General features: G+C 37.8%; 5 protein-coding genes and 2 pseudogenes across 5 annotated transcripts; 4 read left to right on the forward strand and 3 right to left on the reverse strand.

Annotated features, from left to right (window-relative positions):
* Positions 1-3,084: 3,084 nt before the first annotated feature.
* Positions 3,085-13,134, forward strand: LOC132643829 (ABC transporter G family member 32-like). The gene is made up of 25 exons (XM_060360355.1): positions 3,085-3,515; positions 4,826-4,946; positions 5,024-5,112; positions 5,200-5,284; positions 5,808-5,967; positions 6,059-6,135; positions 6,225-6,275; positions 6,587-6,677; positions 6,782-7,083; positions 7,167-7,445; positions 7,565-7,881; positions 8,000-8,160; positions 8,250-8,353; positions 8,909-9,062; positions 9,173-9,289; positions 9,375-9,469; positions 9,557-9,889; positions 9,969-10,259; positions 10,585-10,668; positions 10,748-10,881; positions 10,966-11,193; positions 11,375-11,546; positions 11,633-11,887; positions 12,195-12,498; positions 12,927-13,134. The coding sequence occupies exons 1-24, from the start codon at positions 3,241-3,243 to the stop codon at positions 12,465-12,467; spliced, it is 4,248 nt and encodes a 1,415-aa protein (XP_060216338.1). The 5' UTR covers positions 3,085-3,240; the 3' UTR covers positions 12,468-12,498; positions 12,927-13,134.
* Positions 13,135-15,975: 2,841 nt separating this feature from the next.
* On the forward strand, positions 15,976-19,588 carry LOC132643839 (pentatricopeptide repeat-containing protein At5g11310, mitochondrial). Its single transcript, XM_060360362.1, has 2 exons — positions 15,976-16,806; positions 18,057-19,588. The coding sequence occupies exons 1-2, from the start codon at positions 16,239-16,241 to the stop codon at positions 19,280-19,282; spliced, it is 1,794 nt and encodes a 597-aa protein (XP_060216345.1). The 5' UTR covers positions 15,976-16,238; the 3' UTR covers positions 19,283-19,588.
* A 638-nt stretch (positions 19,589-20,226) lies between these two features.
* Positions 20,227-30,771, reverse strand: LOC132643846 (T-complex protein 1 subunit eta). Its single transcript, XM_060360368.1, has 14 exons — positions 30,601-30,771; positions 28,895-29,155; positions 28,532-28,657; positions 28,215-28,418; positions 27,499-27,668; positions 27,235-27,370; positions 26,382-26,498; positions 26,134-26,253; positions 25,954-26,052; positions 25,781-25,870; positions 24,245-24,332; positions 23,884-23,972; positions 23,665-23,739; positions 20,227-20,545 (listed from the first exon to the last, which is right to left on the reverse strand). Exons 1-14 carry the CDS (start codon positions 30,613-30,615, stop codon positions 20,450-20,452), a joined length of 1,686 nt encoding a protein of 561 aa, XP_060216351.1. The 5' UTR covers positions 30,616-30,771; the 3' UTR covers positions 20,227-20,449.
* Positions 30,772-48,858: 18,087 nt separating this feature from the next.
* LOC132615590 (cytochrome P450 71D7-like) lies at positions 48,859-50,698 on the forward strand (annotated as a pseudogene).
* On the forward strand, positions 49,082-49,519 carry LOC132616216 (cytochrome P450 71D7-like). The gene has a single exon (XM_060330834.1). The coding sequence runs from the start codon at positions 49,082-49,084 to the stop codon at positions 49,517-49,519; it is 438 nt and encodes a 145-aa protein (XP_060186817.1).
* A 992-nt stretch (positions 50,699-51,690) lies between the features above and the next one.
* Positions 51,691-52,586, reverse strand: LOC132615662 (mitogen-activated protein kinase kinase kinase 20-like; annotated as a pseudogene).
* A 13,254-nt stretch (positions 52,587-65,840) lies between these two features.
* Positions 65,841-66,506, reverse strand: LOC132616224 (putative F-box protein At3g58960). Its single transcript, XM_060330845.1, has one exon. The coding sequence runs from the start codon at positions 66,504-66,506 to the stop codon at positions 65,841-65,843; it is 666 nt and encodes a 221-aa protein (XP_060186828.1).
* Positions 66,507-72,089: the final 5,583 nt, after the last annotated feature.

Genomic DNA, 72,089 nt, shown 5'->3' on the forward strand with positions numbered 1-72,089 from the left:
TGTATGACTTCTTAGTGGATGTGCAAAATGATTTGGAAGGAATAATTAATGTTAAGGGTAAAACATGAACAATAAATTATTTTTCTCTTGATATGCAAAAGTGAATAAGTAAAAGTGAAAAAATATTTTTGAAATACTTGATCAGTAAAAGTGAATGGAGAGAGTATAAAAAAGTTCCAATTAAAAAAAAAAAAAAGCCAGTAGGATAATAATTATTTGCACGATTTCCTTATCTGTGTTGAGAATAAATCTTTATAACTAAAAATATTGTTTTTTTTTCTTTTCACACTCATTTCCTATGTACTTTTTTTTTTTTTTTTGGTTTAAGGTTATCTTTGGGAAAACTACATTTACAGCTCTTAAAATATTGATAAATTCCAAGTTGGTCCTTGCAATTTTTAGTTAAGCACATCTAATTTTTAATTAATTGAAATGTGTATTTCATATTTAATTATTCATGTGTTATATTAAATTTTTCATGTTACTCCATATTTGAGGGTGATTCAATTTTAAATAATTTATATATAACATATTTCCTCCATAAAAGAATAAAACACACACATTTTAATCAATTGAAAATTTAAAGATGCTTAATCAAATATCACAAAGTTCTTCTTTTTATTTTGAAAACCGAGAGCTAAAAAGTACAATTATCCACTTTCTTTGTTTTTTCCCATTCAGCTTAATGCCAAATGTGACAATGAGAAAATCGTATAGAATTTAGGGGATGGTCCAATGCCTAGAATTTAACTGAGAAACAGCTCTTGCTCAGTTGTAACATTTATTATATCTTTCAAAAATGAGTTAATATGACAGACAATCTAGAACTCTGACAAGTCTTACAAGTATTTAAATGAACAAACAAAAGTACCACAGTAGTACACTTGAAACAAATTTACGACCAGTATGAAACAGTACTACGTAACATTTTTATCAAAAAAATTAAAAACTTCGAGTATAATAGAAACAGTGATACGGAGTAGCAAATTATTCAATTCTATCTTCTTTTAATCTGCCTATTTATTTCATTATTCAATGTCATTAACTTTATGCATGGTTACGAATTTACAATTTTTTTTTCCATTTTGAAAATGAGATTCAGTTATCATATATATATATATATATATATATATATATATAGAGGTAAGAATATCATGCTATTAAAAAGTAAAAAATAAAAGAAGAGATAAATGTTGATAATATAGAGGGTATAGTAGAAATTTAAGAAAACTAAATTGAGAATTGAGGGGAAAAACATCTATTATTAAAAGTTGGAGGGTGAGCTGACTTCTGAAACAAAGTTTGGGGTGTAAATGATTTTTACCCACACATATATTTATGGGTGATTTAGATCACAAATTTCAAAAGTTTTTCTTTCTTTTGTAAATTCCATACCCGGTCAAAATGAATCATATAAATTAGGATGGAGAGATTATTAAAAATAAATTGAGGTTTTTAACAAATCATACAAAGATTTCTCTATGTATAGTAGCCTGTGCACGAATCGGTTCGGTTCGGTTTTGGCCATCATCGAGTTGAAATTTCGAATTTCGACTTTCTAAAATTCTCACCCAAACTCGATCCATTCTAGGTTCAATTCGATTCGTTTTTTATTATTTCGGTTCGGTTACACAAATCGATTTGTTCGGTTTATTCGAAATTTAAACAAGTAACTATTTCATTTCAATTTTAGGGTAAACATAACAAAAAATAGTGAGATCCTAAATTTGCAACCTTATAACCTAGAAAAAATCATAAACTTGCAAGCATAATAGCATATAAATAGCAAAACAAGAGCTTGACAACTTGTGCAAACATACAAATCCGCTAACACCACATTACATATACCAAATTAGTCACTAGTGGCATATAAATTCGGTTTGTTCGGATCGGTTCGGTTGATAATTGAAGCCAACCGTATCCGAACCGTTAAACCGTAATATTTTACAATTGCATTTATAAATCGAAATCGAATTGTATTATCCAAATTGAATTATCCGAATTGTTTCGAATCGATTTGGAAATTCGGATTGAACCGATTTGTGCACAGGCCTAATATATACTTAGAATAAATTCAAAATCACAATTTAGAATAAAGATATGACATAATATATGAACTATAAGTAAAAAAGTTGAGGTGAAATACTAATTAAAATATCTTGATACAAAGAAAAAATTACATAGAATCAGAGGAAGGATTAGTAATATAAAGAGCAGAATACACATTGCGGGGAAAATGTCGGTGACATCCATAACAAATGTGTATGGTTCAAAGTTGAAAGGAAGTGCATCACGTTCGGCTCTTCCACTGTCTAGACAAGATTTATGTTGTTTTTGAGAATTTTCTCTTACTCTTCTCTGGATTTAGTTGGAACTAGGAAGGGGAGGCATAGGCGGAGGTAGAGTAGAACGTATAGACTAATTTATGGAGTAGTATTTATTTAGCCCCCGTTTGGCCATAAGTATTATTCACTTTATTCCGGGAATTTTTTCAACTTTTTCCGGAATCAGCGCTTGGCCATGAGAATTCCGAATACAACTTGAAGCTGTATTCTAGAATACCAAAAACTCAAAAAACTTGTTTTTCAATTTTTTTTCCACTTTTTTCCACTTTTTTACAACTACATTTCACAAAAAACTACAATTTCAAAAACTATGGCCAAACACAACTCCAACTCCAAAATTCCAAAAAAAAGTGTTTTTTTTTTGATATCTATGGATAAATGAAGCCTAATATGTACGAATTATTAATTTGGAACTCAATATTCAAAAAGGTTAAAATTCAAAACCCCATAAAGTTAGTAAAAGAAATGTTACTCTAAAAGGTATCTTAGCTTTTTCCTAACTGTTTTAACTACTTTTAGATAGTCCAGCAAAGTTTTGACTATTGAGTACTATCATTTTGTAACCAAAGTCTAACTTAGATTTCCCAACACTTCATCTGCCCCTCATCTCTCTCTCAAGATGTCACTTTCCATGCATGAATTTGATAGAGACATGCAAAGATTGGTTGAGGGTAGAGAGGAAGACGTAGTAACACATCAAATTAATGCAAAAGTTTCAAGCCGGCAAAGTTGTTGGAAAACACATCTAACATTACCCACCTCACAATTTCATCATCACAATCCTTTAATTTTCCCTATACTTTCTTGTAATCATAATTCTACAGTTCTCCAAAAAAATAAAAAACCAGCTTTATAATCCTTGCAAAAAAACTTTCTAGCTGTGGCTTAGTTAACGATGTGGACCTCCTCAGAGAGCATGTTCTCATCAAGAACAATTGAAAATGGAACCATCAAAGATGAAGAGGCTCTTGTGTTGGCTGCTTTGCAGAGGTCTCCTAGTTATATTCGAGCCCGAACTTCAATCTTTCGGGGCATTGGTGGAGAGGTTTCTCTGGTTGATGTTAGTAAAATGAAAGTTGAAGAACAGAAGCAAGTTTTGGATACGTTGATTAATGTTATTAATGAGGATACAGAGTTGTTCTTCAAAAGAGTTAAGGAAAGATTTGAGGCGTAAGTTTCTTTTTAATTTCATTTGATATATAGTTTTATTTATTGCTTCATTGCCCACTCTATTCAAGTTCATTGCTTGTGATTTGTATTTGTGCAGTTTGTTTTTTACCAGGTGTTACTTATTTCTCTAGAGTTTTTCACTTGCATAAAGTAATTCTCTTGGTTTTCATTTGCAAGTTGCATGACAATAATGTTTTATATCTTGATGCAATGAAGATGACGTTGTGCTTCCCTCCTATCCCTTAATTACCAAGACATGAAATTACAGAATAATAATGATGATAAATAAAGAAAGAAAAGGACCATAACTTAGATAAACGAATAGTGTCCAAGAGTTTTCATGCCATCAATGTATTTTAACCCATTGTTGCAGGTCAACCGCCTTATTTTCGGTTTACTAACCCTTCCTATTATGGACATTTACCTATAATTCTTTTAGGTGACCTGATAGTCTAAATATTCTTTTACATTGTTAGTGTATACAAGTTAAATACGTGTACAGAAGTTAAACACGAATGAAAAAGACCGTCCTTCACCCCGCCTAGCTCAGTTTCAGTCCTGGTGTTGCTTATACTGATGATTAACATTATGCATATATCATGTACAAAAAGCAAGAAATTTACCTTTTTGTTTGAAATTGATTCTTGATGGTATCCATGCCTCATTTAGGAGTATCTCTTTGTATTTAGAGGATTGATTATCTATGATAGCTTTCTTGGTAAAGACTGAATTTTTTTCCATATGAGCTATGGACAACATAACTTGATCATGGGGTCTAAATATGAGTTCCAGTAGGACGACAAAACTGAAAGAGCTAAGTGAAGTGTTAAGAGGCTTAAACCTGATAGTTGTGAATATTTGAAATTCCAACTAGTTGCCTATCTCTAACTGTGGTTAGTCTCTAGAACTTGAACTAGATTTTCTCGTTCAAAGTTGATAAAACTGGAGAATTTCTATAATAGAGGATCAACACTGATATCTATAGTTCATCTAGGATCAGTGGAAATTTGGATCTATTAGTTGAAGAAACATATGTGGACTCATAGCAAAATGATTTTCCATCTTCAAATTAGATTTTTAAAATAGCATGTCAATCAAATATGTTTCCTAGTATAGCGGTGTTTGATCATGATTATTCTCATGTTCAAATATGAGCTGTAAGAATATTAATTTGGTTTGTATATTCTCATCAATAAGAACAACAATTTTCAGACTATTTAATTAACTTGTGTTATGTATCATCCATATGATTTGCAATATTATTCATTGTGTTGGTTATACTAAACATATCAAACTAATCTAACTTTCAGGGTGAATTTGGAATTCCCAAAAGTTAATGTTTGCTTTCAGCATCTTAAAGTTGATGCAATGGTCCACGTAGGAAGCAGGGCATTGCCAACAATTCCCAACTTCATATTCAATATGACGGAGGTAAACCTGCAGATCTCATGTGTCTGCTAAATTACCATTTCACTTTGCCTTGAGTCTAACAATGTTTCATGAGACAGACTTACTTGAGACAGTTGAGGATTTTCCCAAGTCAGAGAAAGAAATTGTCTATCCTAAACAATATAAGTGGTTTTATTCGGCCATCAAGGTAAAATTTGAGCTCCAATGAAGTGTGTATTGACTATCGTGTCCATGAGTTGTATTTGAAATCCCCTGATGTAGTGTTGTCTTTCAGGCTGACACTGCTTTTGGGTCCTCCAAGCTCTGGAAAAACAACATTGCTTTTGGCACTTGCAGGCCGTCTTGATAAGAATTTGAAGGTACACGCCCTTGCTTGTTTCACAATGCCTAGCACTAATTTTTAGGGAGGGAATAACTTTGTTGGTCTTTCACTACTCAGGCATAGTGTAACGATTTCTTACACTAACAGTTTAATGATCTTTTTGCACTAGCAGATAGAGATTTACTTGTACTTACTTTATAAGTGACCTAATTGTGTAAATACTTTTAATCTGTCAGTACGTATAACAGCACAAAGGCTTCAAATGCGCTAGTAAAGGATTGATTCTAAGTGTCAGTATGACATACATCATTCTACAACCTTTGGTTTCCCGTACTAGAAGTTGAAAATAAGTGTATATGCTATTCGTCCTTGGATATCAATACTAGAATATCCATGAGATAGTACCTCAAAATTTCAAAATCAATTCATCATAAACAAAAATCTTAGGACAAAAATTGCTGTAAAGATCTTTCTTTTTTGTTCTAGATCACATTGCAGCTGCCTTTTGTTTCGAAAAGATTATTTTGTTCCCTCATTAATGCAGTTAACTTATTATGAAGATGTCAGGAAAAGTTACCTATAATGGACATGATCTGAAGGAGTTTGTTCCTCAAAGGACTGCTGCATACGTCAGTCAGAGGGATTCACACATTGCAGAAATGACAGTAAGGGAGACACTCAATTTTTCTGGACGTTGCCAGGGTATCGGTTTTAAGCATGGTATTGTCTAGACCTGCTTCAGTCAACCATGCACTTTTTAACAATACTTTTGCTAGTTGAATTTGATATGGAACCATCAAAATTTGGGCAGATCTGCTTATGGAACTTCTAAGAAGAGAGAAAAATGCTGGAATAATTCCTGATCAAGATCTTGATATTTTTATTAAGGTATGACGTCTGAGTAAAAGTTCGCTTTTCCATGTTATATGTGTAGAGAAACCGCTTCATCTCACATTGTTGTAACTGTTTTCTCCTAGGCATTAGCATTGGGAGAACAAACAAGTCTACTTGTAGATTACATTCTAAAGGTATGTTAGCAGTGAGGCTTAATTAAATTCATTGTTGTTCAACATTCGTTGCACATGCTCCATATGAAGCTAAATTTTTCTGTATGTTAGATTGAAATGTCGAAATGCTACCATGAACCTTATATTTCTCTGTTGAACGCATGAATTTTCACTGGACATGCTCTACATGAAAGATACATAAAGTTAATTGATTAACATGAGATGTTATGGTCCAATAGCTTAAAATCACTGTTGTTTTATAGACTTTGTTGTACTTTTGGACTATTGCTTGGACATTTCTTTTATATTATCCTTCTGAAATATCTGCGAAGATTTTAGGACTGGATATTTGTGCGGATACATTAGTAGGAGATGAAATGATCAAAGGGATCTCAGGGGGACAAAAGAAGCGCCTTACTACTGGTACTTCCCTTAATTTCTGCTAGCTGCCATCTGCTTTTTGAAACTATCTGGAACAGGAATAAAGGTATTGCCTGGATTATTGAAGTTGTGAGGCATGTATGCAGGTGAGTTGCTAATGGGTGCATCAAGAGTACTCTTAATGGATGAAATCTCAACCGGGCTAGATAGTTCAACTACCTATCAAATCGTCAAGTATTTAAAGCACACGACTCGTGCATTTGATGGGACTACCCTGGTTTCTTTATTGCAACCTGACCCTGAAACTTACTGTCTGTTTGATGATATTATTCTTTTAAGTGAGGGTAAAATCATATATCAGGGTCCCCGTGAAAGTGCTCTTGGATTCTTTGAATTTATGGGTTTCAAGTGCCCCTCTAGGAAAAATGTTGCTGATTTTCTTCAAGAGGTAATTTTCCGAGTTCAAGCATTGAGCTTATGCCATATTGATAGTTCTCTTATTTGGTTTGTCATCTTGCAACCTCTGCACAGTTAACATCTGAAAAGGATCAAGGGCAGTATTGGTTTCACAATAGCCAGTACAACTATGTATCGGCAACAAAGTTTGCTGAAGGCTTTCAATCTTATTATGTTGGTAATGCCTTGGCGAACGAGCTGGCTGTTCCATTCGACAAACGAGACAATCATCCTGCAGCTCTGTCCTCTAGTACTTATGGTGTTAAAAAATCTGAGCTTCTCAAGATCAGTTTTGCGTGGCAGTTGCTATTATTAAAGCGAAACTCAGCTGTGCTTGTTTTCAAAGTCACACAGGTCATAGTTCGTAGCAGTTTCATCATTTCTTCTAAGCTAAAAGTTGCATTTAAAAGTAGATCAATTTTAGGCTTATAGTATTAGTTATTGAGATGGACATATTGTTTTCTATTTTGCAGCTCTTTTTGATTATCTTGATAATGATGAGTGTGTTCTTCCGTTCAACAATGCATCATGATACACTTGAAGATGGAGCTGTTTATCTTGGTGCTCTCTACTTTGCAATTCTTATGGTTCTTTTCAATGGTTTCTTGGAGGTGCCTATGCTGATAGCGAAACTTCCTGTTCTTTACAAGCAGAGAGATTTGCTCTTCTATCCTTGTTGGGTATTTACTCTACCATCTTGGCTTTTGAGTATTCCCACATCACTTTTAGAGTCCATTATTTGGGTTGCAGCTACATACTATGTGGTTGGCTTTGATCCTCAAATAACCAGGTACTTTTTTTTTTTTTGTTGACTTAGGTTCTGATTGTTTCTTCTTGTTTTAGATTCTGTATTAGCTTTTAACCATGTTTGATAGAGGTAAGACAACTCACTTTGTTTATTACTATAGGTGCTTCCGACAGTTTTTGTTGTATCTCTCATTGCATCAGATGTCAATAGGACTTTTCCGCGTGATGGCAGCACTAGGCAGAAATATGATAGTTGCTAATACTTTTGGATCTTTTGCAATGTTGGTAGTCATGGCTCTCGGAGGATTTGTTATTTCAAGAGGTCATTTACACTTTCAATTTGGTTCATTGATGATTAGTTACTTGGCTTTTATTCAATTAATTTGTAATTGAACTTTCCTATTGTTACAGATAGCATTCCAAGTTGGTGGATTTGGGGTTACTGGTTTTCCCCTTTGATGTATGCCCAGAATGCAGCTTCAGTAAATGAGTTCCGTGGCCATTCTTGGGATAAGGTAATTTGGTATTCTGGTATCTACTTGTCTCTGTTTCCCTATACAATTACAGTCCAAGACTTGAGCAACTATAGAAACCAGAATATAAAGAATCACCAACTTAGCAATGAAGAAATCAGATGGAGCTTTCCATAAGTACAAGCATACTAATGTCATTTATCCGTAGTCCTAGTTTTCTTTTTAAGGTTTTCTGTTTGCCAGTCAAAATGTTGATCTGTCAGCTTTTATACGAAGATCAGAAGATTGTTTAAGTTAGCTGATTTGAGTGGATGAAACTCAATGTTTATGCATGAAAATGAGATATTAGCATGTATTCTTCCTTTTTACTAATTTCTATCTGTTTAGCAAAAACAAACTAGATCTCTTCACATGGTGCTAAAGGCTTTCTATCTTGTATAATTCTTTAATATCTAAGAAATGACTACCATAAAAGTGCCACAGCACTCAGTTGATTCTTCACTCAAAAATATGTTTGGACTACTACCTCCTAATGTTGCTCGTTTATATATCAGTACTAGTGTTGGACATAGATTTACCTGTTCTTTTTAAACTCAGAAATTTGGGGACAACACATCTCTGGGTCAGATGTTATTGAAGGTTCGCAGCTTGTTTCCAGAGGACTATTGGTATTGGATCGGTGTTGGTGCATTGATTGGGTATATAATATTGTTCAACCTCCTCTTCACAATATTCCTGACTTACCTTAACCGTAAGTTTCACATTCTGAAATCCTATATACGATAGCTAAGTTTTCTTCCTTCCTAATATGAAGTATGCTGCAGTAAATGAAACTTATCATGTTCTTACAACTTTCTGCAGCGTTAGGGAGCCAGCAAGCAGTTGTTTCAAAGAGAAACATCCAGAACAAGGAACAAGAGAGTGAACATAGCATTGTTCCATTTAGAGAGTTTTTGAACCATTCACACTCATTCACTGGTCTGTTAAAGCATTCTCACTTTCAAGGTTTCTTTCTGTTTTTTTGTCAATGAAAAGATATTCATGACTTCCCATCTCTTGGCAGGAAGGCAGATGAAGAAACGACGAGGCATGGTTCTTCCTTTTCAGCCTCTTTCCATGTGCTTTAGAGACATTAGTTACTACGTTGATGTTCCCATGGTAAACCAACAGCAGTTTAATTCTAGTAGCAGCTAATGTAGTTTTTCCACAGCAAGCTCCTTATTGTTGTTTGAACTATTTCTTCAGGATCTTAAGCAACAGGGTCTAGTAGGAGATAAACTGCAGTTACTAGTCAATGTTACAGGTGCATTTAGGCCAGGCGTGCTTACTGCATTAGTTGGTGTCAGTGGTGCTGGTAAAACTACTCTAATGGATGTTTTAGCTGGTAGGAAAACTGGTGGACATATAGAAGGAAATATCTATATTTCTGGACACCCCAAAAAACAAGAAACTTTTGCAAGAGTATCCGGATATTGTGAACAGAATGATGTTCATTCCCCATGCTTAACTATCCATGAGTCACTACTGTTTTCCGCTTGGCTCCGGTTATCTTCTCAGGTTGACTTGAAAACACAAAAGGTAATCGCTATAGTTCTTTGAACTTATGATCTTGCGTAGTTTGTACATACAGAAACTGAGAAAGAACCGTTTTCTGCAGGCTTTTGTTGAAGAGGTTATGGAGCTAGTGGAACTAACTTCATTACGTCGAGCTTTGGTTGGCCTACCTGGGGTAGATGGATTATCAACAGAGCAAAGGAAAAGGTTGACGATTGCGGTTGAGCTTGTAGCCAATCCTTCAATAGTTTTTATGGATGAACCTACTTCAGGACTGGATGCCCGATCTGCAGCCATTGTAATGAGAACAGTGAGAAACATTGTCGACACTGGAAGAACAATCGTCTGCACCATCCATCAGCCTAGTATAGATATCTTCGAATCATTTGATGAGGTTTTGATCCTAAACCTTGCTCAATACACATCGAATCTTGAATTTAACATTGTAGTTACAATTTTAACAGTTACATAACAATAATCTAAGTTTTCATTTACATAATTGACCATTGCTTCAAAGATCAATCTATGCAAGGTGGCTTTTTGAAGCTCATAATGTAGTAAAACTCCTATGAACCTCACATAAGCGTAACATTAATATTGGAAGCATTTGAATGAACAAACTAGATTTTTACATTAATGTGATGAATAATAAACTTAAGATATGATTATTACATTTAACTTCTGAAAGTAATACATGATTTTACTTGGTATGTATGCAGCTTTTGCTCATGAAAAGAGGTGGAGAGCTCATTTACGCTGGTTCACTGGGGAACAGATCATGCAAGCTTATTCAGTATTTTGAGGTAATTCCTTAACTCATCAATTCTGAGCTTGTTATGCCTTAAAAATGCATAATAAATTATCCAGCTCTGATTTTGCTAGGCAATTCAAGGAGTTCACAGAATTAGATCTGGACAGAACCCTGCTGCTTGGGTTCTTGAAGTCACTTCTCCAGCAGAAGAAAATCGCCTCGGTGTAGATTTTGCGGATATCTATCGAAAATCAACTCTATTCCGGTATCTGTGTGTGTTTGTGTGTGTGTGATGAAGAAAATATCTTATTTGCGCTTTTAATTATTAGCTATGTTTCTGCGATTTCAGGCAAAATGAGGAAACGGTTGAAAATTTAAGCAAACCACGAGAAGGTTCAGCTGAGCTATATTTCCCAAGCAAGTACTCTCAGTCCTTTTTCGGACAGTTTCTTGCATGTCTTTGGAAGCAAAACCTGTCCTACTGGCGAAATCCACAGTATACTGCTGTGCGCTTCTTCTACACGGTCATAATCTCGTTGATGTTTGGAAGTATATGCTGGAAGTTTGGTTCTAAGAGGTTTCTTTCTTGAAACTTTTCCTTCACCATTCAAAACTAGTGTATATAAATCCATTCACTCATTTTGATCTTATGACACATTTGGCACAAGACTGAAAACTGAGAATGCTGTCATACTGAAATTTCTCCTTAATGCAAGTTAGTAACTGTTTCTCTTAATCTGCCAACCTTTTCACCACAGGAGTACTCAGCAGGACATATTAAATGCTATGGGATCCATGTATGCAGCTGTTCTTTTTATTGGAATCACAAACGCTTCCTCTGTCCAACCTGTGGTATATGTTGAGAGGTTCGTCTCATATCGAGAAAGAGCAGCAGGGATGTACTCAGCTCTACCCTTTGCATTTGCACAGGCATGACATGTTCATATTCTTCGTGTGCTTTTATATGACTCGATGTGTGACTTGGTCTAAATTGGATAATCTTACTATCTTTGCAGGTCACTATTGAATTCCCATATGTTTTCATACAGGCAGTAATCTATAGTACCATTTTCTACTTCATGGCATCGTTCGAGTGGAATGTCTGGAAGTTTGTTTGGTACATTTACTTCATGTACTTCACACTTCTATACTTCACTTTCTTCGGAATGATGACAACTTCAGTCTCTCCAAACCATAACATTGCTGCAATTCTTGCTGCACCATTCTATATGATGTGGAATTTGTTCAGCGGATTCATGATTTCTCGAATGGTAAATTCTCTATAACATGTTCTCTACCATCACAACCCAAATGTTTGTTAACAGTCTTATTTCTTGTGTTTGTGGATGTTTTATCAAAGTGATCATCAATGAACTAGATCGAATTAGAATAAAATAGATTCATTCAGATTCAGTAACTTTAACAACAATCGAAATTTCACCTCCTGTGCTTGTGAATTAAAAAAAGAAGATGTTAGTTAATCAAAAGTCCAACTGATCACAACGCCTTTACGTAAATATAGTAAGTCACTAAATCTTGGATTTTCCTTTTTCACTAACTTTACTGTTCTCTTTTCAGAGAATCCCTATTTGGTGGAGATGGTACTATTGGGCTAATCCAGTAGCCTGGAGTTTATATGGCCTTTTAACATCACAATATGGAGAAGTAAATGAACATCTTAGGCTTGCTGATGGTGTTCATACAGTACCAATAAAAAGGTTCATTAAAGAGCAGTTTGGATATAGGCATGAATTTTTAGGCATTGCCGGTGTTGCAGTTGTTGGTTTCTGCATAATCTTTGCAGTAACCTTTGCTTTTGCAATCAAATGCTTCAACTTCCAGAGAAGATGAAGATTATAAGGGCATGGCTGTTAACACTAAGGTAATATCCATTGCAAATTCTGGTTTCATCAATAGAGTTTTGTGCTCCAAGAATTGTTGTTTTGCCTTCATTTTTTTTTTAAGATAATAATTTCATTAAAGAAAGGGCAACATTGTGCCCGTATACAAGAAGTATACCATAAAATAGAAAACTTACAAAATGAGATGATTCTCTTCAATGACTGTTGTTTTGCCTTCATTAAGTGATGCTTCACGAGTTCATTATATTTCATATTTTCACGTTAGATAGAGTAAAGCAATTACTTCTGATAGAGGCAGATCAAACATCTAAGTAGGTTGTGTGTTTGCAAAATATTTAAAGAAAATACTCAAAAATATGTATGCTACATTAAGTGGTATGGCCACTTTATTTAAATTCTGAATTTATTAATTTAACAAATAGCTAACATACATTGTTTTTTGTTGCAGGGTTCTTACGTCACTTTTGATTCGTTGATCAGCTTAAAGAGAATAAAGATGCAACTACATCTCCTACAATACATATATTTCTCATGAATTTCAGTGACATTCATTTTATACATATATGGATCAAATTCTGTAATACATATATGAATTTGTATATATTAAAAGTTACACATTTCTTTTATCAAATAATAAAAAAAAAGTTTACATCTTACTTTTCCACCTCTTCTACTTCTCTCTTGACAACACACATTTTTAATAGAGAGTATTGAAGATGAATTTGTTACAAAATGTTGGAACAAGAAACATTTAATTTCGCAGTAGGATTCATTACTCTGCTGTTCTAGAAGGATGGTTAATACCAAAATTGTGGCATAACTAATCCTATAATTATTTATATCGCAAACAAATATCCAACCAAATACAAGATTAAATAATTTCACATTTTACTACGGAGTTATTATCCGTTATCCAAGAACTAAACGATCCCTAATAGAAATAATGATTTGAGTTCAAGTTTTCAACTTTCAAGCACACAACTTTTTTTACGCTAAAATCATAGAAGATTAGTGAACAAAATACAAAAAATATTGATAAATAAAATGATATCAAATTATCTAAAATAGTCGTCCACCCAACTGCTTAATTAAAAAATAGCCAATAAGTATATATAATCATGTATAGTAGCTAGGAAAAGGAAAACAGGAATTCTGCCATTATTCTTGTAAGGATCCCAAAAAAATATCAGATCTTTATATTTTCTTTTTCTTGTAATTTTTGTACGTTTTTCTTTTTACTGATGTAGGAGATTGAAAGTATCACAAATATTCGCCAGGAAGGAAAATGTTTGTCAAGAAAATAAGTGGTTTCTTACTTGCTATCTTTTTTCTATATGGTTGGTAAGCAAGAAATATTATCCTAAAAATATTTGTATATAATCTAAACAAATACTATTGAGATGTATGAGAGACAACCATTTGATGCATGACAATGGAGAAAAGTACTATATGCTTTATGTTTCCTATGCAGCTACTACAACTAATAAGCTATGCATGATGATATGTGATGCATGCTTTGACTTCTAAGGCTTGGTGGGGTGGAGTTTGTGGTGGCCAGTGGGGGTGACCGGGGGAAAAGGTGTAGTGAAGATGAGGTGAGTTCGAGGGTGGGGAGGAAACGTTTAATGTAGAATGTTTCTTGTGAGAATTATTTTCACTATTTTTATTAGGGAAATTATTTTTCCTCTTTTTAAACAACTTATTTTCTTAAAGAAAATACTTTTCAAAATTTTAGATATAATGGTAAAAAATAAGTATCTATTTCAGAGACGTGTCTATTTTAGAGAACTAGTTCGGATTCATGCCGGGGCGTTCTACTACTGAAGCCATTCATATTGTTAGGAGATTGGTGGAGCAGTATAGGGAGCGGAAAAGGGACTTGCACATGGTATTCATCGACCTAGAGAAAGCTTACGATAAAGTGCCAAGAGAGGTTCTGTGGAAATGCATGGAGGCTAAAGGTGTACCTGTGGCGTACATTAGAGCGATCAAGGACATGTATCATGGAGTCAAGACTAGAGTGAGGACTATAGGAGAAGACTCGGAGCACTTCCCAGTTCTGATGGGTTTGCATCAGGGATCAGCCCTTAGCCCATTTCTATTTGCCTTGGTGATGGATGGATTGACGCGACAAATTCAAGGTGAGGTGCCATGGTGTATGTTGTTCGCGGATGACATAGTCTTGATAGACGAGACTCGCAGCGGAGTCAACTCTAAGCTAGAGGATTGGAGACAAACGTTAGAGTCTAAAGGATTCAAGTTAAGTAGGACCAAAACAGAGTACTTGGAGGGCAGGTTCAGTGGTGTACCTCAGGAGGCTGACGTGGAAGTGAAGCTTGGTACCCAGGTCATTCAAAAGAAAGGAAGTTTCAAGTATCTTGGGTCTATTTTACAAGAAAATGGGGATATTGACGATGATGTCACACATCGTATTGGTGCAGGATGGTTGAAATGGAGGCTCGCTTCCGGAGTGCTGTGTGACAAGAAAGTGCCACCAAAATTTAAGGGCAAGTTCTACAAAGTGGTGGTTAGACCGACTCTGTTGTACGGGGTAGAGTGTTGGCCAGTCAAAAACTCTCACGTGCAGAAGATGAAAGTCACGGAAATGAGAATGCTGCGGTGGATGTGTGGGCACACTAGGAGAGATAGGATCAGGAAAGAGGACATCAGGGACAAGGTGGGGATGGCATCGGTGGAGGACAAGATGCGGGAAGCGAGGTTGAGATGGTTTGGGCATGTGAAGAGGAGAGGCATAGATGCCCCAGTGTTGAGGTGTGCGAGGTTGGCTTTGGACGGTTTTATGAGAGGTAGAGGAAGGCCAAAGAAATATTGGGGAGTGGTGATTAGGCAGGACTTGACGTTGTTTCAGATTACCGAGGACATGACCTTAGATAGGAGGTTGTGGAGGGCTCAGATTAGGGTAGAAGGCTAGTAGGTAGTCTCGCTTTTCTGTCGCACTAGTAGGCGTAGCTTTGCTCTACTTTTTATTGCCCTATGTTTCCTGCTTTTATATGTTGGGTCTTGTCTCTCCATGCTGTTTTATCATGACTTCTTTGTCCTTGTTTTTTTCTCATTTTCGCATTGCTTTGATTTGCCTGTCCGTATATGACTTTTCTCCCCTTCTTTTCTTGTTTTCTTTTGAGCCGGTGGTCTTTCGGAAACAGTCTCCCTACCAAGGTGGGGGTAAGGTCTGCGTACATTTAATCCTCCCCAGACCCCACACTGTGAGATTCAACTGGGTATGTTGTTGTTGTTGTTGTAATGGTAAAAAATAAGTATCGACAAGAGAGGCTGCTCAGATGATAACCGCCCTCCACTTTCAATCTGAAGGAAGCAAAGAGGTAGCTCTTGGGAGGAGGGGTTAAAAAAAACACTCAAAGTATCATTTTTTTGTGAGTTTCATAACTAAACTAGGGTTGTTTGCGTTTTTTATCTAAACTATCACCAACTATATATCGAAAACACAATTCTAATTCACTCTCAGTTTGAGGAGGAAATACAACTATCACAAACTGACAAAAACACCCCGAGAGTTTTGTACTTTACAGTTCATTGGCATAAACCCCTGAAAAACCTCAATCCACCATAATCACTCTCTGCTGCTTCTTTCCATGAGCTGACATAGATCCAACATAGAAGCAGTGGATACACAAATTCATTAAATGCTTTAATTTTAGTCAATATTTTTCTCATAATACTATTAGATTGTGCTCTTATTTGTCTCAAATTCCAACTCCTGTCTCTGTTTTAGTGTAAAGCTATGAAACGCCGCTCCATTATCTCTCTAACTTCACTTCTCTCACATACCACTACAAAAAACCCTACTTCTAAGCACTTTTCAACCCAATCTTGGCTTAAATCAGCACAAGGAAAACCCTTTACAAAATGGCCAAAACTTAACCGCCCACCCAAACAACCCACCCCCCTCTTTACCCCACCACCCGTCAACCACCCCACCACCCCTAATTACTGTCCCACTACTTTTACCACCCTATGTAATATTCTACGTGACCCCACCATCCCACCTGGTCCAGTTCTTGAAAATGCATTATCTAAAGCTGAGATTTTTGAAGTAAATGAGTGTATGTTTCTTGAAATTTTTACCCATTTTGATTCTTCACCTAAGCCTTTGTTTACACTTTACTTATGGACTGAGAAGAAAGAGTGGTTTGAGTTTTCTGTGGCTGTGTTTAATGCTATGGTTAATGCACTTGGCAAGGAAAGGGAATTTGATTCTGCTTGGAATTTGATACTTGATAGACTTAATTCTACTGAAAAACCCAATCTTGATACATTTTCCATAATGATCAGACGATATGCAAGGGCAGGTACTCATTTTTTCCCCCCAGAATCATACATTAATGGTGTGTTTGGTATGAAGGAAAATGTGTTTAGTGGAAAATGTTTGCCTAGAAAATAAGTGAGTTTCTTACTTATTTATTTTCTGGTGTTCGGTAAGTAAGCAGAAAATCTTGTTCCAAAATCATTATTACCTAGTGTTTGGTAAATAAGCGGAAAATCTTGTTCCAAAATCATTTTATATAATCTAGGCAAACACTGTGGAGGTGGGGGTGGGGTGGGACGGGGTGAGAGTGTGGGGACGGGCTATGGGTTGGGGTGTGTTGGAGGGCTGGGAGGAGACAAATAATGTGTAATGTTACTTATGGAACTTGTTTTCCCTACTTCCGTTTCTTATATTTAAGGAACTTGTTTTCCTAAAAGAAAAAAAAAATCCAAGACATTTTAACCAACAATGGAAAATGTTTTCCTCCATACCAAACACACCTAAATGTTTTACCTTTCAATCAGTGGATCAGCTACAACTCAAATTTATAAGTAGTTTCTGTTTGACTTTATGCATTCTATGTATCCATTTGGTAAGACCAACTATGTTTTTCTTGCAATAGATGAAGTTATAGAGCTTTCGACCATTGGAATTTTGAGTTTTATTTTTTCCCTAGCAAGTAGTTTGCTCGAGTTCATTACATTCTTATGTCAGTAAGAAAGCTTCAAAACCTTGTATTAGGTTTGATGATCTAATCTACAAGTTTTGTGTTTGAACTGGATTTGGAATAGTTGTTTTTGTACGTTCTGCTAAAATGTTGTTTTATTTTTTAATCTAAACTTATACAGTAAGGTGTTATTAGATATTCAAACAGGTCTAATGTGTTTGAATTTGCTTGTTAGAAATAAATATTGGGAACTATCAGGATCACCCCTAAAAGGCATTAGTTTGTTCTATAATGTGATTACATCCTTATATATACATGGTAATTCGTTTCTGTTGTAAGGTAAAAACAAGAGGGAAACTGTCTTACTTTAACATGGCTTTATCGAATTCAGTTATTGAGCCAAATTCTTTTTACTTTTTCTTTTCTTTTCTTTTGTTCCCACCATTTGTATTCAATCCATGATGTCATTGCAGAAAAAGGAACCCATTACCGTGTATCTTGTCTAGTGAATTCATAAAGTAAGCTCATCTTGAAACTTTTGGTCACACAAACATTTGGTGTACGCATGAAAGTTCTAATCATCGGAAGAGTACAGGTGTGACCCTAAATTTTTGTTTCTTTTGCAGGTATGCTCTTACCAGCCATTCGAACATATGAATTTTCTTCAAATTTAGAGATACATGCTTTGGGGTTGGAAGACAACTTATTTGAGATACTATTAGATTCTTTATGCAAAGAGGGGCATGTGAGGGAAGCTTCTGAGTATTTTTATAGGAAAAAAGGACAAGACTCAAATTGGTCGCCATCTGTTCGGGTCTATAATATATTGCTAAATGGATGGTTTCGGTCAAGAAAGATCAAGAAAGCTGAGCGATTGTGGGCTGAGATGAAAAAGGAGGGCATAAAACCTAGTGTTGTTACTTATGGTACCCTTGTTGAAGGATTGTGCCGGATGCGGAGAGTTGAGATGGCAATTGAATTGATTAGTGAAATGAAAGAGGAAGGAATTGATCCCAATGCCGTCATCTACAATCCAATAATTGATGCATTAGGAGAAGCTGGGCGGTTTAAGGAAGCATCCGGAATGATGGAGAGGCTGTTAGTGTTGGAGTCCGGTCCAACACTGTCGACTTACAATTCGTTGGTGAAGGGTTTTTGCAAGGCAGGAGATATTGTTGGGGCTAGTAACATTCTTAAGATGATGATAAATAGAGGTTTTATGCCAACACCAACTACTTATAATTACTTCTTTCGGTACTTCTCCAAGTTTGGGAAGATTGAAGAAGGCTTAAACCTCTATACCAAGATGATTGAATCTGGATACGTGGCAGATCGACTAACATACCATCTGCTGGTTAAGATGCTATGCGAGCAGGATAGATTGGATCTGGCATTGCAAATTATCCAAGAGATGAGGGCAAAGGGTTGTGATTTGGACTTGGCTACAAGTACCATGCTTATACATTTGTTCTGCAAGATGCATCAATTTGATGAAGCTATTGAGTGGTTTCACGACATGATTCGGAGAGGACTAGTTCCTCAATATCTCACATATCAGAGACTGTGCAATGATCTGAGAAAACAAGGACTGACTGAAAAGGCAGAGAAACTTAGAAACATGATGGTATCTAAACCCCACTCTGAGAAGTTGCCCAACACATATATTGAAAATGGAGACTCTTCATATACGAGGAGAAAATCCATCATCAAGAAAGCTGAAGAAATGTCAAATATATTACAGACGTGTAGAAGTCCAAGACAGCTAGTCAAACGTAGAACTCCACTTGAGAATGCAGTGCTGAGTGCAAACCAGCTTATAGAAAATATTAGTAAACGGATGGAACTAGTTTAGTCTACATTATGTTGTATGATTATTCTGTAACAGATTCAAAGGTTTCTGTGATGTACATAATCCAGCACAAGCTTAAAATTCTTTCTTGTCAAAAGAATAGATTTTTGCGCCTAGAAGTTCAGAAAATAATGAATATGTAATTGATTTTGTATCATCCATGGACTTTATAATGCTAAATTTGTGCCTTTATCCAATGACTTGTGTACATGTAACTCTAAGCGGTAAACTGCTCTGTTGAAGATCATAGAGAGTAATAAGCAAGCTCAATGCAGGGTGCTGCAGCATACTTGAAAAATTTACATCAAATCGCTTTGGTTGATTTGAATCGCGGTATGAAGAGTTAAATTGATTTAAGGTACTTTAAGACCATGAAACTTCGCACAAATTGCATGCTTCTCCGATTGGGATTTCAAATAAAAAAAAAAAAATCAATTTATCATCTTCTACTTTCTTAATTTCGTTTGCAATATTCCTCTCCTACTTCTTCTTTTCCCTTTGATTTCCCATGTTACTATCGGACTTAGGCAATGCTCTAACATGTGGACAGTTGCTCTTTGGAGATTGTATCTCATTATTGGATTTGTACATTTAAGCTGTTTTCGTATATGATGTAAATTAGTGAACCTATCATGACCTGATGGAGTTTTTTTTCTCAGAGATCATATATCCAACAGTGTGCTTGACACATTGCAAAAGTGACGGTAGCATAGATGCTTTTAGTTCTGTGGATGTACCTGAATTTAACACAACTCTGTTTTGAACTTTTACAATAGCTACATGAGATTTGGTGTCCAAATTTGAACATTTTAGTGAAAGACGAATGCATGTTTCACAATTTGCTTACGAGGGCTTTCTGCACTGATTTCAGTGTATCACAAGGGAGACAACTAGAACTACATCACATTAGCAGTCAACGGAAAGATAACAGTTGGAAAACCCTGAAATGAGTCCACAAAATAAAATTAAGCTCATCAGCCAGAATTCAGAGAACAATTTTTGGAATCACACCATATACGAAGATGGCGTACCATCAAGGGGTCAACCCCCTTGCTTCCCACCTTTCTTTTCCTTGCGTTCTTTCTATTTCACCTCAGCAGGAGTAAACAATGCAAGAAAATCAAACTCTAAATGAAAACCATAGCAAAATCTGCAAAGAACTTGTGAAATCTATCGCCGCCTCATTCCACGTCCACGGCCACGTGAAGCCATTCCTCCACGCCCTCTACCACCCATGCCAGCAGCATCTCCTTGTGCACTCTCAGACTGCAATTCCAGAGGAAATAGGAGTTACTTCCAGCATAGCAAGGATGGTAAGGATGCATACAAGTGCGATGAACATATCCAACACAAGCAAAAAAGAAAATCAGATGAGCAAACCTATAGTAATCCACAAAACATCAACTAAATTGCAGAAGCAGGTTATAAGCTTGAAGAGGACTAGCTTCAACTAATTTGATTTTTTCTAGATTCAGAAATTCTTAGTACACAACAGAGGTAGACTGCAAGTTATCCCTTCGGCTCCGCAGGAGGCGATAGTAATCCTCAAGGAAATCAGCCATTTCTAAGACCATAGATACTGTTGTAAAGGGAAGAAAATTGTGAGATATAAGAAACCCCAAGGCTATGGCCTAGTCATAAGAGCAGCGTGTGATGTGTGGTTAGGTTCACGTCACGAGTTCAAATCCTACTACAGACAAAAGCTTTGCCTTTAAGAGAACCATAGAGGAAGGGGCACATTATCCACTGAGTTTCGGATGGTGCGTCAACATGCCCTCAGGGATTTCTCAGCTATCCAAAAAGAAAAGTTAATAAATAATAGGAACACTCAAAACACTTTGCACATTATGGTTGCTTCTATTCCAGCTAAGACCGCAACACTCAGTGACATGACTGCTTTGCATTTGTCAGCTTAGGCTAAATGGCACCATATAGAGTTTCTCTCCATACACATCTCTGTTATTTTTCCACTTTGCTTTGTTGGAGGAACAAGGAATGAGATAAAATTGACACCTGCCCAGCCCTAAATTGCATAGTAGAAACTATCCAACCTTATCACCAAGGCTTGGCAACAAGGATCTTAAGTTATACCGTTAATCAACAAGATTCTGAAGAGCTACCGCATCATTACTAGGAGGGTGTTTGGATTGGCTTTTTAAAAGTAGCTTATTAGCTAAGAGCCATAAGTTGGGAATACCCAACTTTTGGCTTATTTTTGTACTTTTTTGGCCTAAAGTAGGTGCTTAAAAGCACTTTTTATCTTTCCCAAACACCACAAAAAGTAAAAAAGAAATAAGCACTTAAAATAAGCCTATCCAAACATCTAGACCCTCTAGGTTATTTTCTTCCAGCAAGAATTACAGAGCAGCTATCAACAGAAAAGTGCGACAGCGGGAGGCAGAAAAAAAATCCTGCAATGCCTTGGCAGTTGTGACATTGATTTGTTGAACCAGGACACGATGATCCTATGTGATCATACTTCCTAAAGATGAACTAAGAAAGAAGACCTCCAAATTTTAAGGGCACATACAATCTCAAAGATTTCATTTTTCAATTAACAATCATTATCAAGTTGTCAACCTCTCGCCTCTTACAAATACATTTACCTCTCCCACTATTCATAAAATATAGCCTCCTCCTTTGCAGAAAGCACTTGATAACGCAAATTGAGATCTCAAAGCATTTTTACTTTCCAACACTTTGAAAACTTAAACAGCCTATGATGTTTAAGTTGGCCTCTCCATGTTCTTATTCTGCCTATACTCCCCAAAGAAAACCAAAAGAAATATTTATATTAGTTTGTATAGTGAGTACAATAGTATATTTGAGGCTTCCTCTTCAAATTCACCTCTTATTCTCCATCCATTTTTTTCTTTTTTCTTTGACAATAATTTTATCTATCTTGACCAGAAACTCTATTTTTACTTTTTTTTTTTTTTTTGATGACATGCGAACCCGCAGCCACTACCCTTCGGGTGCGCACAGGGTAAACCCAGCTCCTATGCAATAGCTCGTAAACCACACAGAAGAGGTAACGCGCACTAGGCAAGCCCCGTGCGATGAGCTCGACCCAGAAACTCTATTTTTACTTTCTGACAATTGTCTTTGAGAGAAGAGTGTTTCAAAAGGCGACATGAGGAAATTAAAGGAAGAAAGGATATTGAAAAATTAATGATAAAAATACAAGACCTATTTATAGGGCTGATACAATCCATATTTTATATGTAACCTATCATTTAACAGTCTAACAGCCGGTATGAGGCACACCTTGTATACCTAAAAGAGAAAGCTTCAAGTATCTTGGGTCCGTAATACAAGGGGTCGGGGAGATTGGCGATGATGTCGCACACCGTATTGGAGCAGGGTGGATGAAATGGAGGCCCGCCTTCGGGGTGCTTTACGATAAGAAGGTGTCGCCTAGGCTGAAAGGTAGGTTCTATAGAGTGGTGGTTAGACCAGCATTATTGTATGGGGCAAAATGTTGGCCAGTCAAGAACGCTCACGTTCAAAAGATGAAGGCAACGGAGATGAGGATGCTCAATGGAGTTGTGTTCATACTAGGAGAGATATGATTAGAAATTAAGTTATACGAGATAAGGTCGGAGTGGCCTCCATGGCGGACAAGATGAGGGAAGCAAGACTGAGATGATTCGAGCACGTGAAGAGGAGTGAGGATGCACCAGTTAGGAGGTGTGACAGGTTGACGGTCACAAAAGTTAGAAGGGGTAGAGGTAGGCCGAAGAAGAATTGGGGGGAGGTGATTAGACAGGACATGGCACAACTTCAGCTGACTGAGGACGTGACCTTACATAGGAAGATTTGGAGATCGAAGATTAGGATAGAAGGTAGTTGAGTTTTGTCGCGTTGTATGAGTGAGAGGTGGGGGGCTATCCTTTCCATCTCCTCTTCTCCTTTTCTTAGTAGTAGTACTAGGTATCGCGTAGAGTATTATCCTTATGTGTGTATTTATGTCTGTATTACTAAGTGTTGCCATTTATTTTCTATCTTGATATTTTGCTGTCCTATTTTCTTGCAATCCTACATTGACTATGTTTCTTTTTGAGCCAAGGGTCTATCGGAAACAGCCTCTCTACCCCCACAAAGGTTGAGGTAAGGTCTGCGTACATCCTACTCTCCCCAGACCCACTTTGTGGGATTACACTGGGTTGTTGTTGGTATGAGGCACACCTTGAGAGGTGAAAATCATAACTCTAGTTGTCAAATTCTTTGGGTGAAATATCTTTAAAGCAACTTGTCAGTACCTTAAAGACTAGAAAAACAGAACAAAGGGTGACTTGCAAAACCCAATATGCACCGTCTATTACTCTATTATGTCCAATGCTAGACAAATTGGGGAGACAATGGTTTCACAAAGTCAAAATTACCTTAGGATTCTTCACTGTCTCATCTACACTCAGAATGAGGCACGCTGCTTCAGTGGCTGCATTGATAGCATTTATCTGGAAAAGTCGAAATCATTTGTAAAGGATTTTTAGGAAACAAACTTGTGAAAAAAAACTGATGATCCAATAAAAACAAGAGACGAGATGGGTGGTTGGTCAATAACCTAATTTACCAAATAAATAACAGTGAATGTAATATACCTTCACAACTGCTGGCTCCCAAACAAAATTGGCAAATGAATCGGCAATGCCACCAGTATTAATGTCAACTCCATAAGGTGCACCCTCACCTGTCCAGGATAGTGAATTATCACCAAGGAGTATGAATTTTTTTTTTTTGCCTTTTTCCTTTTTATGCGGAATACCATTAATCATTATTAAGGGAATATGGTAAGAAAAGAAGCCCAAGATTTTACAAAAAGTCATCCCAGAAAAAACTACCAACCCTCATGAAGTGGCTAGAAAACTTGGAAACCTAAAAAGTTCTACTGTTCTTATTATTTTCCTTTAAATAAGTTACTATTGTTATTGTATATCCCCCAAAAGAAATTGGTAAGCATACCAGAAGGAAGAGCGTGTTTTTGTCTGAGCTTGTTCAGCACATCAGTTGCGTCAAAACCAGCATTGTCACATAGCTGACGGGGAATAATCTGCATTATGCCAGAGCTGAAATAGTGAGGTATCACATAACAGAACATATGTTCTATCAGGAATAGAAGACATCTCAAAATGACTAATAGCCTGTTTGGCCAAGCTTATAAAAATAGCTTATTTTGAAAAGTACTTTTTCAAAAGTACTTCTCAATAAAGTAATTTTGGCTAAAAGCAGTTTGTGTTTGGCCAATTAATTTTAAAAGTGCTTTTGAGCAGCAATTAGTGTTTGGTCAAACTTTTAAAAAGTGCTTCTAAGTGTATTTTTCTCAAAAGTACTTTTCAAAAAAGTGTTTTTGGGCAAAAGCTATTTTTTTTTAGCTTCTGAAAAACTGCTGCTACTCCCGAAAAGCACTTATTTTCTCCCAAAAGTTTGGCCAAACACCTCACTTTTTTTAAAATAAGCACTATCTGAAAAAATAAGTACTTTTGGGGGGGAAATAAGCTTGGCCAAACAGGCTATAAGTTCCATAAAACCTCAAAGTAGGCAATATCAAGAAATTGTCCATGAAAAGAACACGGAGGACTATCTAAAAGACCTAATAACATCGGCAGCCCTAGCTAACTAAGAATGATAAAATAGAGAAGTAGAGGAGCTGAGAAGTAACATCAATAGCTTAAACAAAGTTTTTACAGCAACAAACAATAGAGTTCTTTTGGAATCAAACAAGTAAATTCTCTGGTGAAAATACATTTGACCAACAAAGATTAACTTCATCAAAAGCAGATATATACAAAACCAATTATCAAATTAGACTACTGCAAGAAGGTCTAGGTCACACCCACTGATCAAAGTACAGTAGCGTGGTCATATGCACCAAAGTAGAAGAATGTGATTTGTTGATAAAGGGAAAACACTGATCAGAAGTCCTCCAAAAGAATGGGCTTTCAGCAAACCCTTTGTGCTGATAATGTATACGAAAATTTACCATACTGAACAAAAAATAAGTCCTCCAAGAGAAGATAAAAGTGGTAAGGATGGGTAACACATAAAATCATGCTAGTATAGCCCTCAGCTGCTCTCTACACCCTACGTGCACTGCCTCATAATTACCTTCACTCTTGGACCACAGAGAAAAGGAAAAAGCACCTTTTACCAAACCTTGTCAGGGTTTCTGTCATATACCAAGTCTGAAAATAAATCTTATACTTATTTCTGATCGAAAAGACCACTAGAATCTATTTCTACACTTTTTTTTAATTATATCAGTGGTGCATCTATTTCTCCTGTTATCCTAGGTAACTTGAAAAAGCTAGCAACTGATGTTGGTACCCCTCACGAAAGTGAAGTACATAAGAGAGCAGAAATTCAAGACATTACCAGTACATTCAACTAGCACACACATCCAAATACCAGACCTTGACAACATCAGCATACATTGAGCTAATTCTAGGAAAACTAGCAAATAATTCCTCTGTTGAAGCAAAATAAAAGAAGAATCCCTACCTCAAGAGCTTTTGCATAAGAGTTTATAAAGAGCTGAGATTTCCCTTGAATTGTTCGAGCATGGTGCCTCAAGAAACGGCTTATTTCCATCTGCACCGAAGAGTTTTCTCAATCAGTAAGGTATGACTATCATCACAAAGAAACCTTACCAGGAGATTGTAGAACGTTCTTACATCTATAGCACCACCTCCAGGAACGACTGTAGAGTTCTTCACAGCCCTTCTAACAATCATAATAGCATCATGCAAACTTCTCTCAGCTTCCTCGATGAACTATATAGATCATTGAAAGAGAAAATTAGGACCAGACAATCAAATAATAGTTGTATATGCATAACCGAAGTGATCAAAAACCTGATCTGCTCCACCGCGAAGGACAATAGTTGCGGTCTTGCCCGAGGGACATCCACTGAATATATTGAATCTTTCATTTCCAACTTGCTTCTCCTCAAAAATCTCACAAGAGCCGAGAACCTAGATAATAAATCCAGTTGGTTAAGGTAAAAGTTATTGACCAAGATCTAATAGTATAATTTAACCATGTTATGGAAGGTGTCTACAGTTGTCCCAGTAAGACTGTGTAACAGGGACAAGGACAAAACCTCTTCAATAACATTGTTCACAGTTGTCTGTACTGTTCCCCCAGTGGCAGCCGCTACCCGCTGCAAATCCTCTTCAGTGACACGGCCAGCACAAAATATATCTCGATCTGCAAAGTACTGGGCACATAGAAGGCGTGAAGAATATCAGTAATAATCTTCACAATAATCTCCTAAAGCCCAAGTGTCAGTAAGATGATTCCGGCAGAAATGTAGAAAATGTAGCCTTAATCAGATGATGGCAGCAAAACCCAAAAGTACAATTAAGCAAAAACTAACTCTTCTTTTGCATCTCATTACAGCAACCAGCAGGAGAACAAGCCATGTCCAAAACTTAAGAGTTCAGTAGTTACGTGCCAAGGCAAAACTCTTTTTCTCATCAAAACATCACCAGTTTATAAGAATTTTATGACAAATTAAACACAAGGCTCTAGGTGGAGACACTACAGTTTCTTTTGGATAAAATAAGGTAAACCAGATCGAGAGACTAGAGTTTCTACTTTCCTCACATAAATTCTGTCAATTTCTAAGACTAGGATAATCTGGTTTGCTGTCGAATTGCTGACACCTCCCTCTCGAACCAAAATTTAGAGGCTGAAGGAGGCATAATGAGTTCCAAAAAAAGGATGATGAGGGAGGCACATTATGACATTTTAAAACATATTTGACAGGAGTACACGACGGAATAAGCTACCACGACTGGAAAAAACGGCATGCCAACATCTCCCGAAAGATCAGGATGCAACAACATTTAATGCCTACTTACTATCTCTCTAAATTCTAGCTCTCCGAAGAACCCATGTGAGATATGATCATGAACCAAAGCAATGGACCGTAAAGCAAGTTTGTAACCAACCTGTGTGCCAAGATCCCCAATAGCAAGTCGAGACAAAACAACCTTGGCCCCACTCTTTACACATTTATCCAACTTGTCATAAATGATATTCCACTCTGCATCAACAATTGACTGATATTGTGCTGGATCTGAGAGCCTATACAAAAGATGATTAAGTGGAGTAAGCACCTTCAGAAGTGTGCAACTTATGAAAGAAAATATTAAATTGGAGAAGTTACACAGTTATTCTCAAACAAAATCAAATGCATGTCCAAAACATACTACCTTATCTCTGCATTTTCTTTTTCTGATTTTAGCTCCAACTCTATGTTCAGTAAAAGTATCTTGGGGCTCACAAACTTCTTTGGCTGCTGTTCAAAACCAGCATAGGAGAATGTCTTCTTAAAGGCAACACCATTTACGAGGAAGGAATCCCGCATATTACCTCCAGGGACCTACACATACAAAAGGGAGAAAAAAGAAAAGGTCATTAAAAGATTAGATAAGCTCATAGAGCCATAGTAAAATTTTCTGTAACCCATCAAGTTGGGAGAAAAAAAAGAGGGGAAGACACAGGACCCTAAATCCAGACCTAGCTCAAAGGGGCCTCACAGCGTTAAACTTTTAACAGAAATTTTATTGGTCTCTTGATCTGTTGAGAATCAGATAACCTGTTATAGAAAGTGGTGAAAACCCACAGGAGCATGGAAACAGTACTTTGACAAGAAAAGGAGCTGCACCAAGATATTTCTAAAAATCCTTACCTTAAAGATCAAAAAAGCTGTGGACAACATGCAGATATATACTCAGATCAATATAAACTCTAAAATGTTCTATGCGCTCATACTTTATGAAAGTAGCAGTTAACTCTTTGACCCAAAAAAGAACCCAAAAGCCAACACCCCAAAGTCTGATTAAACAACCACAACCATATAAAAGTCTGATTAAACAACCACAATCATATAAAGGACAAAAATAAATTCAGTTGTAAGATTGTATACCTTCTTAATTCCAATCATGTTCAGCCTATCATCATTTCCAATTGCAAGAACGGCATCCACAACCATGGATGCAAAGAATTCCTTCTCCCCTCCAATGAGCTTTGATGACAGAGTCGTAGCAGCACACTTAGCAAGCAGACTTTTCTTTTCTTCCAAGCTTTTTCCCTCTATGCTAACAGCCAATTCTTTTACCTTCTCAATTGCCTGTATAATCAATATCAAATTACTCAATGAATTATGATGACAAACCGTCTGCACTAAGCGTCACAAGGGGTAAGACAAAGAGGAACAATGAAGCAGGAGGAGGGAAAATCTACCATATTAGAAGCGGTTCGATAACTACGAATAAGATTTTGAGGGTGGACACCCTCTTCAATAAAAGGCTTGGCTTCCTTCAAAAATTCTCCTGCAAGCAGTACAACTGTGGTGGTTCCATCCCCAACCTGCAGATAGGGACAAGGTGTTAGCAGTGAAAAGAGGGTGGAGAAGGAACAAGCATAAAATTCCCAAGCTCTTAAGTTCTTGACTGTATAAACAATCCAACTTATGAGCCGCATCTTATGTACCTTTGAAGTAAACCCACTGCAATCGACTTTGCAGAATTGCAAAGCGTTACACTTTCCAACTTATGTTATAGCAACAAATAGAATAAATGCTGAGGCAGCAAAAGTACAGCATACCTCGGAGTCTTGGGACTTGGCGATGTCAACAAGTATTTTTGCTGCAGGATGAATTATGTCTAGAAGCTTCATTATAGTGGCACCATCATTAGAAATAGTTGTGGTTCCTTTGTCATCGTGGATCAGCTTGTCCATACCCCTAGGACCAAGGGTGGTACGCACCACATCAGCCACAGCCATACACGCATTTATATTGCTCACTAACTGTGCCTTCCCTTGGGAAGTGTCCGTCCCTTCCTTCAGCAATATGATCTGAGGTTGCTGTTATTATAAAAGCCACAACACCAGATCAGAAAATAGTTGTAGGGGAAAAAAAGGAAAACAATGACACACGATAAAATACACAATTACCACATAGGTACATAGCCAATAAATCAATCAATTGTGCCTAATTTCCACATTAGTTGGGGTTGGCTATGAAATTCCTATATTCACTCTGCCCTACTTAGACCCGTGTCATTCAAATACTGATAAAAATTGTCTTCCAAGACAAATTAGTAACAGTATAAAAACCTGGCACCACAAGTCTGCACATTCCAAATAATGTGGATCCTAAAGTCTTCGTATTCACAAATATCAGACCTTAAACATGTAACACAAAACCTTCACCATAAACACTTTTCATACTCTCACAGTTTCAAATTTAACACATCAATCATCATTCATCTGAATTTACTTCGAACAAACTAGAGAACAAATGCAACAAATGCTCAGTTGTCTCAATCAAAAAGTACGTTTTTTATTGAAGTTCATGGTTTAAAAGGTATTACTCCCTCCGTTTCAAATTGTTTGTCTGTCCGTTTCAAAAAAGAATGCTACTTTCCTTTTTTGGCAGCTCTTTAATCCCACTTTCCACGGCATGTTTAAGACCACAAGATTAAAGGACATCTTAGTACACTCTACACATCTTTAATTTAAGACCATAAGATTCAAAAGTGTTCTTTTACTTTCTTAAACTCCGTGGCAAGTCAAAACCAGATAAACAAATTGAAACACAGAGAGAGTACTATTTACAACCATGGGTGGATTTACAGGGTTGGCAACTTCCACACAGCCTTAAGTAGGTGTTGTATGTATGTCTGTTTACACACACTAAACTAGCATCCATTACCATAAAAGAGTAGCGGGTGCAGTGATACTCCGCCCCCATACTTAATTTTCTTTTGTTTTTGAGATAATGGTTAAAAACACACCTCAGGTATCACCTTTTTTTTTAGTTTCCTACCTAAACTAACACCAATTAGTTTGCAAAATACACCTCAACAATCAATTTTGAGAGGTGTTTTGCAAATTAATTGGTGATAATTCAGGTAGGAAAAGTGAATAACTGATAGTTGAGGTGTGTTTTGCAAACTAATTGTTGATAATTTAGGTAGGAAACTCTCACACCTAATAGTTCAGGTAGAAAATTCAAAAAAAGTTGGTGATACTTGAGGTGCGTTTTTGACCCTTAACGCTTTGTTTTTAGGGTAAACTCCGCTCCAGTGTAATAGCACTCCGCGTCCATTACTTAATATCATGGATCCACAACTTCCACTTCACATTAATGAGAAATCTAAACAGGTCTACTGAGATTTATTCTTTATAATGCTTCCCGTTAAAGTTGCTCATTTGTGAGTCACAGATGACAGTGTTTGCAGAAATGCAATGAAAATGTTGTATTATTTCAGTAATCAAAAGAAGCATATATACAAATCGAGGCTTACCATCATAGACGACATTGCTGGTGAAGTAGCAAAGAGGGAAAGAAGCACAAGTGGAGAAAGTGGAAGTGAGGTAGGGTTTTACCGTACTCGTTTAGGGTTTACACTTTTCCAGTTCGTTCGAGCGAAATGGTTTACAAGTTAATGGAGGTAAAGGCCTTACTTCATGCGCCTAGGTTATATGTACAAGTAATTAATTATAATTATTATAAGTGATAAAATTTTGTTCATTTTATATATGTAAAAGAATATGTGTCCTCCACTTGTTACTTCACTACATGTTTGGGGTCTAGGTAAATACTTACTGAGTCACACCGGTTAAAAATAAGTATTTGCTTATCCTTTTTCACTCCCTTTAAGAAAATACTAAATCTTACTATACGAAAATATTAACTTTTAGAAAAAATAGGTAGCTTGACTAAACTATCCTTAATTAATAAGACTTTTGCCTATTTATTGCTTTGAGTAAGTGGGGGTAAATCTTGAAAAATAAAGTTGATTCCTTCTTAATTATGTAAGTGGACACTTATTTTGATCCAAACTAAAAGGCCTAAGGGTGTGTTCGATATAAAGGAAAACAGAAAATGTGTTTCAATTTTCTCATGTTCGTTTGGTCAAAATTTTTAGAAAGCATTTTCTTTAAAAAAAACAAATTTCTTAAAAATGGGGAAAATTACTTCCCTAATCAAAGTAAGAAAAACAAATCCACAAATGACATTTCACAAACCACCCAACCCACCCTCCAACCACCAGACCCCAATAACTTCCACAACCTCACGCACATCCCCTACCCACCACCCCTCCATCACACCCACCCCACCACTATTTTTTTTTTTGGCGGGTTTCTACACCACCCATCCACCCCCCACGGGGAACCCCCTCAAAAAAAAAATTCTTAAAAAAAAGTTTTAAAGGGTTTTTTTGTTTGGTTTTTTACACAACCCACCCCCGACGACACCTCCTCCCCCTCTGCCCCAAATACCCCACCACCCCCTTAAAAGGTTTTGAAAAGTTTTTTTTTAATTATTAATTTGGTTTTCTACCACACCCCAACCCCGCCTGACCCGTTACCCCCCCTCCTACCCCCCCCCCCCCCCAAAAAAAATATTCTACTTCATATTTAATTTTACCTTCTTTTTTTTTATGAAGTAAGAGGTTGTATTGAAAAGGCATCAAGAAGATGCAAGAGAGTTACAAAGAAAATAGATGATAACTCTAGAATTGCAAAAATAAAACAAATGAGATATGGGAGTTAAAACCTATAGCAAAAACTCAAAGTTGTTAAGCAATTGAGAGAGAGCTAATGAAATCTACAAAGGAAATCACATCATTTGCAGGGGAATATTTGCTCCAACTAAAAAGATTCATCAGACTTTTAGATTTCAAAGAGCAGTTAGGAGTTGAGGTCCCATCATGACTTCTGTCGTTTCTCTCTAACCATATACACCAAAATATACAAGCTGGTATCATTTGCCAGACACTCTTGATGGATCTATCCGTTTTCCATAAGCTCCAACTTTCAACTGCTTCTTTCAGGGTGAAGGGTGTTGACCAGCTGATGCCAAAAACTGCAAGATACATGGACCAAATTCCTACTACCACAGGGCAGTATAAAAACAAATGGTTCACAGTCTCTTCTTTAAGATGGCACATGAAGCATCTGCTCGCTATTTAAAAGCCCTTCTTCTTAAGATTGTCTTGAGTGAGAGTGCCATTTAGGAGAGCTATCCAGAGGAAACACTTGACCTTTGGAGGGGAGCTTGGTTTTCCAGACCAGTTGCCACGGGCAATGATCAGTTAAAGCATTTGGGATATTGAGTCTCTTGTAGCTTGCCTTGACAGAGAAAATTCCTTTGCTTGAACCATTCCATTTGAGACTGTCTGGGACTTGAGGATTTATCGATGAACCATCCAGAAGATTGAATAAATCAAACAGCTCACCCAACTCCCAGTCTTGCGAGTTTCTTCTGAAGTGTATGTCCCAAATGTTGCCATCTCTGTTTCTTGCAACTGTTGAATCTGGATCTGTAGCAATTAAGAAGAGCCCAGGATGAGAGTCTTTCAAAGGAAGATTGTGCAACCACCTGTCTTTCCAGAATTTGACAATAGTACCATTCCCAACCTTGAAAGACACCTCTTGGAAGAATTCATCCTTCAGGTTGTTAATGTGTTTCCAATGTCCCACTTCATGTGGAGCTCTGGTCTTCTTAGTGCACCAGTTGTCTTGTCTCCCATATTTAGCAATAACCACCTCCTTCCAAAGGCCCGGTGGTCCTTGGCTGAATCTCCACCACCATTTAAATAGCAAACTCTTTTTATGTTTGCTTAAGTCTCTTATGCCTAGTCCTCCTGGATCCTTAGGCAGTAGAACTTTTCCCATTTCACTAGATGAAATTTATGCTCTTTAATATTCCCTTCCCAAAGAAAGGATCTTCTTAGTTTGTCTAGTTTGCTCAGCACCTCATAAGGCATAGGGATAAGGGACACAATGTATGTTGGTATGCTATCTAAAACATTGTTGATGAGTGTTAGCCTTCCTCCCATGGACAAGTACTGCGTGTTCCAGTTCCCTAACCTTTTCTCCACCTTTTCTATCACTCCATTCCATACTTCTTCTGCTTTATATTTTGCCCCCAGAGGCAAACCTAGATAGGTTGCTGGAAAAGAGTCTATTTCACAAGCCATTATCTCTGCTAATTCATTCAAATTGGGCACTGTATTCACTGGATAAATCTTACTCTTCAACATATTTATATGAAGCCCTGAGATGATTTCAAAGAGCATAATGGTCAGATTTAGGTATTGCACTTGAAGCTATTCTGCCCCGCAAAATATTAAAGTGTCATCTGCATAGAGCAAGTGAGAGACACTGACAGTGGTTTGGCCTGCTTTCCACCTTGAATCCCTCAATCTAGTGATTGAGAACTGCTTTGTCCAGCATCTTGCTCAAACCCTCCATGGCTAGTAGGAAGAGAAAAGGGGAAAAAGGGTCCCCTTGTCTTATTCCTTTCTGGGGAGAGAAAAAGTCAACAGGTGCTCTAATTACCAAAAATAGAATACTTGATAGTGGTGAGGCTGTATTTAATCCATTTGATCTATCTGCTTGCAAATCCCATTTGACTCAGCATTGAGAGTAAGTAAGACCAGTTGACCTTATCAAATGCCTTCTCCACATCCAACTTGCACATAATCCCAGGAATTCCATTTTTGAGTCTTCCATCAAGCATTTTATTGGCAATTAGTGAAGTATCAGTGATCTGCCTATTCTTCAAAAAGCATTTTGTTCTCCTGATACTAGCTTCCAAATCACAATTTTTAGTCTTTCTGCTAAAACTTTGGCAAGTATCTTGTAGACACTGCCTATGAGACTAATGGGCCTCAAATCTCTGAGATTTTGGGCCCTTTTCTTCTTTGGAATCAGGGCAATGAAAGAGGCATTTCTTGATTTTACCATGTGGCAATGCTGATGAAAATGATTAAGAGCTCCCATAACATTTGCTTTAATAAATTCCCAGGCACTATAGTAGAAGGCCATTGTATAACCATCTGGGCCTGGGCTTTTATCTGGGGCACAAGAAAAGATTGCAGCTTTAACCTCCTCTTCTTCAAAATTTCTCTCCAGCCATGTTTTTTCAGCATGAGACAACCTATTAAGACTATCAAATCTTACTTCAAGACTTCATTGTTCTTCCTCTGTGTACAATGCTTGATGGAATCTTAGAATTTCAGCTTTGATTTCATCTTTGTTTTCACAAACATCATCTTCGATCAGTAGCTTATCAATGTGGTTAATCCTTTTTTGAGAGTTTGCTACTCTCTGAAAGAATTTTGTATTCATGTCCCCTTCTTTAAGCCACAAATATCTGAACTTTTGCCTCCATGAGATCTCCTCTATTTTAGCTATTTCCTGCATCCTTAGTTATAATTGGAGTGATCTCTCTTTCTCAAGGTATGTCATAAGTCTTCCTTCAACTGATTGATCAAGGATTGATAAGTCATCCAGTATCTTGCCTTTTTGAACTTCTAGCTTCCCAAAATTATCTCTGTTCCAACCAGTAATATCCTTCTTTAGGTTCCTGAGTTTTTGCATCAGGATGAAATCTGGACTGCCTCTAACGGAATAGCTTTGCCACCACTCTTTGATCTTTTCAGGGAACCTTCTACTTTAAGCCACATGTTCTCAAACTTGAAGTAAGAAGAATCTGAATCCCAATCTCCGCATTCCAGCATAGTAGGTCTATGATCTGATACTACCCTTGGGAGGGCTAACTGCTTTATGGATCTAAAATTGTCATTTCGTTCGGGAGATATTAGAACTCTGTCTATTCTGGAGGCTTGAAGAGAGTCCTCACCTCTGAACCAAGTGTATTTAGCACCTTGGAGGGGCAAATCTATGATGCCCAGGTCTTGTAAAGTGAAGTTGAATGTGTCCATTGCCCTTATTCTCCGTGTCCAATTGACTATTTCGCTCTCATATCTGCACACATTGAAATCACCACCTATGACCCATTGATCATCCCATAACCCTCTCACCGCAGCCAATTCATGCCATATAATTTCCCTCTCATCATTGGTATGAGGACCATAAACACATGTGAAGCACCATCTGAATTCCTCTCCGATGCTTTCTAAAATGCAAGTGATAGTATAGGAACCTGCGTGAACCTCCCTAATTAGCCATTGTCTTTTATCCCACATGATTATGATTCCCCCACTTCTACGAGAAGATTGCAAAACAGCCCATTCCACCCATCTGTTACCCTAAATTTGCCTCATCCAAATACTTGACCAATCTTCGATTTTTGTTTCTTGAAGACAAACTATGTCTGCTCTCCATTTATGAATTAATGATTTGATTGAGGTTCTCTTTCCCGTCTCATTGAGACCCCGTACGTTCCAACTTAAAATTTTGATTTTCATGTGGATTTAGATTTGTAGTACCTATCCCCCTCAGTTCTTTTCCCATCAGAGTTCATGTCCCACTTGAGTCTTCCCAACTCCAACTACCATTTTGTCTTTCCCTGTTTTTTTTTCCCTTTTATTTGAATTTGCTCCTTCCTTCTCTGATCCATTCTGAGAACCATACCCAGGAGTTCGTGTTCGAAACCCACTGCATTAACCCCAAAAACCTTGCATGCCCTCATTAAAATTCCCTTAGTCTATCTGGAAGTTTCAATTACTGCTGGGTTATTAATAGGTCCACCTAAATCTCCATTGCACCATGGAAGAGATAGAGTATCACAAGAAGAGAGGTCAAATTCAGTGCTTCTAACTGGTTCAGCTTCGATCTCCGGCAAGTATCGAGGGATTGAGGAGTTTGGAAGTTCTGCCTCGTCATCTGCTTCTGAATAATCGCATGCGGTATATGTATAAAGATCAACTCTCGATTATGAAGCCTCTATTTCGACGGATAAAGGGTTGAAATAATTCACATGTTTGTATGGGCTTATCCTGTGCTGGCAAGGATCTATAAGTGGTCCCTAGGCCCTCCAATTGTTTTTATATATTTTCTTACTCTTTTGTTGCTTAGGTTTTGGGCCTCTTTTGTAATATGACTGAGCCAAATGTTGGCCCATATTAATTACTGAATTTTTGGCCCGATTCTGAGGCCCAATTTTGGATGGGACATGACCCTGCCAAGATTTTGAATTAAAGCTGCTTCTCTGACTGTGCAGTAGGTTATTACTCTGCCAAGATTTTGAATTAAAGCTGCTTCTCTGACTGCGCAATAGATTATTACCCATCGGGTAAAATTGTGCCTTCACTGCTTGACTTGATGAAGCTCTCTTAGCTTCTTCTCCGGCGACTTCTTTTCCTTTCCCCTCTTCTTTTCGATGGTTGGCAGTAATCTGAGTGAGGCAGTCCTCCAAGATTGAGATTTTGAATCTCATTTTCCAACCTTCAAATTAATCTCCGCCGGAAGTTTTTCCAGATTGTTTTCCATACAAATACGAGCCCAAAAGAAGTGGCACTAGCTTTTGTATGGTCGGCAATCCCTATAAATCCACCACATGTGTTGCCGATGGACTTAAATGAGTCCATAGACCAGCCATTGAGAGGGAGCCCAAAACCTTTGATCCATTTATGACCCGATTCTGCCTTCGTCGACACCAATCCAGATTCCCGTGACCACCAGTCAAGCGTCAAATGTCGTCCATTGCCAAACCAGTCCCCTGCTTTGACTCTTGAAGCTTCTTGTCTGGATGGAAATTCGAAAATGAAGTTGTTGTGAGATATTGGGGAGACTCGAAGGCCTGTTGTTACTTGCCATCTCTTTACGAACCAAGGTTGGATTATTTCTGCTTTAGGATTGTGATTAAAAGGATCGTTGAAGCATCCAATGGGACATTTAGAGAGGAAGAAGTTGCTTTCATCCAGACTCCCAAAATTGCCTGATGATTCTTTGTGGTGCAAAGGCCATGAAGAGATCTGTGCTGAGTCTAAGAAGGATTTCTTATGAATGTCCGAGATTACTTTGAACTTGTTGTTTATTGCTTCACCCAACCAATGTAATATTTTCCTTGAAATGTCATCCTAACCCCCATTATAATAAGCTTCTGGAATGATAATGCCTTTTCTCCTTTCCCCTGCTATTGTTTCAACTCTGAGGTATCTGCCATAGATGTTAAAGTTTTGATACACCCTATAAATATATGTCTGAATCTTTCTCCCCCACCTTCTGTAAAGATTCCCCTGTCCTTTTGAAGTTTGTTGCAGTTGGGTGCATATCTATTTGAGATTTTCCTCATCTATCTTGATCTGGCTAGTGAATTTACGACCTTGCTCTACCCAGACAAACCATCTGTTTGTACCCCCCTCATCTTCAAAGATTTCGAAAGATTTGTCGCCTGAAACAAAAAAAATCTTCCCCTCCCCCCCATGATCGGAAGAAAGATTTAGTAAGAAGGGAGAAAATAGGTTAATTAAACAGTAAAACACAGAAGGTGAAGAACTGAATGTTAGAAAGAAAGAGGTTCAAATTTCGGCGAGAGCACCGGAAAAGGGGCATTCTACAATCTTAGGAAGTAGGAGAGAGAGTGTTTGGGGATTCGTGCCTGGGAGCATTTTTTTAAGATGACCACAGCCTATAAAAAAGAATGTGCATTTTTTAATTTTACCTTTATAATAATGAAAAGTTTGTTGCATGGTTAATTTGGTGTGGGGTGGGTTGTAGTAGGGGGTGGGTGGTGGTGGGGTGGACAAGAAAAAATTTCCCATTTTTTACAAAAGTAATATAAAATATATGAAATAAAAAAATTGGGAGTGGGTGGGAAGATTGGATAGCATGGTGCCGTGGGGCGGGTAGTGGTGTGGGGGTAGGGGTAGGTGAAGATGATATGTGTTAGAGGGTGGTGGTTGGATGGTGAGGTGGGCGTAGGGGTTGGTATGGTATGGGGTGGTGGGGTTAGGGTGGGGTTGGTGGGGCTTGAGTGATATTTTCCAAAACAAAAATGTTTTCTACCAACCAACCGAACATGAGAAAATAAGTAAGAAATTCACTTATTTTCCACTACCTAATCGAACATGAGAAAATAAGTAGAAATTCATTTATTTTCTAGGAAAACATTTTCCTCCAGACTGAACACACCCTTAGGGAGTAACTTATAGACAAAACACCTAAAGACCCTTTCTAAACTTTGCGTGTTTTATTCAGTGATCCTAATTACCTCGCTATATTTGACTTTTGTATAATCGTTACCCCCTTAAATAATTACCCCTCCCCCCCAACCACCATGCTTAGTTTTTCTATAATCATTACCCTCTTAAAAGAAAAATGGTAAAATAAGGAAAAATTGCTCGTTGTATGCCTATTAATTACAATTTCACGTGGCAAATGTTATTTCAAATCACTTGGATTATAAAAACGCCGAGTAGTGGGGTAATAAGGACCCATTATTGTTGAGGAGGTAACGATTATAAAAGAAGCCAAACACATGATGAGGGTAATTAGGACCAGACATAATTTACGGGGGAGGAGAGGGGAGGGGGGGGGGGGGGGGAGGGGGGGGAGGGGAAGGGAGTTGGGTGGGGGGGGGGGGATGAATAAAACGCGAGAATTTAGGGGGGTCTTTAGGTATTTTGTCTAATTTATAATCAATTATCTAGTTTACCTCGTGTGTAAAATCTTAATCTATTTGACACCATTTATTGGATATTTACCAAATTGACTTGTATAAACATAGTTAAAAGTAGGATTATAAATAGTCAAACAAAATACTCATTGTGTTCCATTTCATATAATGTTGGTATTTGGAGAGTTATACATTTTTTTTTTTATAGGAAGATGTTATTTTGTATTGCTAGTTGTTTAATTTTTTTATAATATATATTTTATAATAAATTTTTTAGCGTAACTGGTAAGGTTGTTGCTACATATAATAGACCCTTATGGTCCGGCCTTTCCCCAAGCCCCGCGCGTTGCAGGAGCTTAGTGCACCGGGCTGCCTCTTTTAAAAATTTTATATTAAAAATTTGTAATGCTAATGCTTCTACTGTTGGGCTAAAATGGTCCAAAGATACTCTTAACGTGATGTGATATTATTCGCTTTGGGCCAAACCCGCACGGTTTTCCCCAAAAGGCCTCACATTATTAAGAGTATCCAACACCTTATAAGTAGCTCCTTTTTCTTTTCAGCTACCAATTCGCACACCTAAACAATCTCCCCCTCGAACTAAGTTCCACATGGCTCATTACCATAATTCACAGGTCAGAGATTCAACATATATGTGTGCTACCCACATCGTAACTGTATTTACAGTCACCGAAGCCCCAAATGCGGTGTATGCATCTTCAAAGCTTCAGGTAAAGGTCATAAACTGGCCCATAGACGGGCGAAGGCACTAAGCCGGGCCCCACGCCATACTCTACCATCTTCATACTCGTCTCGCCAAACCATTGGATCTGATACCAGTTTTTGGGCTAAAACGGTCCATAGATACTCTTAACATGATGTGATATTGTCCGCTTTGGGCTAAGCCCTTACGGTTTTTTCCAAAAGGCCTCACATTATTAAGAGTATCCAACACCTTATAAGTAGCTCATTTTTCTTTTCAGCTACCAATATGGTACTTTGTTTGCACACCCAAACATCTACAATACTAGATCATGATTGATTTTTTGCAATGGCTAATGAGAGGATGAGTAAATCATTGACTTCATCAATCATTGAACAAGCTTGAGTTCCAACTGCATATTGCTTCTATGTTGAGATAAGAAATACTTTAGCAATTCATAATTATTTTTGAATGGAAAGATACAACAACTAAGGCAAAATGCAAAACACTAATCACAAGTTTATAGAAGCAAAAACACTTGGCAAGATCACTTTCAAAACCATAGAAATTTTTATATAGAAAAATGTTGCATACTGTTTACCCCGAATTTAGGTAACCAATTGAATTTATAAGTGAGGTATAGGATATGTGGATGAACTTTAATCTATTTTAGGTTTATGAAAAATATTTATGGATTTGCGTGCTATATCATGTGTATGCGAATATAGAACAAAAATATAGAAATTTATGATTAAGCCAACTATATTGGATGAATAAGCATAAAACACCACTAGTCCGGACCAAAAGAGAGAGCTTCAATATATATTATCTATTACAATGTTCTTGATCTCAAAAAAAGCTAACCCTTTAAAGTAGGGAAATGCCCCCTATTTATAATTTTGCCTTATCGGCCTTACATACAACATAAAGCCTTTTTAGAATAAAAAAAATCCTAAAAGGATAAGGTTGGGCCGTACGGTTCTGACACCAGTACGGTTGTCAGTACAATGTGACAGAACGGTCTTGACGCGTGGCAATTTTGTAACTGATTAACCGGACCAATGACCACGATCAACTCGGTCATGGAGAAACCGAACTAACAGCCACGATCAACTCGGTCATGGAGAAACCGGACTAACGGCCACGATAAACTCGGTAATGGAGAAACTGGACCAACCATGATGCAAAGTTTGTTTCGGAGATGCCGGACTAAACAGATTTACTTCACTTTTCTCGGATCAATCGCACCTGGTGCAATCTCCCGGGTCCGAAGGAAAGACTTCATTCTCGTGCTTGTTTCTTCCTACCCCTCGGTCCCCGGTCTAATCGGTCATGCATATATCTGATTTTTACCGTATACAGATAGTCCCCACACTTCCCGGACCATAGTTGTACCGGACTAACGGGAAGTGGATGAGTTACAAAACCGGCGGTTCTATAAGCTCGTTCTTATCTTTTCATTTTAGCAGGAACAATTGCGTCACGTCCCTCTACCATCAGCCACGTGTCTCATCCCGAACGACTGACTTCAGTAATCGCCGTAACGCACGTCGTTTCAAATCACGTCTCATTAATTGTGGGACACGTGGCATCCCCGGTTGGTTGGCCTCTGTAACCGTTACGGTCTCCTATGCCTATATAAGGCTTTTAATCCTTTCATTTCTCCATTTTACTTCTTCACTTTCTTATTCTTCACTTCTGATCATCTTCATCTCATATTTTTTGCTGGTTTCAACCATTTTCGCCCCTCAACTTGTTGCTTATATTGATTGTAAGAAAATCAACTTTGCCAACTTTTTCATTTGTTATTTTCCGATCGAAAGTGTTGTTTGTTTCTTCTCTCACTTTGCCATTTTGAATTTTTTCAACTGCTTCTTCACTCTTTCTTTTTTTTTTTAACTTGTTTCTTCTCCCTTTTCGAATTCACCAATCTCCTTTTCCACATCTTCCAAATGTCTGCCAACACCGAAACCACCTGCCAGGATATTCCCTCGATTTCTTCTCAAGGAGTCGAGCCAACTTCACAACCCAAGGGCAAAAACGTCGTTGAACCCACCGCTTTGGACATAGTACCGTCCAAACCCAACTACAATAAAGAATTTGAAGTCGAGAAGCCTTCTCCGGTTGCGGATAGAGGGTTCGATGTAAGGCGATATCCTTCGTCCATCACTGAGGATAAACTTGACCAGGTCCGGGCTGATTGCGGATGGGATAACCGTCCGGTGCAAGTGTTCGCCCCCGGGCCCGACGAATCTATCGCCGATCATACGGAATGTTTACTGTATGTTTATACCTATCCCTTTACACTCAAGCTTAACCCCTCAATTGACCCGGTTATTTTGGATATGTGCCGGACATATAACGTAACCTTGGCCCAAATTGGTCCGATAATCTGGAGGACCGTGGCCTGCCTCAGGCTGTTGGCCAATAATATAAAAAGGGAATTTACGATGACATATTTCATCCGTTTATATTCCCCGAGGCTATTCCGAGGGGGCGTGATAAAGCTCGCCAAGCGAGGTCGGAACCCGATCTTTTCGAAGATGGATGAGGACAGAGACCGAGGTTGTCTAGAGCGCTTTGTCCGGGTGAGGACCACGGACATTATTCCGGCTGATTATATGTCCTTCCCGGAGGGGTGGAACCATAATCGTTAGTTTCTTAGTTCTCCCTTCAATAATTAATCTTTCCCTTCAATAGTTAAAACTTGAATGCTTTGTTAAACACTTGTATTCACACTATTTCTCCCCTTTTCTCTTTTTATCAGCCGTGGCATGGATACCTCCAGCCGTCCGGAACATGAATGAATGGGTCGGAGCACTCCTTGGTCAACACACCCATGAATAACGGACATGGGGGCACCTGTCGCGTGGCCGATGGGTTGCCCAAAATCACAGTAATACTCTGCTTGAGTTGGAATATATTGTATCTCCTACCTTTTCCTTTCCCTTTTATAACCTCTTCGGTATTCAGGTTTACGCAAGAGCTTGGTGGAGCCAAGACCGGAGCCAGCAGCCGAGCCAGCAGCGCCGGCACCTGAATTTTATTAAGCGGGGACATCCCATATTATTGCTGCTACCAATAAAAGGCGAAGAAAGCCCTCGGACAAAGGGCAGAAACCGAAGAAGAGGGCAAGAAGCATCGTTCGGACCCCGAGGGATGAAATAGAGCCCGATTTCCTTGTCCGAAAGGTCAGTGTAACCCCCTCCGTCGCTTCTGTTCCGGAGGAGGAAGCCACCATTCGGCCATTTCGCTCAGTCGGGGAAGGACCGTCAGCTCCGGTTTTGCACACAGGTAGGGAAGAAGTTCTTTACCTGCCTTCTCTAAGGTCAATTGTATATGTTGACATTTCAGGTGATGCTTCATCTGAGGAGGCCCCTTTGCAAAGGACTAGAAGATCCGGGCTCGCGTCGCTGTTGAGGTTGAATAAAGAGCTGAGCCTATCCCTGAGACCGAGGCTCCACTGGATGTCGGTCCACTGCCCGGTGATGACCCCGTTGCAACATCCGAGGCACCTGCTTTTACCGAAACCGCCGGGGCTATTCCAACTTCTCCTGCGCCGAGATCAGATAACTTCGATGACATGTTCTCGGATACCCCACCTGCAACCAGGAATCTCCCTATCCCACGAGTCACGAGGGCAGCTAACCGGTCCATCGAAACTGGTTCAAGGGAAAGCCTTGTACGCATCTTTCCGGCCCCGAGCGTGGAACTGAGGAGGACAGGGTCGACCGTGATTACTGTCCCTGAGGATTGTAGTTTTTTGTCTCGTCCCATGGGAATTGCAAGCTATCTGAGGCCCCTCATCTCGGACTAGGATAAGCGAAAGATGACCGGAGTCCCCTGGCAGAGTGTCATTAACAAAGGCGTGCACGCGGGCAACCGAGAAAGCTTATCAGCCTATCCTTTCATAATTCAGTGTGAATTTTAGCTTCTCGTTTATCCATGTTTAACTTCTCGTTTCTTTTACAGAGTGTGGTACTCGTCAATGAGGCCTTCATCTGTGCTCAGCAAGAGGTTGACGACCTTAAGGGCCAGCTGGATGCCCAGGGTCGGGAAACGGAGAAGTTCCAGTACCTTTTGCAAGTGAAGGAGGATCAATTGAACCGAGCAGCTGTCTTTTCCAACCTTCAACCCGAGCTCGAAGCAGCTAAAGCCGAAAATCTTCGGTTGAAGGATGTGTTGGCCGGAATGGTCGAAGAGAACCGGCTCCTGGAAGCGGAGAAGGTCGGTCTTAGCCAAGCTAATGCTCGTTTTTCTTCGAGGCTTGGTGAACTCGAGACCACTATCTCTAACCTTCGGAGGGAGCTTGACTCGGTCAAGACTGATGCCGTGAACATGGCTGAGAGGGATAGGCTGCTTGAATCCGAGAATGCTGAGTATAAGAACAAGTTGAGGGTATTCGAGCAGAAAGCCGAAGATAGAGCCCGGATATGCGACGAGTTTAAAACCAAATTCGAGGAGACGGCCGAGGCCAATGACATTCTTAAGGCCGAGCTCGAGTCGGCTACTCAAGTCCAAAGGAATCCTCGATGATGAGACAGCGGAATTAGTGGCCAAACTGGCCCAGGCTGAGACCGATTTGGCAGAAGCCCTTAAGAATGTGGAGGCTGCAGAGGCTCATACCACGATTGCGGTGGAGTATGAAGGGTGGAAGTCCCGGAGGGCCACCCTTGAGCAAGCCCAACAAGGTTTTGGGGACCTCCCGACCCTAATACTTGAAGCCAGAAAGATCGAGGAGGAAGCCAAGAGAGCCCTCGATACCGATTTCGAGGATTTCGAGCGGACAATATCTGAGCATTCCGGTTCCAGCTGCACCGGGTAGACCAGGGCCTGCACTTAGCCTTTATTTTGCCTTTGCCTTTTTGGCTTGTTTTTGTTTTTTAACTTCGTAGAAATTTTAGGTGTAAAAAACCTTCATATATGGAATATGCATTTTTCCTTCTGATTCTCTTTATTCTTTTATCTGAATGCTTATTATTATGACTTTTGCCCAAATCATCGATCCCGTTTAAGGGACAAGCAAAAGCTCGGAGTCATTTTTCCGGACTGTGCCTGAATATTGGCTTTTCTCTTCGTTCGATACATTTTGTCCGGGGATTTGATCGAGTGGTTTGCCCGTGGGACTTATTTATGCTCTGTGAATTCAGACGTCTCCGAATCACGTTAGGCATTTTCTAGGGGCGATATTTTTTTCGACGATTCACTTATCATAGATTAGGTTCGGACACCTGAATCCCTGCCTTACCCATTTTTAATATAGCAGTCCCCATTCGAGGGTGTTTACAGATTTTGGCTTGGTTCAATGCGACCTTGTTACCTTTGTTGAATTTCAACTATAGTCCCCGGTGTAGGGTATTTGGAAAAAATGATGCCGAATTTCGGCGGTAATCACCGAGGCTAAGGTGTTTAACAAGAAGACATATCCGAAATGCAATAATCTAAATTTTCAATAATCTTTATATTGCAAGTATTTGCATGTACATGACATGAAGACTTTGTCCGTTTCCCTATGTTTTTGCGGTAGCAAATACTAAATGGACACGATTCGTTCTGATCGTTTGGTCCTTACATCGAAACCTAATACAAAAGGTCCGGTTTTGGACGAAGGTGAAATACAAAATTTTGAGGACTCCGTCGGGGTAATGCCCAATGGCGTTCTCCTACTTTGTCGAGCTGCTTCGTTTTCTATTCCCCGGGGTAAGCCTCGATGTGGGTATAGTAGTCCCCTAGGGTTTATCCGAGTTGCAAGGTCGGGTAAGCACTATCAAGTCCCCACTCGTAGGGTATACCCCGAGTTTTCGGACATTTATACTCGTTTCTATCAAGTAACACGTTGTACTTGTTGCCTCATTAAAAACCTTGTCGTAAAACTCATTTTGGGACAAAACCGTACTAAGGAAAAGAGTGCAACACGTGTTTTCAGACCTAACACCTAACTTTATCCGGTACTCGACTTCCTGCAAAAAGAAAGGTTTACAAAAAACAAACACGAGGGTAGGCGTCCATACCTTAGCAGTAGTATTTCTTCAAATGAGCCACATTCCAGTTATCGCGCAACCGTTGTCCATCCATGGCCTCCAACTGATATGTACCCGTTATTCCTGTTATCTTATACGGCCCTTCCCAGTTCGGCCCCAAATTTCCGTCGTTGGAATTTTTGGTGTTCAAAGTAACTTTCCGAAGCACCAAGTCCCCAACTTGGAAATGTCGAAAATTGGCCCTCCGGTTGTAGTACCTTTCCATTCTCTATTTTTGGGCTGCAATTTGGACCAACGCGTTTTCGCGAAGTTCATCCGTGAGGTCGAGTCTTAAATCAACGGGTAGAAGATAGAAACCAAGATTAAAAAATCACTGTATCCTAGCCCCACGGTGGGCGCCAAACTGTTTACCCCGAATTTAGGTAACCAATTGAATTTATAAGTGAGATATAGGATATATGGATGAACTTTAATCTATTTTGGGTTTATGAGAAATATTTATAGATTTACGTGCTATAGCATGTGTATGCGAATATAGAACAAAAATATATAAATTTATGGTTAAGCCAACTATATTGGATGAATAAGCATAAAACACCACTAGTCCGGACCAAAAGAGAGAGCTTCAATATATATATTATCTATTACAATGTTCTTGATCACAAAAAAAGCTAACCTTTTAAAGTAGAGAAATGCCCCCTATTTATAGTTTTGCCTTATGGGCCTTACATACAACATAAAGCCTTTTTAGAATAAAAAAAAAACCTAAAAGGATAAGGTTGGGCCGTACGGTTCTGACACCCGTACGGTTGTCAGTACAATGTGACAGAACGGTCTTGACGCGTGGCAATTTTGTAACTGATTAACCGGACCAACGGCCACAATTAACTCGGTCATGGAGAAACCGGACTAACGGCCACGATAAACTCGGTCATGGAGAAACCGGACTAACGACCACGATCAACTCGGTAATGGAGAAACCGGACCAACCGTGATGCAGACTTTGTTCCGGAGATACCGGACCAAACAAATTTACTTCACTTTTCTCGGATCAATCGCATCTGGTGCAATCTCCCCGGTCTGAAGGAAAGACTTCATTCTCGTGCTTGTTTCTTCCTACCCTCGGTCCCCGGTCTCACCGGTCTTGCATAAATCCGATTTTTACCGTATACACATACAACTTTGTATTGAAGATTTAGTTTGCCTCTGAAGGGAAAACTGTTCTTCAAGTGCATTTGATCCCCTCTACTAAGTTAGCACGTTGCCTCGGTTGGGAAAATAACACGGTTTTACCGGAGAATCTTCATTAGATAGGATTATTATAAAGGATTAACACATATGTATTTTTTTCGCAAAATTTGGAAGTACTATCTTTTACCAAAACATTGTACTCATGCGCGCACACAAATATATTCCAATTAAAATCTATTGAACTCTAAAACTGGCGACTCAAATTTCAAGGGTTAATAAGCTCCTGCTGGAATGGGAAGTTCTAAACTAAGAAGCCAAAAATCAACCAACTATGGTTCATGATATATGAATCTTCTGTATCCATTCCAGTCTATTCGGGCAATTTCACTCCAAAAATAAGAAGAATAAAAATATGCAGTTAAGTAATAAAAACTTCTTTCTGAAAACGTTGTTGCTATCAGCAATGGAACTGCATTTAGTGAAGATATGGAGCATACATGTTTTGAGAGTTCAAGGTCTAAACAACCCTATAAAAATATCTGCTGCTTTTCTTTTGGAATGAACAACCATACTTCCATTGATTCAAGAACTAAAGAGCGGTACAAGAATGGAAGTTTGGCTTCAACAAATAATTCAGCTGGTTCCTGGGTGAAGTAGTGAAAAAAAATTAAGGAAAACAAGACAAGAAAGATGCCTGATTTGTGACAATGCCATCTCCAGTTGTGTTTAAGCAATCTGGAGTCTGAATCACACTTTTCGTTTTTCATCGGTATCATTCTCTGTTTTTTTTTCTTCATGTCATTCTCTGCTACTTGAACTGCAGTTTTTTTGCTTCCTTAGTTACGTTAGCCCCTCGATGGATACCTATAAATAACAGTAAGTCATGCTCATCATCTTTTGTATTGACAACTCAAAATAGATTGTAAAGAAGGTTAAGGGTAGGCAACTGAAAGTGTGTTTTACAGATGGAATGGAGCATATCTGAAAATTAACCAGATTTACACCTTTTCAGTTTTCAAACTTCAATAATTCTTAATTTTGACTGGCACTATTTGCAGGAACTTATCAGTTAATGTGGGCAATCAATTCTCTTGATAAAAACTTACAGATGAATGAATCATGTCAGCGCAAGTCTTAATGACATGAAATTAAATCTAAAGAGTTTAACTGAAGTGAAAGCATAGAAGTGTTCCCCTTTAACTATAGTTTAAGTTCATACTTGATCATTTCAAGATTTAGAAAGAAGTTGCAGATCTCGACAATAGGAAACTTTCCCTGTCATATAGGTTCTTATAGGTTATTTACACACAAAAAGGTAGTAGATTCCTATAGGTTATTCACATATATAAGATTCAAGAAATGCTGTAAGTCATGTTCTGGTTCAACTGTATAAGAAAAAGTACTTTAACAAGCCTAAAACATCCCTATCTAAGATTATTTTCACTTGAGAAGTTGCTTTCCACAACCAACTTCTCTTCCATCTTCTCCTTTTAAGTTTGTGTCATATGAGTTGTCTGAAGCTGTCAACTTACAAATGTACTGCCAAATTTGAAGTCCAATTCTGCCCTGGGTAAGGTTAAAACCAAAGTTTCAAAGGAGAGAGAGTTTCTAGGATGATCCCGCTTTGCCAAGAAATCTCTGTACAGAAAATTTATGAATCGGCAAAAGAGATTTCGGTTCAGAAAAGTGGACAAGTAAAAGTGAAAATCTATATTTAGTATAGTGGAAAAGTAAAAATGAACGAACAGAGTACTTTGTAAATACTTCCTCCATTCACTTTTACTTATTCAATTTGCACTTGCACTCACCTACAAAAACATTAACTAAGTGTTTATTTAACTAAGTTATTAATAATGTTCCATTTAAAATTTAAATTTGACTACTAGTACTCTAATTAGTTTAGGAAATGATTACTTAATGATAAGGTCAAACTGAAAATAGTTAGTTACTATTTCCCTTTCGATTTACGAAAATGGACAAAGTAAAAGGGACATTTAGAATTAGTTTATTTGACAAGTAAGGAAAGGAAGGGAGTATTATTTTCTTAACTTTTGGAATGATATTTATTGGAATGCAGTCATTCCCAATCAAATCCTGAATTAATTTATTTTTGTTTGTTTGAGTGTTCGTACCAAGTTTTTAGATTTTCTTTCCATTCATTTTACCTTTATTGTCGGGCTGGGATCCACATTTTATTGCAAAAAACATGTCCACGGCTAAAAAAATTTATTCTCTTTTTAATTACTACTTGTGTTTTAAAATTGTGCAAAGATGGCTAAAATACTGTGTAAGATGATGTGCAAAGTTGACCCAAGTGGTTAAATTCTTGATGCCATCGGAGAAAGCTTTGTTAGCTCCAAATTAAGGTGACCAGCTAGAGAACATCTAAGATTGTACTATATTAGTACTACTAAAATTCAAGTCTTCTAGAAGTCATTTGGGAATTGTGACATTATAAAAGGTAGCTAGAATTACCTGAAAATACATCCAACATTATTAGCATTCTAATTTCCTTCCTGTTTGCTCCTGATCAATCGATGGAGATCAATTTAGTTTCATTTTTCCTCTTCTTCTCCATTTTTATTATAGTTAGGAAATGGAGAAGCCAAAAACAAAAGTTGCCTCCAGGTCCGTGGAGACTCCCACTCATTGGGAGTTTACATCACGTGATTAATGGAGCAAATCCGCACCGCATTTTTAGAGATCTATCTCGAAATTATGGCCCTGTCATGTACTTGGAACTCGGGGAAGTTCCTACGGTGATCATAACATCACCTTCTAGGTCGAAAGAAGTTTTAAAAACTCACAATCTTGCATTTGCTAGCAGGCCACAATTCACTTCCACAGATATTGTCATGTATAATAATAAAGGCATTGCTTTCGCGGAATATGGTGACTACTGGAAACAAATGCGCAAAATTTGCATAATGGAACTCCTAAGTGCCAAGATGGTCAAGTCAAATAGCTCAATTTGAAAAGATGAGCTCTTGAGTGTCCTTTCATCAATTGATTCAGTTGGGGGTACCTGTGAAGTGAACATGACCGAAAAAATTATCTAGTTCACAAGCCCCATGACATGTTGATTAGTGTTCGGAAAATTGTGCAGCGATCGAGACGAGTTGATAAATTTAATGAAAGACGCCTTGTTTTTAGTAGGAGGATTTGATGTGGGTGATTTCTTCCCTTCGTGAAAGTTACTTTACAAGATGAGTGGGGCAAAGTCTAAACTGGTAAATATGCATCAGAGGGTTGATTCAGTTCTAGAGAGCATCGTTAATGAACATATTAAGAATCAAAAAGACGGGACCAAGGGAAATGGTGTGGATGGAGGTGAAGATTTGGTTGATGTTTTCTTAAGAATTAAGGAGAATGACCAACTTTAATTTCCAATCACCAATGACCACATAAAAGCTGTGATTTTGGTAACTAATTTTCCCCCGTATCTCAAACTTTTGCTTTTAGAGATTAAATTAAGAGCTCTTCTCATTGGATTGTTCTGTTGTTATTTGCTTATTTATTTATTGTTGATGCAGGACATGTTTACTGCTGGGACTGAAACTTCATCTACAACTATTATTTGGGCATTGTTGGAACTGATGAAACACCCGAATATTATGGCCAAGGCACAAAGCGAAGTGAGACAAGCCTTCAAAGAGAAAACAAATTTTGATGAAGAAGATCTTGATAATTTGCCCTGCCTAAAGTTAGTGATTAAAGAAACATTAAGACTACATGCTCCAAGTATAGTGCACACAGCATGTAGGGAAGAAACAATTGTTGACGGATACAGAATACCTGCTAAGGCCACAGTACTAGTCAATACATGGGCAATGGGAAGAGATCCAAAAATTTGGGACGATCCTGAGAGTTTTATACCAGAGAGATTTGAAAATTCTCCTATCGACTATTTGGGAAATAACTATGAGTTTCTTCCATTCGGTGCAGGAAAAAGGATTTGTCCTGGAATGCAATTTGGTTTAGCTAATGTTAAACAACCTTTGGCTCGGCTCCTTTACCACTTTAACTGGGAGCTTCCATATGGAACAAGTCCAAGAGATTTGGATATGAGTTAGAAAAGTGGATTAAGTGCAGCGAAAGAGAAAGATCTCTTCTTAATTGCCAAAACAGATCAAAGTTTGGATGTCGTGCTTTAAATGGTGAAAATGAGCAAAGAATAAGCTCCACAAATTTTTATTCTTCATCTCCTTTGACTTTGGTGTTTATTTGTCTCTCCCTTTTTTCTTTGAAGTTTACCTTGAAAATGAGCAAAGAATAACGTCCATAGTACGTTGGTTTTACAGTTTTGGTTCAAAAGGTCAGATCACCGAAGAATCCTCTGTTCCGCCATTTTGTGTGTAATAGTATGATCACATTTTGTTTCTCTTTTCTCTAAGTCATTGTTTTTTATTCACATGGATATTTTACATTTAAGTACAAATTTTATTCTACTTATCTTTAAATCATTTACAAATTATGCTAAATTGACAAACTTGCCTTGTTTACAAGTCTTGTCGACCGGGGTATAACTTTAAGTACAATATCTTCATCGACTCTTAACAAAAATCCAATGACATGTACCAAGCACACTTTGAAATATACCCAACTTTCTGATTTTTACAAGCCAACCACAAAAAGATTATTATGAAATATTGAAGCAAAATACTTGAATCTGCAACAGAGTGTACATTTTGAGGACTGGACTAGCTCTTGATATTAATAAAAGAAATGAATTAATGCAAAATTTTTACTATAGATTTATCAGATAACTGATTAAGATGCTGCACCATCTCTAAGACCTAACAGATCATTTCCTGGTGCTTTAAGCAGGCATGATGTATTTCATGTTGAAAAGAATACATCTTTTCCAGTGAAAAAGATGTTCCTAAGAGATAATAGTTATCGAGCATCGAATTATCATCAGACATTTCTGTCCTATCCTATATACCTTCTTATACACATAAAAGTCCCATGCAAATGAATTTTAGCAACTGTTTCATGTAAGATTGATAGCCAAGAGCAGGATCACTATTTCGCTCTCATATATAGCTCCCATGCCTGAAGCCAGATTATCGGTATTCTCAAACTATTGTACTTTATTACTTGGAAGGGAACACATTGACTAGAAAATCTTTCATATCCACTTTAGTTTGATTCCACAATCAAGTGGTTGTAAGCTAGTATTCCGCCCACCGCTCATGATTTCCTTGATTAAGACACAAGAGTGAAGATATCAAACTCAGTTGAGAAAAGGATGGTTCAATAGCATGTTGGCAGTCCAACATGAGCTGGGATTCTTGACTAGACACCTTTTTAGAAAATCTTGAGCTTCGTTCGACAATTTTGAATTCTGAAACTTTGGTTCCTCAAACCCTATTTTGTACAACACATCATCATCTGCGCCTTCTTCGTTGGCTGAATCTGATTCCCATAGCGGTGTCCCTGTCAGTAACTCATAAATAGTGCAGCCAAGAGCCCAAATATCGACCTGTGGCCTGTACTCGACGTTAAGCACAGATTCAGGTGCCATATACCTTAGCGTTTCCCAGATCACTCCTTGTTTTTCGTTGATGCCTTGTTCCAAAGTCAGGGAGAGGACGAAATCAACAATTTTGGTTGTTTCATCAGTGCCCACAAGAAGAATATTGCCAGGCTTGATGTCATAGTGAATGATTCAGCTTTTGTGAATGTTATTGAGCCCCAAAAGAAGATCCATTGTTCTTCACCTGAATTGCAGTTCCGAAGATGACCGACAAGGCTTCCACCGGATGCATACTCGAGCATTAAGTTGTAAAGGATGATGCCATCTTCGAATGTAAGAATAGTTCCGAAACAGTGGATAATGTGAGGAGAGTCTTTGAATATGCGAAGGAATTCCGCTTCTTCTTGCAAGAATTGAGAAGCAGTGTGCATGCCATATTTGACGGCAATCAGATATGGAAGAGTAATGCCGTCAAGTCTTGCATTGGACGTAGAAGCTAATGAGACAACACGAAAACCACCTGGACCGAGAGTTCTGCCTCTCTTCCACAATAGTTCTGCCATTGTAAATTAAGTAACACTTTCATGCTACTGAGTGTTGCTGGGTACGCAGTATTTTATAGTATGTATTTTTTACCTTGTACACTATACCTATATTCACGTTATCCTGTTCCTATTTAAATTTGGTTTAAAGCTTTTGTTTCCAATTTTTACGTTCTACACTATTCGTCTTTCTCTTTTTTGCGTGTGTTTTCCTATTCATTCAGGAATTAGCTTACTATTCAAAGTCTAATTTGTTCAGGAATTAACTTCCATTTCGTTCTTGTTTTGAAAAATGAATTTTTTAAACAAGATATTTCTGAAATAAATTAATCAAAAGGGCATAACTTTAGGGAGGGAAAATCAGCAAGCTTTTTTATATTTCTTTTCTAATAATAATAAATGGATGTTAATAAATGTTATGAAGAAATCAAAATAAAAGAGTTAAGTGTAATTTTAAAAACAACTAGCAAGATAAGTGTTATAAAGGAAAATCTGAGAGAAGGCCTACATTTTCCTATTTAAGTACACATGGGTGTCTCAAGAGAAGTCACTAAGGCACTTGCTTTAGGCGCTTGTGAATCCCCCAAATTTTTTGTTGTTATTATATAACTAGTCATTTGTTCGTATTTATAGTTATAGCTCTGTATTTTTAAAAAAATCAGTATCTCATGTTTTATTATATATTTGGGAGATGATCTTTCAAATTAATAAAACTGGTAGTCATTTGTTGCAATACAATACCTTCATTCTTGTTGTCAAAAATATTTTTGGTCGATATTAAGATTTAAGTACTTTAATTCAAAGTTCTAAAATATCAAACAAAGTTCTATTGCATTTAGCTAATACTTTAAACATTGAAAAGAAAATTTACTACATTTCTACTGTCATGACTATATAAGGAAACAATGAACTTTACTAAATATTATTGTAACTTTGTTATACGTATAGTAATTTTCTAGTGGTTATAAGAGGATTTGCTAAAGAATTATAATTAACTGTGACTTCAGATATTGAAATAAAAACTTGCTAATATCGAAGAAGATTTAATGCATTCCTATGACACTATACAAGAAAATTATAACTTTTTATATTAAAAAGTTTTGAAAATAACTTTTAATTTTATATAATATATGATTTTTCTGATTATCATAAACAAAATGTTTCATTTTGTAGCTTTTAGTTTGGGTTCTTCAAATGAGTGAGCAAATTAGGTTAAGTTTCTATCTCTCATTAATTTGTACATATACCTATCCTGCTTATGTGATTTTTGCTTCTTTCCGTACATCCGTTCACTTTTTTTTGTTCCCGTTTATGACGGTTTTATAGATCGTTTTAAACTCAATTTTTTTGAATCAATTATTTTTATCTGTTCGTGAAAAGAAATAGTTGAATCAAATAATCCTTGAAAGGATAACTTATAGCTTTGCATCTAAAAGGGTTAAAAAGGGTGATTTTTTTTAAAAAAAAATACATGATTTTTTTACAATATTTATGATGTCTTATTAAGTTTTGATTTTAGGCCACTGATTGCATTGAGCCTGTAACACCTCGCACCTCCTAATTAAGCTACATTCATAATTCAGGACTTAGAAACCAAGACAGAGGAGTTGAAGTGGAAAATATCCTCGGAACGGTAAAAGCACGCCCAACAACATTTTGTACGGGCGTAACTTCGATGTACGGGACGTACATCTTGGGCGTACCTCGTTGGAAAATTACAGAAGCCACCGAAAATTGACCCTCCAAGTACGGGCAAGATTGTGCGAGCCATAAAATGAAGTATGGAACGTACCATGCAAGCCGTACTTGCCCCCTCTAATATCGATGCCACTGGAATTTACGTCCCATGTACCGCCAGAATGTATGGGCCGTACTTTCAAGTACGGGCCGTACATGGAGGCCGTACTTCACCCGCTTCGGCCAGAAAGTATAAATACGTGGGTTCAGTTTTATTTTTTTCACTTTTCATTCTCTCAAGCCCTAGGAACGAAGTTCTCCTCTCCCTACCGTCAAGATTAAGGTAAGCCATTCCAAGTTAATTCTAACATGTGTCCATGATTACTAAGTAAAAATTCCATGTTCTTAACCTAGGGTTTTCAAAAACCCATTTAAAGGATTCAAGACTAAGGCTTTAGGGATTCTTCTTCAAGTTCAGATTATTGATACAAGTTCTGGAGCATTACCAGGTATGTAGGGTTTCTATCTACGTGTGGAAAATCTTTGTTCTTCCCCACGCCACGTTCCTCCATGATTATACAAGAGTTCACTAAAACTAAGGTTTTAGCCATGTTCATATTAACCCTAAGTTCATGACCATAATGTACCATGTTTGTATGGTTACTTCGTTATTGTGTTCTTAATATTCCCTTTGGTTATTGAGAATCTGTCCCTAATCCATGAAAACCCATACTTTGCATTCCATGGGTTCTTACATGCAAGATATGAACTATTATGCTTATTTTCATGAAAATCCTACATGTCTCCATGTTTTCGTACAAGTTATATTATATATTATCTTCATGTTGTAATACAAGCAAGAATCATGTTTACAAGCAAGTTATACAATTCATGGGCTACTAAGACAACTATATCCATGTTCATGTTTTAGGAGTTGCACAGATTACTGAGAAGACTCAGATAGCCTAAAACTACATATGCTAACATAGGATAAGGATCGCTCCGCCCAATTAGGACGATATCTTCATGTTTATCCATTGTGGTTATTGGATCCATTCATGTTCATGTTCATGTCTTGTACCCTGACAAGGTACAAGATGGCTTAGCTGGTCGGGCAGATATCAGTCGCCACGTTCTTACGCGGTGGTTACATGTCGGTTATACTAATGCTCTCCCACAGATATCTTTACAGACTTAAAATATTTTATTTATGTTACACATATTCATGTCAAATGATATTCATGTTCATGTTCAGTGACGGATACAGTTTCAGTTTCAGTTGTATTATTTCATGTGTCATGCTTTACTTTATTCAGTTGCTTTGCATACCAATACAATTCAAGTGTACTAACATCCCCTTTATTTGCCTGGGGCTTGCATTTCACGATGCAAATTTACAGGATGGCGGATCAGCTCGTTAGGACTCTACAGGTATCAGTTATTGGTGAACCCCATCTCATTCGGGGTTTTTATCTTATTTATGTTAATTCAGTTATGCAGTAAAGGTATGTAGGGGGCCTTGTCCCGGTAAACAGTTAAGCAGTCAGACTCATGTCAGAGGTTTCATAAACTCTTCAGTCATGTTATGCAGATATTCACAGTCATATAGCCATCTTTAGCTCAATATTTATGATAATCCATATTCACGTTTTAATCAAGCATTTCATTTACTATTATGACATCTCATGTTTATTTAGGCTCATCATGTTTAAGTTATATTTCGTTCATGTTTATGCTCATGTTGATTTAGCAAGCCATGTGGTTCGCTCGGTCACATGCAGTAAGACACCGAGTGTCGTGTTACGCCCAGACCATGTTTCCGGGCATGACAGAGCCGCTCCTGTAAGTACAACAAATAAACTTGTACTCATATGTGGAGTGTGAAAGATATATCATTTTTTTGCACGGATTGCCTTTCAAACGTTCTGGTCTTTAATTTTTGCCCTTCGCCTAAAAAAGTGGTCAAAAATATCCCAAGGTTCTAGGTTCGAACCCAGTTCAGTAAAAAAAAAGAAAAATCTTGCAAGGCTGGGTTTCGCGAAAGCCTTATAAGACCTAATTTGGTTATGTTGTAGTTCCAAGCTAGACCTAACTTTTGTAGTTCAAAGTTATACTTAAGGCCTTATAAGGCCTAACTTAGTTATGTTGTAGTTTCAAGTTAGGTCTTATAAGGCATAACTTTTATAGTTCTAAGTTATGCCTAAGACAAAAGTTATGCTAGACAAGGGGTAAAGTTATGCCTTCTATATAAAAACTATGCCTCAAGGCATATGATTTTTTTTGCTCTGATGGGAATCTACAAAAGCTTTGCCCGGATAAGCCTAATTTTGTTACAGAACTCTGCCTTGCGATTTTTTTTTTACTGAGCCGCGATTCGAACCTAGAACCTCGGGGTATTTTAGGCGAAGTGCAAAAATTAAAGATCACCCCCGAATAAGGACAATCATGCAAATTGCCCAAGATATATATATATATATATATACATTGATGGTTTATGGTTCTAGAGTTTTAAAAAGATAGCTTACTCGGTTCTGGATAAATTATTTATAGTGAATCTTTTTTAACAAAAACAGTACAAAAAGCTATTTTAATAGCTAATTAAAGGTGTAAATATTATTTTGTGTTGTCCGTAAATTTTAACATGTGATAGCCATATCAGTTACCGGGCACCAATTAATGTTTATAGTAAAGATTTACCTATAGTTACCGTGCAACGACCTTATTGTATGAAATATTATATACGCCTTTAGAGCGTAGAACTTAAACTCAATATAATGAGAGTTTCAATATAATGAGAGACGATTTCTTTAAAAAAAGATTTTTTAAAAAAATATATTTGAGATCTCTTGTTTGTTAGATATATTGCAACATGTCACAACACATTATTATTTCTCGTTCTTGAGAAACAGCAGAAAAAAGTTAAATCCTGTACATTCAGAAAATGCATGTAGCCCTTTGTTTTAACGAAAAAAAGAATTTCTATCCAATAAAAAATTAAATGTTAGGCCATTGTATGCACGCCAGAGAGAAACTTTGAAGAAGGGAACCTGAAAGTGAATTGTAGGATGTGTCAAGGAATATCTTGCTTCCATTTCCTTCAAAAGTGTACAGTTTGCTTACCAAGAACTGTTGGGAAGAAACAAGCAATAACCAAATTGCACGACGAGGTAACAGCGGAAGAAATACCCAAGTTGAAACTTCCCACACTATTTGAACCAAGAGAAGGCAATAAACACTAGCACAAATGGAAATCCAGACAGCAGCTATACCAATAATAAAATAGCAAAGCAAGCAAAAATAAATCGAATGGAAGAGACACCAAATTTACGTGGTAAAACCCCTTCAATGTGAAGAGGAAACATCCACGAGACCTCCGGCCCACAAAAGCTCCACTATAATCAAAAAGAGTTACAACAATGTTCTCAAAATGGCTTCAAAAACAAAGCCAAGCACGGAGCAACAATACATAAAAGATAGCATCAAAACTAGCGAAGAAAGGAGAGAAATCACCCCAAAAAATGAGCTACTGTTCGTACTCGAAAACTAGAGCTACAGACCCCAAAATACGATCTTCACCGTTGAAATCGAAGAACCAGACGTTGAGAACCCCCAGTTCAAATTTCAGCACGATCCAACCGTTAACAAATCGGGAAACACAATTTAAAGCGGACTGCTGTAGCAGAAAATTTTTGGACGAAAATCTACTTTCTCTCTCACGTTTTTCTCGCTATATGGATGCTATGAATTCACTCTTGTGTTCTCAAAATAAGACCTAAATTGATCCTATATATAGAGGAAATTTTGGGCAAAATTGGCCTGGTCCAAATTGGATTGGGTTTTATTAATTTAATTCCACATAGGAAGGGAAAACCCAAAAACCTAATTGGATTGAGTTTTATTAATCCAATTCCACATAGGAAGGGAAAACCCAAAAACCTAACAGAAATTCCACCAGACAATACCAGGAAAATTTGCCAGCTTATCTATGATAATATATACATGTTCTGACTTATCACAAACATATGTTGCTTTGCTGAAACAATACATGGGTAACAATGCCAGATTGACCAGCAAGCTCTTTTGGGATTTTACCTGTTAGTGAGTTGCTACTCAGGTCCAGCCAAATCAGGCTCCTACATTTCCGCAACCCCGGTAGCAGCGATCCGGTGATTGAATTGTTTGCCAATATTAATAGGAACTTCCCGAAGGGAAGCTTTGGCGTAATTGGTAAAGTTATTGCCATGTGATCAGTAGGTCACGGGTTCAAGCAGTGGAAATAGCCTCTTGCAGAAATGTAGGGTAAGGCTGCGTACAGTAGAACTTTGTGGTCTGGTCATTCCCCGGACCCCGCACATAGGCGCATAGCAGGGTGCACCGGTCTGCCCTTTCAGTAGGAACTTCCCCAGTAAGCTGATTGTTGGAAAGTGAGAGCCAAACCAGACTAGTGCAACTGATTATAGTTTTTGGAAGTGGTCCACTAATGAGATAATTGTTGGGAATTTTGTCTGGTAACCGCCACGTACCATTGATGCAAATTCCTTCTGGAATTTCTCCTGTGTCATTACGCCGCTCGATTAAGTCCAAGAGACTTTGTAGATTCCAAATCTCCTGAGGGATTGGACTACTTCGGTTATTGAAGCTGAACTTAATTATCTTCAGGTTTCTGCAGAACTCTAGCTGAGATGGTATGAGGCCTCTCAGTTGATTATTAGGCAATAATATCTTTTCAAGAGCAGAAGCTGATTTTGTCGCGCAGAACTCAAAAGCAGAGGTGAATTCAGGATTTTAAGAGGACGAGTTCACCATTTTAAAGAAAATTAACAATAAATAAAAGGAAGTGCATTTAGTTGGGTTCGATCCCACGAATTTAAGGGATTAAACCTAGGGCTTAACCAGTGCTCCACTCAGTCTAGTTTGACCATGTGTTCCTTTAGTTAATATTAGATATATTTAAAGAATTATATACATAATATACCGTGTTTAGTCGGGTGACCATGTATTCACGTGACTCATTTTTTTATGCATAAAGTCGCCCCTGCTCAAAAGGTGCGTCCCCTGAAAAGGCATTCGAGGTGAGGTAAGTTGATCTAAATTTGTCAATGATCAAGGGACAAGACCAGTAATTCAATGGTACATATAGATATCTAATACTTGGTACTCATAGATGACTCACGGTAGAAGTAAGGAAAACACCAGAAAATTCATTTTCACCAAGGTTCAGACTAAAGAGTGAAGAGCATGAAACAAAGGCTGATGGGAGCCCACCAGTTCATCCATCTGTAGAAAGATCAAGCTCGTCGAGACTCCCACAGAGGAGTCCCAACTCTGACGGATCTTCTTGTAATACTGGTTTATCGCCAAGGTTAACCATCTCAATTTCTCCAGCTTTCCTAACAACTACCCTGGAATCTAGAGGTGGAGTTTGTTTCCCCTAATACTAGTTTCTCAAGACTGGCAACTTGTCATGCTCGCGAGAATCCAATGGCAGAAAGGGCATTGTCGGACAAGTTTATTGCAGTGAGACTAGAAAAATCCCCAAATTCAAGACCAATTAAGTTCCCCAGCAAGTTATTGTGAGAGAGATCAAGCACGGAAAGGCTCGTTCAAGGAGAAAGAGAGATGTTGAACACGCTGTTCAGCCTATTGTCTAAGAAATTTCGCATTTTTAAGTTTTTGGCAATGGTAAGTGAATAAATCAAGAGGCCGAAGTCTGAACCTTTGTTCCTAGACAAGTCAAGTTGCAAAAGTGAAGTTCCAAACTTGTCCACAAGGAATAGAATTACGGGAGACATTTAGAGATACTAGCCTCTTAGAAGAAAGTAACCAAGACTCTGCATCAAGTGGTTCTGAGAAACTGTTAGCTGATAAATCTAGACTTCCGAAGCTACAAGTTCGAATCCTTGATGAAAGATTAGCATTGAGGAAGCTTCAACTGAGATACACATCTTTAAGATAAGGTATGTCCATAAGATGTGGAATGTCAAGCTGGCAACAAGTTATCCATGACTAGAACATGAAACACCTTTGCACGAGCACTGGCTCGAGGAAGATAGATCAGTCTTTCAAGAACCCATAAGGATCAGATTCAACTGAGGACTGCTTGAAGCCAATCAAGCTTCTCACTTCGATTCCTAATATATCCAATATAGCATTTTCTCCACATAGGATTTCACTCGTAATACATTGGCAATTGTTTGATTTTTCTCCAATACAGCTGCTTTCAATCTGTTTGTTTTTCTCTCTATGACTTCTATCAAAGATAGGAGATCAAAAGCAAAACAGCCGGAGGCCTTATATCATCGACCGTACCATGTCATAGAAGAATCGGACAAAACACTAGTTGGATCCTGGAACTTTTTTTCTGGCTCATTAATATATGCATGTATATTCAGCAATTTCTGGAACAATAGGCATTCTCCAGGGGTACTCAAGACTTTGATAGGAAAACAGTATCTACCGTTGTATGATAAATCAAATTCATTTTTTTTTTGTCATGCAAACCTTAATTCACAAATTTGTTAAATTGCGTAGCTTCCATGTATAAAAAGAAAATTAAACCTTTGACAGTCAATGTAACAATTTAGGTGGCCCGACTGGTAAATCATCAAGGCAGAGACCTATAACTTCTTAGTTTCCCTTTGCAAAACTAGCCATTGCCATTTAATGCACAAACCTCCGACAAGATTTCAAGGTTTATGATGGTGGTTAAGCTTCTATAGATTTCTCACAGTAGTGGGCTACACTCCACAAAAGTAGACTTACAAATCAGAATAGCAAGCAGATGGCCAATATACCTTTATCTTTTTCTTTCTTTTTGGACTCGGAAGGTTGCTATCTTTCAGCATCTTAAAACCTTATCTCCATTCCTTTGGTTACAAAGTGGCTACAGAAGCAATGGGAATCTGAAAAATAAGGTAGGCAGCCTGCTACAGCAGGATAAAATATGTTAAGATACATACAAATTGCATAAGGGATCCAACACAAGGTAGTGATTATATCTGGAAAAAATAATTCACCAGTATGGAGCTAACCATTGTCATAGTTGTGTCAACTGTCAAAACAAATAAGTATCTACTTTCTTAAGGAGCACAAATTGCTCAAGGGAAACATGAGATATTGGAACTAACTATTCAGATAATTCTGTTTTTTTGTTCTTTTTCTTTTTCGGAAGCATTATTTTCAAAGTTTGATACATTCCAGCAATATGTAATGGTTATTGTCAGTTGAAAAATATTACATATATGGAAAATCTAAGGCTACATTAATATATTGGAGAAAAACATCAGTACTGGACGATAGGAAAAATAGATCAAGGCAAAACTAAATATTGAAGTTGAAACTAAAAGCCAAGCAGCGATGAAAAGAGCCCTTCCAATCTAATAAACATATTACAGGTCAACCGAAAATCTATTGAACACATTACACGCAAAGAAAGTTCTACAATGAGTTACTATTAGAAACATAAAAATGGCATTCCAGAGGTCACTCATGCAGTTGGGAGGTAAGAATGAACCTGTGATATTCACTAGTTTAGCTTTTGCATGTTTGGAGCTACACGTTCCAGAAGCAGTTAACTCAAATCATGCCATATCCCTGGATTAAACAATAAGTAATGATGACCAGTTCTGGAATGTAAAGGCAAAACATACAAACAATAACTTTGGGAACGCTTGCTAAATGATGACAAGTCATCTGACTGGTCACAAAAAGGGAAGATATAAATAACTTGCTAACATGTGTGGCATTTAACACAATTCAATTCCTCTAATTTCATCCGTTTAAGAAAAAGAAGTTTTTTTTTTTTTTTTAGCAGATCTAGGGCATGAGGAATGTGCTATTCTACAAAGATTTGTGCTATTCAAAACAGAAGCTTCTCTATCGTATATTTTTAGAAGACATTCAATTTACAGTTGATGGCTGGGGTAAGTACCTGAGGAGAATTTATGGGGGGAGAGTCCTTCAGAACTCTTCAACGCATTTTGTGCTTAAAAGAGCTGCACCAGATTCAGGCAATTTATGCTGCTAACAGAACGATACCAATATACCAGCAATAACGGCGGGACATACCTCCGATAGATCTTACAATCTTGTCAGCGCTAAATTTTCTTATAAGAACAAAAGTGCCACCAACAATAATGATCCCATAACCAAGAATAAGAGCCAATACACATGAAATGTTGGTATAATAGTCAGGTAACGTATTCGGTACTTAAATAAGCTTACTATGAAGATTCAAATCCCGCAAGCAGTTTATTAAGGAAATAAAAATCTGAAGAGTCAAGATACCATCTTTAACAACAGCAGTTGTACCTGACAAGTATAATATTTTGTTATGTCTTGCTGACTAGTTTTAGACCTTCAAGCCAATTTGTGTTTACTGGAAATGCTTATTGAACACAGAACTTTAACAGATAGCAAAGGCCAGACTTACAATACGAACAAGGGCTTGTTTCTTCCAACTGTTTATTTAAAAATCGCTTTGCATTCATTATTGTCAAAAGTATTTTCAGAAGTACCCACTTAAAAACTTTTTATTTCTAATTCTACAGTTTTACCAGATGTTTTCAGATTCTTCTTTACCACAAAAGTTAAATTTACCAGGAAGCCAGTTGTTTCTAAATTGTGGCCGAACGAGCGGGAGCTAACAGGGAGATCAAAAGTGCAGAAGATCATCATATTGATGAAACCAAATATTTCTAAATTCTAGCAGATCAATTACAATAACAATCTCAACTAGTGAGTACGTACAACAGGCCTCATCTAATATGGGACCTCAGATGCTCAAAGAGACATTATGACAAAACTTCAGTAAAGTAATAAAGAACAAGCTTCGCAATAATTTCATTCAACTATATGATTTCTAGAAGCCGACCATAGAAAATATACAAATTTATAAATCCGCAACAAAGTTTGCAGTTTGACATTGCAACTGTCAGTCTGTCAGCTTCACCTCTAGCATGCTAATGTCAGGTGTCTACACCAGATGTATAATTGTATAACTCTCACCCACTCTATGTGTAAAGAAGAAAATGCTCACCAATATCGGATCAATATCTAACTTCACTTTTAGTTCTATGCTTCCTGTGATTTTGGAAGTTGGACGTCCTTTTTTAATGTGGAGGAACACGCTTAGACTAGTATATACTAGTTTGTAAACTTGATTCTTGTGATCATATTTAATTCCATTTTTAGCTCTATATGTTTACCCCGGATTCGGATAATCAATTGAATTTGTAAGTAGGTATAGAATATGCGCTTTGGGTCTTGATGTATGGTAGATAGAGAAAATGTGTATATGAAAGCTCTTTAATGAAACAGCTACTGATGACAATTTGTTATGATAGCAATGGGAAACACTTGATATAAGAAACACAATAATAATGGAAACAAACGGCCTTGGCCGAATCAAATATCGAGAGAGAGATTGGATATGTGAATTCTTCTATTATAAGTGTTCTTGGAAAGTAAAAGGAACCAACCCTTACAAAGGAGGGGGAGGTGCCCTATTTATAGTGTAACCTCTGTGGTTTCATACAATATGAACTAATAAAATAATAACAATAAGGACAGCTCTGCACGGATTTGGTGGGATTAGACTGACGGCGCCGTCTGACACACGCATGGTGGGTAGTTGACCATGACAGGACGCTACTGACGCGGGGCCTGCGTGCAACGGCCATACGGACCAACGGCTACCCGGACCGATAGCTACACGGACCAACGGCCGTGAATTCTCGGGTGACCGGTCTTGGTCGTTCCAACGACGTCGAAGGCAGATCGGTCGGTGCCCTCGCATAGCCCCGACCTAAGCATTACCCCGGTCAAGGGCGAACAGTATCTGGCACAGTCTCCTTCCTTCCTCCGGTTCCTCGTTCCACCGGTTTACCTCATATCCGGTTTTTACCGTATACACTATATATACTCAAACTTTGAGAAAGGCGTTGCCTTAGTTCTTAATCTTTCTTGATGTTCTTCCATCTAATTCTATTAAAAATTCCCTTTTGTGAAGGTGCATTATTTATAAGAAAGAAGTGCTTGCCTTTCTGCTATCAAATTTTTCTATAAATTTTGTTGCCAATTAAATGTTTGAGAATTAATGAAAATAAAAGCAAGTTATTTTTTCTGAACCATCTTGTAGAGGACAATAAACGGATAAAAAGGGCCACCTTGATATCATGAGTTTTACTTTTCTATCTTGTACTACTAGAGATTATATCCACTTTCAAATCAGTAATTCTTCTTTGACAATTCATTACTGTTTTAGTCTCATACTATCTTGAGAGTTACACTAGCTAGATCCACTTAAAAAATCTCACACTATCTTGAGAGTTAAACTAGCTCAATCCACTTATAAAATCTCAAACTAATGAATCTTTCAGTTGTATGCCTATTTTTGGACCCATTATTTACTATTCAGCTATACTTTTTTAATCTCAGTGTCAGACAGACTAGGTATAGGAGAAACAAATTGATATCTAGTAAACAGAAAAGTTTGGACAACCTGAATTCAATCTTTAATTACCTTGAATCACAATACATCACCATATGTAAGTTGCCATCACACATGCAAATATTCTAAAAAGATAATATGGAAATAAATTGTGCCCAATAGGATTTGAACCTACACTAAAGTTTTAGAGGACTTCTGCCCTATCCGTTAGACAATGGATGCTTCTCATGCTGCGTGGACAGGCAGAAAACAGAATTGAACTCGAAGGGTGAGTATCTTGGGGGCTCAAAGGCTGTATTCTTGGGGAACGTCAATCAGCTCCGATGTAATCTTAACTTGTGAAAAGATAATTTCTCAACTCCTGTTGCTCCATACATGTAAAGTTTTCCATTTTGACTTCCTTCAATTTATGTCTCCAAAAAATATTCTCATCTTCAGTTGATGCATCTTCATATATAAACTTCAAGGTACTGTCTAGCTCTGGATCGCGGACAAAAGATAGGGTGTCAAGTTGAGGAGAAATCCAAAGCAAACGATCAAGAACGTCCACAACTGAGTTATTCTCCGAACTTTCAAATTTTATATGCAATATATTATTAGTACTGTAGAATGAAGGAACCAAGTTTTTTCTCATGTCTTGTGGTATGACAATTGCATCCCTGTCGCATTTTAACTTAATAGCCTTTGACTGCTTGAAGTTTCCAAGAAATTTCATCAGCATAGAGTACCAATGACTTTCAAGTCTTTCTCCCCTGAACAAGCAGAGTTCAACTTCTAGTAATGCTGAAGCTCTCGTGATTTTGAGCGTTGGCAATTGATCACCACTAGTATAATTGAAGCTTGCTAAATTAGGAGTATCCAGTTCAACATCAATCAAATTTAAGCAGCACGATAGTGCAAGATACTCGAGCCGGTCACTTGAGATCTTGATTCTCCGCAAGTTAAAGCAATCAGATAACTATAAGTATTCAAGGTTGGGTTGACTGGAAAGAAGGTCCTTTAGCCATTCGTCAGTGACATTCACACGAAGGAGATCCAAAGTTTTCAAGGCTTTGCAAAAAGTTATTTTAATTGCTTGTAGCTTCCCATAACTGCTATCAATGTGAAGATCTTCAAGATTTGGTGCTAAAATATCAACCATCTGGAATTCAGTAATACAACTCAGCGAAACCGTCTTCAGTTGCGGTAAAGTTCCTGCAATTTCCAAACTGGCTAGTCCGTGACAATAAGATAAACTTAAATCCTCCAAACCACTGCAGCTTGCACATAAAGCTCGAAAGAATTGCTCGTCCAGATATGTTTGAAAAAGTCTTTAACTCTCGCAAAGATGAAAATTTTATGCCGTCAGGGGGCAGTTCAAGCTTAAATCCGCCTAAATCAAGAATGTTTAGTCCCTCGGCAGTAAAGATTTCTTCGGGCAAGGTGTTGAAACTGTCATCAGGTCTGTATACGGTTAAAATCAACTCCTTGATATTACATGCAACGAACGTCTTAATCCAATTATGACCATAAGAGCTCCAATGACAGGATCGTAATCCTCCGAGCCAGAACTCTCGTATAGAAATCTTCTGCTTCTGGCGATTCGCTAGAGTTTGATCGACAACATTCAGAAGCTCTGTTATGTTTTCACGATAGAAGAATTCATCACCAAACTTCAAGTAGGAGAGGGAACTCCAAGCAGTATACCATTTCTTGGAGAAAGTACTGATTTGTGCAGCATCTTTAGCAAGGAGTAAAGACAGAAAGTGCTGCAAAATTGGAACTGGTAATTTGGATATATGATCCTCTGCTGCATCCACACATTTCTCTTCCATCACTCTCAAAGATGTTTTTCTCTCAACTCTAAACGCAGCCTATGCCAATTTATCAATGGACTGTAAAAACCAAACGCCAAAAGGAAAAAAAGTTATGGCAGGAATTTATTAGGCAAGAATCAGAATTCTTTCCTTGGATTTTTTCAAGTATTGGAAAATACATTGCATACATGAATCATAGCAAGAATTTATTCAACCAATTTCTGTTGGCTATGCATATTAAACCATAATCACATAACGATTAGAACATCAAGAAAATCAGTTACCTGTTGAAGGCAAGAATACTTGATTCCTCAGTTGATGCGTTTGTTAATCTTACAGATTGTGACATACCTTAAGGGGTCGTTTGGCAGAAGGTATAAGCTGGGATATCCAACTTATACCTTCTTATCCCACTTATACTGAGATTATTTTATACCATCTTTTAGATGGTATAAAATAATCTCAATAGATGGAATAAATTAGTCTCGAAATTATAATTCCGGAATAATTTTGACTATCTACCAAACGACCCCCGAGTATTTATAGGACAAAAGGAAACTAGCCACAAGTACTAAGGCTGCCAAGTGGGCGGGCCAACCTAGGCACCCAACCCCCAAACGTTGTATATTTGCACTTTGGTCCAATATTTTAACCTATAAATATCCTTGTCATCCTTCATTCTTTTCACCACTTCACTATCTCTCTATTTCTCTCATTTAAATTACTACCAAAGTCACATTCTAATTATTTGTTCCGAAGTTGACAGTTGGCCATTAGCAAGATCGAGTTCCAACAATTACGGTTACATTATTTTGACATTTTGGTACACTAGTTCAAGTCATTGATAAATAGTCATCGCATATAAAGAAGAAACAATAAAATACAAACTTGAGGTAAAATACCTGGAAGCCCTTGCATTTGATGATCTTTCATTCAGTCAAAGGGCAGCCTGTTTGCAGCCTTACCTTGAATTTCGACCTCATGATCACACGACAGAAAACTTTTACGGCTGTACCAAGGCTCTCTTCAATCTCTTCCAGTCAGTCAATTGGTTAAACTATCCTACTTAACAAGCAATATTACCATTATGAAGCAAACCGTTGTCATTACTCGGTTAGTTGGCTTTTAGGTTATTCAGACATCTGGGAAATAAGAGTGTCAAATATAGAATTCTGTAATAAATAAAGAGCACAAATTCTGCTAAGTCAAAACAAAATATACTCAGGGCGGATCCATTAAGGGTCGTGGGAGTGTCACGCCACCCGCAAGCTTCGCCCGAAACCCTATGTATATATACAAAAACTATATACAAATATTTAAAGTGGCACCCTCACTACAAAATGCCCCACTGGTGCCAATGGCGAAGGGCTCTGTTTTCTTCTGTCTGGTCGTAGAATCGAATCCCAGCGGCTACACGTTGCACTTTATTTTTATTTTTACCTTGCTGGCGACAATAAGCATACTTAATTTAATTTTTTAATCTTTGACTTTTTTATTTCTTAAAGTTAAAAACATAGTTTCCCTCTCTTCTTTCTCATCAAAAAAAAAAAAAGCCTCTCTCTCTTCTCAATTCTCATCAAAGAAACAAACCCTCTCTTCTCAATTCTCATCAAATAAACAAACCCTCTTCATGAAGTACATATTAGAGATTTGAGTTACCAACTCGATACTTCCATATTTCATATGCGAAGTGGTAATCCCAAATTCTCCAACTTGCAAGGAATTCGTGATTTGGCAAAAGCATTGGTTGAGGCAAATCTTGTGGATACTTATTCACTTGTTTATTTACTTGTGAAATTAACTCTGATCTTACTTGTTGCTACCGCAACTGTGGAGAGAGCATTCTCATCCATGAAGCGGATCCAAAATGAAGTGCGGAATAGCATTGGTGATCAATAGTTGAATGATTGTTTAGTTTGTTACATAGAGCGTGATGTATTTACAAATGTAAGTAATGATGTCATCATTGATCATTTTCAGAAGATGAAACCTCGTCAAGGACAATTGTAAATGAATGATGGATATTTATGATACTAGTAATATTATTGGAAGTTTTATGTTTTTCTCTTCTGTATATTGCTATAAATAAATGTTTCATCGGAAAAGATGAATAAGCCGAATCAAAGCCCAAAAAGATGAATAATTCGACCCGAAGCCCAAATTGATTGAATGACGCATGGCACCCGGAAACTTCAAATCTTGGATCCGCCTCTGAATATACCATTGAGGTCGGTCATATGAATCCCCACTAACTTAATTTTAAAAATGTTGAGGTCGGTTATATGAATCCTCAATGACGATGTTGTTCCAATTAAGTTCATATTAAACCCCACTAGCTATTGAGATCATTTTTCAAATATTTTAGAACCATTTTTTTACGGTGTTAGATATATGTCAATAAAGCCTAGTATATTGCAGATGTTTTTGTTATACAAATCTGTGTTCAAAATCAGAAAACAAAAACCAAAAACTGGAAACGAAAAATTAAAGTAAACCAGAAACTGAAAAATGATAAAAAAAAATGCTGAAACTAAATATCCGAATCCACAGAATTCACTGTGTGTCCTTAAGGAATTTAATCCCCTCACTGTACCCGAGGTTATGAATTACTTCCTCCCAAGATAAAACAGACATACTTGTTGATGGCGTAGCGGTATCTCAAACCCCACCAACTTCGTCGAACGCAAATTCGGCACCAAATCACACGACTCTACTATAATTTTATTTTGAAAACTAATGTAGAGAAAAGTTTAGAGGAAGAAAGAATTCAGATTTCTTTTTCTAAAATCCAAGGCTAGGCCTCTGAATTTAAAGGCAATGAAAGGGTGAGATGGAGAGGTGTAATCCAAAATGTGTCTTTTGGCTGCACTCCAAACGGTACCTTAAAATCCCAACAGTTCTCTTATTGTATTTATAGAACTTTAGGGATGACATTTCATTAAAATTCATACACTTTCAAGCACAAATATGTTTGTTCAATTTAAGACTCCCAAATATTACAAACTAATTCAACAGTTAGAACACCATTAATTCCTCGTTCATAGCCTGGTAATTTTGGGTTGTGAAATTTTTTAATTTTTTTTCAAAAACCATACTAAGGTTCCTAATTGTGATTAGTGTAGCAGTTAAGTGGCCTTAGTAGAGTCATCAATACGTTTATCAAGCCAACCATTTTCATAATGGAGTCCCTTTAGGATGTTTCCTTCCATTTACTCTTTTATTCTTCCATACTATGCGTTAACCTCTCTATTCCACAAAGGTAGGGGTAAATTCTGCGTTACATTCTATCTCCCCAGACCCTACTCGTAGGATACATTGGTTATGTTGTTGTTGTACGCTTTGACTAGAGCCATACTTATTGTGTTATTGTCCTCGTGCCAAATGGCTATTACACGAACTACTGGAGCTCAAATACTCCTCTCTAAGGTAATACGTAATTAAAATCCTTTCTTTGAAGACGCGGAGTGCCAAGTACCCACGTATACCTGGCGCGCGCGCGGGGCGGGGGGGGGGGGGGGGGGGGCGCAAACCGTACGAAGCCCAATTCTCATTTGCGCGAGGCCACTCTTTTTTGTTCTAGTCCATTTACTAACTCAATAAAAGACTTCTCAATATAAAGTCGAAGGAAAGACTTTTCACCACCTATGAGGGACATTTGCATTTTATAGAGGAAAAAAAGAGAAGTAAGAAAAATAACCCACAAGAAAACTTTGACTTTGAATTACCAATAAAAGTAGTACATAACTCTCACAGAAAGTTGAGTAAAAAATAGCTTAAATCTAGAAAACAAAAACCAACTTGAAAAGAACCCTAAACAAAAGGAAGTTGAATAAAGAGGAGGAGGGAGGGGGGGGGGGGGGGGGGGGGGAGGGAGAATCGACCCGTTTTGATTACGAAGTTCAATTCTCATGTGCGCAAGACCAGTCTCTTATTCTATCCCATTTACTAACCCAATAAAAGGCTTCTCAATATAAAGTGAAAGGAAAGACTTTCCACAACCTATGAGAGACATTTGCATTTCATAGAGGGAAAAAAGAGAAGTAAGAAAAAGAACCCACGAGGAAACTTTGGCTTTGCATTACCAATAAAAGTAGTACATAACTCTCACATAAAGTTGAGTAAAAAATAGCTTAAATCTAGAAAACAAAAACCAACTTGAAAAGTACCCTAAACAAAAGGAAGTTGGTAAGCACAAAACAAAATACTTCAAAAAACAGAATAACAGAAGTCCTAAATAGAAGAAAACTTACAAGCGCTGTTATCAGAAAACAAGATTCATTTTTTAGAAACTAACCAGCTGGCCAATATGATGCTTCCTGCCGACATGCTCTTGTGTCATTCTTTTCTGAAATCAGCTAACAATGTCCGGTCTGCAAATGATAGATAATGTAAATCCTATTCTGTTTCTGTGTATATTTCCTTGTTTGTTAAGTGTATATCTTGTCCATAATTATCGCTAGTCAATCCCTTAATCTTAGGCTGAGATTTCTACTGTACTTTGTATATATTTCAACGTTAAGCAATGAATCGAGGACAGCATTTACCTATATGGTATCAGATTGCCTAGGTTGTCGATCCTAAGCAAACTCTTTCTCTCTTTTCTTCTCTCTTCCGCCCTAACTCAGTTCTTTTCTAATCTCCATGGCCAATTCCTCCCAACTTCACCCCGCAACGCTTGTCACCAATATCAAGACATGTATTCCCATCACTCTTGACTATGATGGTACCCAATACAATAACTGGTCGACCCTATTTCAGCTCCATTGCCGGGCTACCCTAGTAATCGACCACATTCTTGAGAACAAAGACAACACACCCACTGCCCCAACTGTGGATGATAAAGCTCTCTGGCAGCGTCTAGACGATATCGTTCGTCAATGGATTTATGGAACCATTTCTAATGATCTCCTTAATTCTATTATCAATCCAGATGACACTGCTATGGATGCCTGGAAACGATTGGAGGATTTTTTCCACAACAATAAATCAGCTAGAGCATTACACTTGGATGCTCAATTCACAAACACTCGTTTGGAGCAATTTACTGGCGTCAAACAATATTGCACTCGCCTGAAAACTTTGGCAGATAGCTTGAGGAATGTCGGGGATAAAGTCTCCGATAACCGTATGGCTCTTCAACTTCTTAAAGGCCTATCCGAAGAGTACAAACCCTTTCGGACATCGGTTCGTCATATGTCTCCTCTTCCGTCATTTGACACCCTTCGATCCATGCTTGAACTTGAGGAGCAAGGCAATGAAGACACTGACACTACCTCTGCCACCGACGCAAACGAGTCTGCTCTTTTCTCATCCTCTAATGCTGCTACGGGTTCTCAGTACGGTTCAACAGGCAATGGAACCACAAACCATAGCAATTCGGGTAGTCGTGGCCGAAAGTCGAACAAGGGACGCGGTGGTAAACACCGTGGTGGTAGCACCGGTGGCCGGAACAATAACCAACTGGGGCAGCAGCAGCCGAAACCCAATAATCAGCAGCAGCAACCACCGAGAGGAAATCAACAGCAGCAATTTCCTTGGATGTTCCCTTCTCCTTGGGCTTTTTATCCTCAACAACCTTGGGCCACTCCTCCTTGCCCATAT

This window comes from Lycium barbarum, chromosome 1 (assembly GCF_019175385.1).
Source record: "Lycium barbarum isolate Lr01 chromosome 1, ASM1917538v2, whole genome shotgun sequence".
NCBI classification, from domain to species: Eukaryota; Viridiplantae; Streptophyta; class Magnoliopsida; order Solanales; family Solanaceae; genus Lycium; species Lycium barbarum.

Coding starts and splice junctions, on each gene's coding strand:
- LOC132616216 (XM_060330834.1), top strand. CDS start 49,082: ATGGAGATCAATTTAGTTTCATTTTTCCTCTTCTTCTCCATTTTTATT.
- LOC132643846 (XM_060360368.1), bottom strand. Junction 28,419..28,531: donor ATCGAACCGCTTCTAATATG/GTAGATTTTCCC, acceptor TTGATTATACAG/GCAATTGAGAAGGTAAAAGA. Junction 25,871..25,953: donor CTGGAGGTGGTGCTATAGAT/GTAAGAACGTTC, acceptor TCTTCGGTGCAG/ATGGAAATAAGCCGTTTCTT.
- LOC132643829 (XM_060360355.1), top strand. CDS start 3,241: ATGTGGACCTCCTCAGAGAGCATGTTCTCATCAAGAACAATTGAAAAT. Junction 10,260..10,584: donor TCTTCGAATCATTTGATGAG/GTTTTGATCCTA, acceptor GTATGTATGCAG/CTTTTGCTCATGAAAAGAGG. Junction 11,547..11,632: donor TACCCTTTGCATTTGCACAG/GCATGACATGTT, acceptor CTATCTTTGCAG/GTCACTATTGAATTCCCATA.
- LOC132643839 (XM_060360362.1), top strand. CDS start 16,239: ATGAAACGCCGCTCCATTATCTCTCTAACTTCACTTCTCTCACATACC. Junction 16,807..18,056: donor CAGACGATATGCAAGGGCAG/GTACTCATTTTT, acceptor TTTCTTTTGCAG/GTATGCTCTTACCAGCCATT.
- LOC132616224 (XM_060330845.1), bottom strand. CDS start 66,506: ATGGAAGAGAAATGTGTGGATGCAGCAGAGGATCATATATCCAAATTA.